Genomic DNA, 72,089 nt, shown 5'->3' with positions numbered 1-72,089 from the left:
ATGCAATCGCTATGTCCGATTTTAAAATAGCTTTTCGGCGAAAGCACATTTTGCAATATTCTGAGTACGTTCAGATCACTATCCGAAGGGTAACGCGCGAGCACATTTCGTGACAAAAAATTTCAAAATATTCCATTACCGTACTTAGAAGCATGTCAAACACTGTTTAAAATCTATTTTTATGCTACTTTTCTCGTGAAATAGCGATAATATTCCAACCGGGCAACGTTGTATTCATTCAAAGACTGAAATAATTTTTTTTAGAAGTCTCGTGAACGCGCATCTCCAGTCTCACTGTCCCCAGGCTGACCACTTACAAACTCTGCTGCTGTACTTTGCCCAGAGACAGCAGACACCCCATTCCACTTTCTGGCGGCTTTAGAGAGCCAATGGAAGCCTTAGAAAGTGTCACGTTACAGCACAGATGCTGTAATGTCGATAGAGATGCAACAGAAGGACAACAAATTGTCAGACAGGGCACTTCCTGCATGGAATCTTCTCAGGGTTTTGGCCTGCCATATGAGTTCTGTTATACTCACAGACACCATTCAAACAGTTTTAGAAACGTTAGAGTGTTTTCTATGCGAATCTACTAATTATATGCATATTCTAGTTTCTGGGCAGGAGTAGTAACCAGATTAAATCTGGTACGTTTTTTATCCGGCCGTGAAAATACTGCCCCCTATCCCAAAGAAGTTAAACAGTTGCTTCTCACTTTGTAATACTTTTCATTGTCGTCAACATTTTCTACATTTTCATAGTCAAACCAGAGATGACCAATTGATGTAAATCACCATCATCATCATCATCATCACCATCACTACCTTCTTCATGTTTAAAGGTCAATGCTGAAAAAATATTGAATTCATGATGTTTTCAAATTGCTTACACACATTTCTTACACCTGTCAAATCGTCTCCGATATCCTCAAGGGCATAGGATGTAAGGTCTACTAGGGCTGGGGTCAGGGTCAGGGTTTATGGTTACTGTACTGTAGTCCACTCCAGCCAAACTAGAACATAGTGGTTCACAATTGCTGATCAAATACTGCCACCTTGTGGTCATTCATCAGTCCTAAAAACACACACACACACACACACACACACACACACACACACACCCCCACCCCACCACACACACAACACACACACCGGCATTACTGTTGCTTCAACTTGTATTCAATGACAGAATAGTTGAATGGTATAGCTGACAGAACGGAGGAGAGGAGAGGAGTATTAGTAAAATAGTATGTATTACAATGAATGAAGAGAACTTGATATTTCAGTGGTAGCCTAGTCTATTGCTATTATTATACTGCAGCCAACTCAGAGAGTCTGTAGTAGATTAGCCTATTGGTTTTCCTTTCTCCTCCTGGAAATTCATTGTAGAAATACTGTTGATAGAACCGCACAGCTAAACTGTTAATTACCTGATAAAACTGCATAAAAAAACCATCAAATTGATCAGAAATACAGTGTAGACATTGTTAATGTTGTAAATGACGGCCAGCATCTCGGAGTCGCCTCTTCACTGCTGACGTTGAGACTGGTGTTTTGCGGGTACTATTTAATGAAGATGCCAGTTGAGGACTTGTGAAGAGTCAGTTTTTCAAACTAGACACTCTAATGTACTTGTCCTCTTGCTCAGTTGTGCACCGGGGCCTCCCACTCCTCTTTCTATTCTGGTTAGAGCCAGTTTGCTCTGTTCTGTGAAGGAATTAGTACACAGCGATGTACGAGATCTTACGTTTCTTGTCAATTTCTCACATGGAATAGCCTTCATTTCTCAGAACAAGAATAGACAGACGAGTTTCAGAAGAAAGGTCTTTGTTTCTGTCCATTTTGAGCCTATAATCAAACCCACAAATGCTGATGATCCAGATACTCAACTAGTCTAACGAAGGCCAGTTCTATTGCTTCTTTAATCAGAACAACAGTTTTCAGCTGTGCTAACATAATTACAAAAGGGCTTTCTAATGATAAATTAGCCTTTTAAAATGATAAACTTGGATTAGCTAACACAACGTGCCATTGGAACACAGGAGTGATTGTTGCTGATAATGGGCCTCTGTACGCCTATGTAGATATTCCATTAAAAATCTGCCATTTCCAGCTACAATATTAATTTACAACATTAACAATGTCTACACAGTATTTCTGATCAATTTTATTTTATTTTAGCCACACACAAATAGTTGTATTAGTAGCAGGGCTGTATGTGTAGTTGTATTAGTATTATTGGGCTGTGTGTGTAGTTGTGTTATTAAAATAGGGCAGTAAGTGTAGTTGTATTAGTATTATAGGGCTGTGTGTGTAGTTATGCTATTAAAATAGGGCAGTAAGTGTAGTTGTATCAGTAGTATAGGGCTGTATGTGTAGTTGTGTTATTAGTACGGGCCTGTGTGCAGTTGTATTACTAGTAGGGCTGTGTGTGTAGTTGATCAGTATTATAGGGCTGTGTGTGTAGTTGTATTGGTAGTATAGGGCTGTATGTGTAGATGCATTATTTGTTGAGGACTGTGTGTGTAGTTGTATTAGTAGTTTAAGTCTGTAACTGTTGTTGTATTAGAAGTGTGGAGATGTGTGTTCAGTTGTATTAGTAGTACAGGACAGTATGTGTAGTTGTAGTAGTAGTTTGGGGCTGTGTGAGTAGTTGTATCAGTAGTATAGGGCTGTGTGTCTTGTTGTGTTAGTAGTATAGGGCTGTGTGTGTAGTGGTATTAGTACTATAGGGCTGCATGTGAAGTTTTATTAGTAGATTAGGCCTGTGTGTGTAGTTGTATTATTAGTATAGGGCTATGTGTGTAGTTGTATTAGTATTATAGGGCTGTGTGTGTAGTTGTATTAGTATTATAGGGCTGTGTGTGTAGTTGTATTAGTAGTATGGGGATGTGTGTACTTGAATTAGTAGTATAGGGATGTGTGTAGTTGTATTAGCAGTATAGGGCTGTATGTGTAGTTGTATTAGTAGTATAGGGCTGTGTGTGTAGTTGTATTAGTTGTATAGGGCTTTCTGTGTAGTTGTATTAGTAGTAGGCTGTATGTGTAGTTGTGTTATTAGTATGGGACGTTTAGTGTAGTTGTATTAGTAGTAGGGCTGTGTGTGTAGTTGTATTTGTATTATAGGGCTGTGTGTGTAGTTGTGTTATTAGTATAGGGCAGTAGGTGCAGTTGTATTAGTGTTTTAGGACTGTATTGTAGTTGTGTTATAAGTATACGGCTGTAAATGTAGTTGATTTAGTAGTGTGGGGCAGTGTGTGCAGTTGTATTGGTAGTATAGGACTGTATGTGTAGTTGTATTAGTTGTTTGGGGCTGTGTGTGTAGTTGTATCAGTAGTAGAGGACTGTGTGTAGTTATATTCGCAGTAGGGCTGAATGTGTAGATGTATTATCAGTATGGGGCTGTGTGTGTAGTTGTATTAGTAGTAGGGCTGTATGTGTAGTTGTGTTATTAGTTTTGGGCTGTGTGTGTAGTTGTATTAGTAGTAGGGCTGTGTGTGTAGTTGATCAGTATTATAGGCCTGTGTGTGTAGTCGTATTAGTTGTATAGGGCTGTATGTGTAGATGTATTATTAGTTTAGGACTGTATGAGTAGTTGTATTAGTAGTTTAGGGCTGTAAGTGTTGTTGTATTAGAAGTGTGGAGATGTGTGTTCAGTTGAATTACTTGTACAGGACAATATGTTTAGTTGTAGTAGTAGTTTGGGGCTGTGTGAGTAGTTGTATTAGTAGTAGGGCTGTATGTGTAGTTGGATAAGTAGTATAGGGCTTTCTGTGTAGTTATGTTAGTAGTATAGGGCTTTATGTGTAGTTGTATTAGTAGTAGAGGACTGTGTGTGTAGTTGTATTAGTAGTATAGGGCTGTGTGTAGTTATATTCGAGGTAGGCCTGAATGTGTTGTTGTATTATTAGTTTGGGGCTGTGTGTGTAGTTTCATTAGTAGTATAGGGCTGTGTGTGTAGTTGTGATAGTAGTATAGGGCTGCGTGTTTAGTTTTATTAGTGGTATAGTGCTGCGTGTGTAGTTGTGATAGTAGTATGGAGATGTAGGTCTCGTTGTATTAGTAGTATAGGGCTGTGTGTGTAGTTTTATTAGTTGAATAGGGCTGTATGTGTAGATGTATTATTAGTATAGGACTGTATGTGTAGTGGTATTAGGAGTTTGGGGCTGTGTATGTAGTTGTATCAGTAGTATATGGCTGTATGTGTAGTTGTGTTATTAGTACGGGCCTCTGTGCAGTTGTATTACTAGTAGGGCTGTGTGTGTAGTTGATCAGTATTATAGGGCTGTGTGTGTAGTTGTATAGGCTGTATGTGTAGATGCATTATTTGTTGAGGACTGTATGTGTAGTTGTATTAGTAGTTTAAGTCTGTAACTGTTGTTGTATTAGAAGTGTGGAGATGTGTGTTCAGTTGTATTAGTAGTACAGGACAGTATGTGTAATTGTACGAATAGTTTGGGGCTGTTTGAGTAGTTGTATCAGTAGTATAGGGCTGTGTGTCTAGTTGTGTTAGTAGTATAGGGCTGTATGTGTAGTGGTATTAGTAGTATAGGGCTGTGTGCAGTTGTATTAGTAGTTTAGGACAGTAGGTGTAGTTGTATTAGTAGTAGGGCTGCATGTGTAGTTTTCAATGTAGTATGTGGCTGTGTTTGTAGTTGTATCAGTGGTATTTGGCTGTGTATGTAGTTGTATTAGTAGTACAGGGCTGTGTGTGTAGTGGTATTAGTAGTATAGGGCTTTCTGTGTAGTTATGTTAGTAGTATAGGGCTTTATGTGTCGTTGTATTAGTAGTAGAGGACTGTGTGTGTAGTGGTATTAGTAGTATGGGGCTGTGTGTGTAGTTATATTCGCAGTAGGGCTGAATGTGTTGTTGTATTAGTAGTAGGGCTGTATGTGTAGTTGTATTAGTAGTAGGGCTGTATGTGTAGTTGTGTTATTAGTTTTTGCTGTGTGTGTAGTTGTATTAGTAGTAGGGCTGTATGTGTAGTTGTGTTATTAGTTTTTGCTGTGGGTGTAGTTGTATTAGTAGTAGGGCTGTGTGTGTTGTTGTATTAGTATTATAGTGATGTGTGTGTAGATGTATCAGTAGTGTATGGCTGTGTGTGTAGTTTTATTAGTGGTATAGTGCTGCGTGTGTAGTTGTGATAGTAGTATAGGGCTGCGTGTTTAGTTTTATTAGTGGTATAGTGCTGCGTGTGTAGTTGTGATAGTAGTATGGAGATGTAGGTCTCGTTGTATTAGTAGTATAGGGCTGTGTGTGTAGTTTTATTAGTTGAATAGGGCTGTATGTGTAGATGTATTATTAGTATAGGACTGTATGTGTAGTGGTATTAGCAGTATAAGGCTGTATGTGTAGTTGTGTTAGTAGTATAGGGATGTGTTTGTTGTGGTATTAGTAGTATAGGGCTGTATGTGTAGTGGTATTAGTAGTATAGGGCTTTCTGTGTAGTTATGTTAGTAGTATAGGGCTTTATGTGTAGTTGTATTAGTAGTAGAGGACTGTGTGTGTAGTTGAATTAGTAGTATAGGGCTGTGTGTGTAGTGGTATTAGTAGTATAGGGATGTGTTTGTTGTGGTATTAGTAGTATAGGGCTGTATGTGTAGTGGTATTAGTAGTATAGGGCTTTCTGTGTAGTTATGTTAGTAGTATAGGGCTTTATGTGTAGTTGTATTAGTAGTAGAGGACTGTGTGTGTAGTTGAATTAGTAGTATAGGGCTGTGTGTGTAGTTTTATTAGTGGTATAGTGCTGCGTGTGTAGTTGTGATAGTAGTATGGAGATGTAGGTCTCGTTGTATTAGTAGTATAGGGCTGTGTGTGTAGTTTTATTAGTGGTATAGTGCTGCGTGTGTAGTTGTGATAGTAGTATAGGGCTGCGTGTTTAGTTTTATTAGTGGTATAGTGCTGCGTGTGTAGTTGTGATAGTAGTATGGAGATGTAGGTCTCGTTGTATTAGTAGTATAGGGCTGTGTGTGTAGTTTTATTAGTTGAATAGGGCTGTATGTGTAGATGTATTATTAGTATAGGACTGTATGTGTAGTGGTATTAGGAGTTTGGGGCTGTGTGTGTAGTTGTATCAGTAGTATATGGCAGTATGTGTAGTTGTGTTATTAGTACGGGCCTCTGTGCAGTTGTATTACTAGTAGGGCTGTGTGTGTAGTTGATCAGTATTATAGGGCTGTGTGTGTAGTTGTATAGGCTGTATGTGTAGATGCATTATTTGTTGAGGACTGTATGTGTAGTTGTATTAGTAGTTTAAGTCTGTAACTGTTGTTGTATTAGAAGTGTGGAGATGTGTGTTCAGTTGTATTAGTAGTACAGGACAGTATGTGTAATTGTACGAGTAGTTTGGGGCTGTTTGAGTAGTTGTATCAGTCGTATAGGGCTGTATGTCTAGTTGTGTTAGTAGTATAGGGCTGTGTGTCTAGTTGTATTAGTAGTATAGGGCTGTGTGTCTAGTTGTGTTAGTAGTATAGGGCTGTATGTGTAGTGGTATTAGTAGTATAGGGCTGTGTGCAGTTGTATTAGTAGTTTAGGACAGTAGGTGTAGTTGTATTAGTAGTAGGGCTGCATGTGTAGTTTTCAATGTAGTATGTGGCTGTGTTTGTAGTTGTATCAGTGGTATTTGGCTGTGTATGTAGTTGTATTAGTAGTATAGGGCTGTGTGTGTAGTGGTATTAGCAGTATAGGGCTGTGTGTGTAGTGGTATTAGTAGTATAGGGCTTTCTGTGTAGTTATGTTAGTAGTATAGGGCTTTATGTGTAGTTGTATTAGTAGTAGAGGACTGTGTGTGTAGTTGAATTAGTAGTATAGGGCTGTGTGTGTAGTTATATTTGCAGTAGGGCTGAATGTGTTGTTGTATTATTAGTTTTTGCTCTGGGTGTAGTTGTATTAGTAGTAGGGCTGTGTGTGTTGTTGTATTAGTAGTAGGGCTGTATGTGTTGTTGTATTAGTAGTAGGGCTGTATGTGTAGTTGTATTAGTAGTAGGGCTGTATGTGTAGTTGTGTTATTAGTTTTTGCTGTGGGTGTAGTTGTATTAGTAGTAGGGCTGTGTGTGTAGTTGTGTTATTAGTTTTTGCTGTGGGTGTAGTTGTATTAGTAGTAGGGCTGTATGTGTAGTTGTATTAGTAGTAGGGCTGTATGTGTAGTTGTGTTATTAGTTTTTGCTGTGTGTGTAGTTGTATTAGTAGTAGGGCTGTGTGTGTTGTTGTATTAGTATTATAGTGATGTGTGTGTAGATGTATCAGTAGTGTATGGCTGTGTGTGTAGTTGTATTAGTAGTGTAGTGATGTACGTGTAGTTCTGTTATTAGTATGGGGCTGTGTGTGTAGTTCTGTTATTAGTAGGGCTGTGTGTGTAGTTGTATCAGTAGAAGGGCTGTGTGTGTAGTTGTATTAGATGTTTGGGGATGTGTGTACAGTTGTATTAGTAGTACAGGACTGTATGTGTAGTTGTACTAGTTGTTTTGGGCTGTATGTGTAGTTGTATTAGTAGTATAAGGCTGTATGTGTAGTTGTGTTAGTAGTATAGGGATGTGTTTGTTGTGGTATTAGTAGTATAGGGCTGTATGTGTAGTGGTATTAGTAGTATAGGGCTTTCTGTGTAGTTATGTTAGTAGTATAGGGCTTTATGTGTAGTTGTATTAGTAGTAGAGGACTGTGTGTGTAGTTGAATTAGTAGTATAGTGCTGTGTGTGTAGTGGTATTAGTAGTATAGGGCTGTGTGTGTAGTTGTGATAGTAGTATAGGGCTGCGTGTTTAGTTTTATTAGTGGTATAGTGCTGCGTGTGTAGTTGTGATAGTAGTATGGAGATGTAGGTCTCGTTGTATTAGTAGTATAGGGCTGTGTGTGTAGTTTTATTAGTTGAATAGGGCTGTATGTGTAGATGTATTATTAGTATAGGACTGTATGTGTAGTGGTATTAGGAGTTTGGGGCTGTGTGTGTAGTTGTATCAGTAGTATATGGCAGTATGTGTAGTTGTGTTATTAGTACGGGCCTCTGTGCAGTTGTATTACTAGTAGGGCTGTGTGTGTAGTTGATCAGTATTATAGGGCTGTGTGTGTAGTTGTATAGGCTGTATGTGTAGATGCATTATTTGTTGAGGACTGTATGTGTAGTTGTATTAGTAGTTTAAGTCTGTAACTGTTGTTGTATTAGAAGTGTGGAGATGTGTGTTCAGTTGTATTAGTAGTACAGGACAGTATGTGTAATTGTACGAGTAGTTTGGGGCTGTTTGAGTAGTTGTATCAGTAGTATAGGGCTGTATGTCTAGTTGTGTTAGTAGTATAGGGCTGTGTGTCTAGTTGTATTAGTAGTATAGGGCTGTATGTGTAGTGGTATTAGTAGTATAGGGCTGTGTGCAGTTGTATTAGTAGTTTAGGACAGTAGGTGTAGTTGTATTAGTAGTAGGGCTGCATGTGTAGTTTTCAATGTAGTATGTGGCTGTGTTTGTAGTTGTATCAGTGGTATTTGGCTGTGTATGTAGTTGTATTAGTAGTATAGGGCTGTGTGTGTAGTGGTATTAGTAGTATAGGGCTTTCTGTGTAGTTATGTTAGTAGTATAGGGCTTTATGTGTAGTTGTATTAGTAGTAGAGGACTGTGTGTGTAGTTGAATTAGTAGTATAGGGCTGTGTGTGTAGTTATATTCGCAGTAGGGCTGAATGTGTTGTTGTATTATTAGTTTTTGCTCTGGGTGTAGTTGTATTAGTAGTAGGGCTGTGTGTGTTGTTGTATTAGTAGTAGGGCTGTATGTGTAGTTGTATTAGTAGTAGGGCTGTATGTGTAGTTGTGTTATTAGTTTTTGCTGTGGGTGTAGTTGTATTAGTAGTAGGGCTGTATGTGTAGTTGTGTTATTAGTTTTTGCTGTGGGTTTAGTTGTATTAGTAGTAGGGCTGTGTGTGTTGTTGTATTAGTATTATAGTGATGTGTGTGTAGATGTATCAGTAGTGTATGGCTGTGTGTGTAGATGTATCAGTAGTATAGGGCTGTATGTGTAGTTGTATTAGTAGTAGGGCTGTATGTGTAGTTGTGTTATTAGTTTTTGCTGTGGGTGTAGTTGTATTAGTAGTAGGGCTGTATGTGTTGTTGTATTAGTATTATAGTGATGTGTGTGTAGATGTATCAGTAGTGTATGGCTGTGTGTGTAGTTGTATTAGTAGTAGGGCTGTGTGTGTTGTTGTGTTATTAGTTTTTGCTGTGGGTGTAGTTGTATTAGTAGTAGGGCTGTGTGTGTTGTTGTATTAGTATTATAGTGATGTGTGTGTAGATGTATCAGTAGTGTATGGCTGTGTGTGTAGTTGTATTAGTAGTGTAGTGATGTACGTGTAGTTCTGTTATTAGTACAGGACTGTATGTGTAGTTGTGTTAGTAGTATAGGGATGTGTTTGTTGTGGTATTAGTAGTATAGGGCTGTATGTGTAGTGGTATTAGTAGTATGGGGCTTTGTATGTAGTTGTATCAGTAGAAGGGCTGTGTGTGTAGTTGTATTAGATGTTTGGGGATGTGTGTACAGTTGTATTATTAGTATAGGACTTTATGTGTAGTTGTACTAGTTGTTTTGGGCTGTGTATGTAGTTGTATTAGTAGTATGGGGATGTGTTTTCAGTTGTATTAGTTGTGTGGGGCTGTGTGTGTAGTGGTGTTAGTATTGTATAGGTGTGTGTGTAGTGGTGTTAGTAGTATAAGGCTGTATGTGTAGTTGTACTAGTTGTTTTGTGCTGTATGTGTAGTTGTATTAGTAGTATGGGGATATGTGTTCAGTTGTATTAGTTGTATAGGTGTGTGTGTGTAGTGGTGTTAGTAGTATAGGGCTCTTGTCACGTCCTGACCAGTATAAGGGAAAATTGGTTATTGTAGTTTGGTCAGGACGTGGCAGGGGGTATTTGTTTTATGTGGTTCGGGGTTTAATGGGATATGTATTTATGTAAGAGGGGTGTTTGATTTATGTGTTCCGGGGTTTTTTGGTAATGTTCTTGTTGTGTATTTCTATGGTTTTCTATGTTGTGTATTTCTTTGTGTTGGCCTGGTATGACTCTCAATCAGAAACAGCTGTACATCGTTGTTGCTGATTGAGAGTCATACTTAGGTAGCCCTGTTTCACCTGTCCCTTTGTGAGAAGTTGTTGTTGTATTACTGTTCGTTCGATCGTTTTCTTGTCTTGTGTTTTCAGTGTTCTAAATGAAAAGTTAAAATGAGCACTCAACCCGCTGCGCCTTGGTCCCTTTCATACGACGACCGTTACAGCTGTGTAGTTGAGTTAGTACTATACTGCTGTATGTGTAGTTGTGTTGGTAGTACGGGGCTGTATGTGTGGTTGTGTTATTAGTAAGGGGCTGTATGTGTAGTTGTGTTGGTAGTACGGGGCTGTATGTGTGGTTGTGTTATTAGTAAGTGGCTGTATGTGTAGTTGAATTGGTAGCATAGGGCTGTGTGTTGTTGTATAGGGATGTGTGTGTAGTTGTATTAGTAGTATAGGGCGTTCTGTGTAGTTGTATTAGTAGATTAGGCCTGTGTGTAGTTGTATTAGTAGTGTGGGGCTGTGTGTGCAGTTGTATCAGTATTATGGGGCTGTAAGTGTAGTTGTATTAGTAGTGTGGGGTTGTGTGAGTAGTTGTATCAGTAGTGTATGGCTGTGTGTCTAGTTGTATTAGTAGTACAGGACTGTATGTGTAGTTGTACTAGTAGTTTTGGGCTGTGTGTGTAGTTGTATTAGTAATATAGGGCTGTATGTGGTGTTGTGTTAGTAGTATATGTCACGTCCTGACCATAGAAGCTTTTATTTTCTTTGGTAGAGTAGGTCAGGGCGTGACTGGGTTGTGTTTAGTTTAGATTTTCTATGTTGTCATGTTCTTGTTTCTGTATTTCTATGTTGTTGTTTTTTTGGGATGATCTCCAATTAGAGGCAGCTGGCTATCATTGTCTCTAATTGGAGATCATACTTGAGTTCTTGTTTTTCCCAACTGGGTTTGTGGGAGATTGTATTTTGAGTGAGTGTATGTTGCACCGCTTCGACATGGTTTGTTGTTTTGTTTATGAGTTTATTTGTATGTCTTGCATAGTTTCACAGTTATAATAAAATGTGTAACCGAACGCACGCTGCGCTTTGGTCCTATTCTTCAGACAGCCGTGACAGAATAGAGCTGTGTGTTGTTGAGTTAGTAGTATACTGCTGTATGTGTAGTTGTGTTGGTAGTAAGGGGCTGTATGTGTAGTTGAATTGGTAGCATAGGGCTGTGTGTAGTTGTATTAGTAGTATAGGGCTTTCTGTGTAGTTGTAATAGTAGTATAGGCCTGTGTGTGTAGTTGTACTAGTAGTATAGGGCTGTTTGTGTAGTTATATTAGTAGTAGGGCTGTATGTGTAGTTGTGTAATTAGTATGGGGCTTCTTGTGTAGTTGTATTCATAGTAGGGCTGTGTGTGTAGTTGTATTGGAGGTTTGCTGCTTTGTTTGTAGTTGTATTGGTAGTACAGTGCTGTTTGTAGTTGTATTAGTATTATGGTGCTGTGTGTAGTTGTAATAGTGGTGCTTTGTTTGTAGTTGTGTTATAAGTATATGGCTGTGTGTGTAGTTGTATTAGTAGTGTGGGGCTGTGTGTGTAGTTGTATTAGTAGTACAGTGCTGTGTGTAGTTGTACTGGTAGTACAGTGCTGTGTGTAGTTGTATTAGTAGTGTAGTTCTGTCACCTTAATAAAGATGTTATGGTTGTCAAATTGTCTCAGAGTAGAAGATCTGGGCCCTTTTTACAAATTGTCTCAGAGTAGAACAACTGGGCCCTTATTCATTATCCAGTGGCCTTGAACAGAAGAACTTGGATTTGGATATATTGTACAAATGATCTTACAGAATGACAGATGGTTTACAGGTGATCATGCTAAATAACAGATGGGTTACAGGTGATGATGCTGAATAACAAATGGGTTACTGGTTATAATGCTGAACAACAGATGGGTAACAGGTGATCATGCTGAATAACAGATGGGTTACAGGGGATCATGCTGAATAACAGATGGGTTACAGGCGATCATGCTGAAGAACAGATGGGTTACAGGTGATATGCTGATTAACAGATGGGTTACAGGTGATCTTGCTGAATAACAGATGGGTTACATGTGATCATGCTGAGTAACAGATGGGTTACAGGTGATAATGCTGATTAACAGATGGGTTACAGGTGATCATGCTGAGTAACAGATGGGTTACAGGTGATAATGCTGATTAACAGATGGGTTACAGGTGATCATGCTGAATAACAGATGGGGTACAGGTGATAATGCTGAATAACAGATGGGTTACAGGTGATCATGCTGATTAACAGATGGGTTACAGGTGATCATGCTGAATAACAGATGGGTTACAGGTGATCATGCTGAATAACAGATGGGTTACAGGGGATCATGCTGAATAACAGATGGGTTACAGGTGATCATGCTGAAGAACAGATGGGTTACAGGTGATATGCTGATTAACAGATGGGTTACAGGTGATCATGCTGAATAACAGATGGGTTACATGTGATCATGCTCAATAACAGATGGGTTACAGGTGATCATGCTGAATGACATCTGGGTTACAGGTGATAATGCTGAATAACAGATGGGTTACAGGTGATCATGCTGATTAACAGATTGGTTACAGGTGATAATGCTGAATAACAGATGGGTTACAGGTGATCATGCTGAATTACAGATGGGTTAATGGTGATCATGCTGATTAACGGATGGGTTACAGGTGATAATGCTGATTAACAGATGGGTTACAGGTGATCATGCTGAATAACAGATGGGTTACAGGTTATAATGCTGAATAACAGATGGGTTACAGTTGATCATGCTGATTAACAGATGGGTTACAATTGATCATGCTGAATAACAGATGGGTTACAGGTGATCATTTTGAATAACAGATGGGGTACAGGTGATAATGCTGAATAACAGATGGGTTACAGGTGATCATGCTGAATAACAGATGGGTTACTGGTTATAATGCTGATTAACAGATGGGTTACAGGTGATCATGCTGAATAACACATGGGTTACAGGTGATAATGGTGAATAACAGATGGGTTACAGGTGATCATGCTGATTAACAGACGGGTTACAGGTGATCATGCTGAATAACAGATGGGTTACAGGGGATCATGCTGAATAACAGATGGGTTACAGGTGATCATGCTGAATAACAGATGGGTTACAGGTGATCATGCTGAATAACAGATGGGTTACAGGTGATCATGCTGAATAACAGATGGTTACAGGTGATCAACCTGAATGACAGATGGGTTACAGGTGATAATGCTGAATAACAGATGGGTTACAGGTGATCATGCTGATTAACAGATGGGTTACAGGTGATAATGCTGAATAACAGATGGGTTACAGGTGATCATGCTGAATAACAGATGGGTTACAGGTGATCATGCTGAGTAACAGATGGGTTACAGGTGATAATGCTGATTAACAGATGGGTTACAGGTGATCATGCTGAATAACAGATGGGGTACAGGTGATAATGCTGAATAACAGATGGGTTACAGGTGATCATGCTGATTAACAGATGGGTTACAGGTGATCATGCTGAATAACAGATGGGTTACAGGTGATCATACTGAATAACAGATGGGTTACAGGGGATCATGCTGAATAACAGATGGGTTACAGGTGATCATGCTGAAGAACAGATGGGTTACAGGTGATATGCTGATTAACAGATGGGTTACAGGTGATCATGCTGAATAACAGATGGGTTACATGTGATCATGCTCAATAACAGATGGGTTACAGGTGATCATGCTGAATGACATCTGGGTTACAGGTGATAATGCTGAATAACAGATGGGTTACAGGTGATCATGCTGATTAACAGATGGGTTACAGGTGATAATGCTGATTAACAGATGGGTTACAGGTGATCATGCTGAATAACAGATGGGTTACAGGTTATAATGCTGAATAACAGATGGGTTACAGTTGATCATGCTGATTAACAGATGGGTTACAATTGATCATGCTGAATAACAGATGGGTTACAGGTGATCATTTTAAATAACAGATGGGGTACAGGTGATAATGCTGAATAACAGATGGGTTACAGGTGATCATGCTGAATAACAGATGGGTTACTGGTTATAATGCTGATTAACAGATGGGTTACAGGTGATCATGCTGAATAACACATGGGTTACAGGTGATAATGGTGAATAACAGATGGGTTACAGGTGATCATGCTGATTAACAGATGGGTTACAGGTGATCATGCTGAATAACAGATGGGTTACAGGGGATCATGCTGAATAACAGATGGGTTACAGGTGATCATGCTGAATAACAGATGGGTTACAGGGGATCATGCTGAATAACAGATGGGTTACAGGTGATCATGCTGAAGAACAGATGTGTTACAGGTGATATACTGATTAACAGATGGGTTACAGGTGATCATGCTGAATAACAGATGGGTTTCAGGTGATCATGCTGAATGACAGATGGGTTACAGGTGACCATGCTGAAGAACAGATGTGTTACAGGTGATATACTGATTAACAGATGGGTTACAGGTGATCATGCTGAATAACAGATGGGTTACAGGTGATCATGCTGAATGACAGATGGGTTACAGGTGATACTGCTGATTAACAGATGGGTTACAGGTGATAATGCTGATTAACAGATGGGTTACAGGTGATCATGCTGAATAACAGATGGGTTACAGGTTATAATGCTGAATAACAGATGGGTTACAGTTGATCATGCTGATTAACAGATGGGTTACAATTGATCATGCTGAATAACAGATGGGTTACAGGTGATCATTTTGAATAACAGATGGGGTACAGGTGATAATGCTGAATAACAGATGGGTTACTGGTTATAATGCTGATTAACAGATGGGTTACAGGTGATCATGCTGAATAACACATGGGTTACAGGTGATAATGGTGAATAACAGATGGGTTACAGGTGATCATGCTGAATAACAGATGGGTTACTGGTTATAATGCTGATTAACAGATGGGTTACAGGTGATCATGCTGAATAACACATGGGTTACAGGTGATAATGCTGAATAACAGATGGGTTACAGGTGATCATGCTGATTAACAGAGGGGTTACAGGTGATCATGCTGAAGAACAGATGTGTTACAGGGGATATACTGATTAACAGATGGGTTACAGGTGATCATGCTGAATAACAGATGGGTTACAGGTGATCATGCTGAATGACAGATGGGTTACAGGTGATCATGCTGAAGAACAGATGTGTTACAGGTGATATACTGATTAACAGATGGGTTACAGGTGATCATGCTGAATAACAGATGGGTTACAGGTGATCATGCTGAATGACAGATGGGTTACAGGTGATACTGCTGATTAACAGATGGGTTACAGGTGATAATGCTGATTAACAGATGGGTTACAGGTGATCATGCTGAATAACAGATGGGTTACAGGTTATAATGCTGAATAACAGATAGGTTACAGTTGATCATGCTGATTAACAGATGGGTTACAATTGATCATGCTGAATAACAGATGGGTTACAGGTGATCATTTTGAATAACAGATGGGGTACAGGTGATAATGCTGAATAACAGATGGGTTACAGGTGATCATGCTGATTAACAGAGGGGTTACTGTTATTGCTGATTAACAGATGGGTTACAGGTGATCATGCTGAATAACACATGGGTTACAGGTGATCATCCTGAATAACAGATGGGTTACAGGTGATCATGCTGATTAACAGAGGGGTTACAGGTGATCATGCTGAATAACAGATGGGTTACAGGGGATCATCCAGAATAACAGATGGGTTACAGGTGATCATGCTGAATAACAGATGGGTTACAGGGGATCATGTTGAATAACAGATGGGTTACAGGTGATCATGCTGAAGAATAAATGTGTTACAGGTGATATACTGATTAACAGATGGGTTACAGGTGATCATGCTGAATAACAGATGGGTTACAGAAGGCCAAGAAATGGTCAGAGAGGGCGTTTCCTGTTTGGAATCTTCTCAGGTTTAGAAGTCTCGTGAACGCGCATCTCCAGTCTCACTGTCCCCAGGCTGACCACTTACAAACTCTGCTGCTGTACTTTGCCCAGAGACAGCAGACACCCCATTCCACTTTCTGGCGGCTTTAGAGAGCCAATGGAAGCCTTAGAAAGTGTCACATTACAGCACAGAGGCTGTAATGTCGATAGAGATGCAACAGAAGGACAACAAATTGTCAGACAGGGCACTTCCTGCATGGAATCTTCTCAGGTTTTGGCCTGCCATATGAGTTCTGTTATACTCACAGACACCATTCAAACAGTTTTAGAAACATCCGGGTGTTTTCTATCCAAATCAAACAATTATATGCATATTCTAGTTTCTGGGCAGGAGTAATAACCAGATTAAATCGGGTATGTTTTTAATCCGGCCGTGAAAATACTGCCCCCTATCCTAAACAGGTTAATGAAGATGCCAGTTGAGGACTTGTGAGTCGTCTGTTTTTCAAACTAGACACTCTAATGTACTTGTCCTCTTGCTCAGTTGTGCACTGGGGCCTCCCACTCTTCTTTCTATTCTGGTTAGAGCCAGTTTGCTCTGTTCTGTGAAGGAATTAGTACACAGCGATGTACGAGATCTTAAGTTTCTTGTCAATTTCTCACATGGAATAGCCTTCATTTCTCAGAACAAGAATAGACAGACGAGTTTCAGAAGAAAGGTCTTTGTTCCTGGCCATTTTGAGCCTATAATCAAACCCACAAATGCTGATGCTCAAGATACTCAACTAGTCTAAAGAAGGCCAGTTTTATTGCTTCTTTAATCAGAACACAGTTTTCAGCTGTGCTAACATGATTGCAAAAGGGTTTTCTAATGATCAATTAGCCTTTTAAAATGATAAACTTGGATTAGCTAACACAACGTGCCATTGGAACACAGGAGTGATGCTGTGTTCCAATTGCTGATAATGGGCATCTGTACGCCTATGTAGATATTCCATCAAAAATCTGCCATTTCCAGCTACAATATTCATTTACAACATTAACAATGTCTACACAGTATTTCTGATCTATTTTATTTTATTTTAGCCACACACAAATAGTTGTATTAGTAGCAGGGCTGTATGTGTAGTTGTATTAGTATTATTGGGCTGTGTGTGTAGTTGTGTTATTAAAATAGGGCAGTAAGTGTAGTTGTATTAGTATTATAGTGCTGTGTGTGTAGTTATGCTATTAAAATAGGGCAGTAAGTGTAGTTGTATCAGTAGTATAGGGCTGTATGTGTAGTTGTGTTATTAGTACGGGCCTGTGTGCAGTTGTATTACTAGTAGGGCTGTGTGTGTAGTTGATCAGTATTATAAGGATGTGTGTGTAGTTGTATTAGTTGTATAGGGCTGTATGTGTAGATGTATTATTAGTTTAGGACTGTATGTGTAGTTGTATTAGTAGTTTAGGGCTGTAAGTGTTGTTGTAATAGAAGTGTGGAGATGTGTGTTCAGTTGAATTACTAGTACAGGACAATATGTTTAGTTGTAGTAGTAGTTTGGGGCTGTGTGAGTAGTTGTATCAGTAGTATATGGCTGTGTGTCTTGTTGTGTTAGTAGTATAGGGCTGTGTGTGTAGTGGTATTAGTAGTATGGGGATGTATGTGTAGTTGAATTAGTAGATTAGGGCTGTGTGTGTGGTGGTATTAGTAGTATGGGGATGTATGTGTAGTTCAATTAGTAGATTACGTCTGTGTGTGTAGTTGTATACGGCTTTCTGTGTTGTTATGTTAATAGTATAGGGCTGTGTGTGTAGTTGTATTAGTAGTAGAGGACTGTGTGTGTAGTTGTATTAGTAGTATAGGTCTGTGTGTAGTTATATTCGCAGTGGGGCTGTATGTGTTGTTGTATTATTAGTATGGGGCTGTGTGTGTAGTTTTGTTATTAGTAGGGCTGTGTGTGTAGTTGTATCTGTATTATTGCTGTGTGTGTAGTTGTATTAGAAGTTTGGGTATATGTGTTCAGTTGTATTAGTAGTACAGGACTGTATGTGTAGTTGTACTAGTAGTTTTGGGTTGTGTGTGTAGTTGTATTAGTAGTATAGAGCTGTATGTGTAGTTTTATTTTTAGATTAGGCCTGTGTGTGTAGTTGTATTAGTAGTATAGGGCTGTGTGTGTAGTTGTATTAGTAGTATATGGCTGTGTGTCTGGTTGAATTAGTAGTATGCTGCTGTATGTGTGGATATATTAGTTTAGGACTGTGTGTGTAGTTGTATTAGTATTATAGGGCTTTAAGTGTAGTTGTATTAGTAGTGTGGGGCTGTGTGTACAGTTGTGTTAGTTGTATAGGGCTGTATGTGTAGTTGTGTTACTAGTACGGGGCTGTGTGCAGTTGTATTAGTAGTAGGGCTGTGTGTGTAGTTGATCAGTATTATAGGGCTGTGTGTGTAGTTGTATTGGTAGTATAGGGCTGTATGTGTAGATGCATTATTTGTTGAGGACTGTATGTGTAGTTGTATTAGTAGTTTAAGTCTGTAACTGTTGTTGTATTAGAGGTGTGGAGATGTGTGTTCAGTTGTATTAGTAGTACAGGACAGTATGTGTAGTTGTAGTAGTAGTTTGGGGCTGTGTGAGTAGTTGTATCAGTCGTATAGGGCTGTGTGTCTTGTTGTGTTAGTAGTATAGGGCTGTGTGTGTAGTTGTATTACTAGTAGGGCTGTGTGTGTAGTTGATCAGTATTATAGGGCTGTGTGTGTAGTCGTATTAGTTGTATAGGGCTGTATGTGTAGATGTATTATTAGTTTAGGACTGTATGTGTAGTTGTATTAGTAGTTTAAGTCTGTAACTGTTGTTGTATTAGAAGTGTGGAGATGTGTGTTCAGTTGTATTAGTAGTACAGGACAGTATGTGTAGTTGTAGTAGTAGTTTGGGGCTGTGTGAGTAGTTGTATTAGTAGTATGGCTGTATGTGTAGTTGGATAAGTAGTATAGGGCTGTGTGTGTAGTTGTATTAGATCTATAGGGCTGCATGTGAAGTTTTATTAGTAGATTAGACCTGTGTGTGTTGTTGTATTAGTAGTATAGGGATGTGTGTAGTTGTATTAGTAGTATAGGGCTGTATGTGTAGTTGTATTAGTAGTATAGGGCTGTGTGTAGTTGTATTAGTTGTATGGGGCTTTCTGTGTAGTTGTATTAGTAGTAGGCTGTATGTGTAGTTGTGTTATTAGTATGGGACTTTGAGTGTAGTTGTATTAGTAGTAGGGCTGCGTGTGTAGTTGTGTTATTATTTTAGGGCAGTAGGTGCAGTTGTATTAGTGTTATAGGACTGTATTGTAGTTGTGTTATAAGTATATGGCTGTAAGTGCAGTTGATTTAGCAGTGTGGGGCAGTGTGTGCAGTTGAATTGGTAGTGTAGGACTGTATGTGTAGTTGTATTAGTTGTTTGAGGCTGTGTGTGTAGTTGTATTAGTTGTTTGAGGCTGTGTGTGTAGTTGTATTAGCAGTAGAGGACTGTGTGTAGTTATATTCGAGGTAGGCCTGAATGTGTTGTTGTATTATTAGTTTGGGGCTGTGTGTGTAGTTTTATTAGTAGTATAGGGCTGTGTGTGTAGTTGTGATAGTAGTATAGGGCTGCGTGTTTAGTTTTATTAGTAGTATAGTGCTGCGTGTGTAGTTGTGATAGTAGTATGGAGATGTAGGTCTCGTTGTATTAGTAGTATAGGGCTGTGTGTGTAGTTTTATTAGTTGTATTGGGCTGTATGTGTAGATGTATTATTAGTATAGGACTGTATGTGTAGTGGTATTAGGAGTTTTGGCTGTGTGTGTAGTTGTATCAGTAGTATATGGCTGTGTGTCTAGTTGTGTTAGTTGTATAGGGCTGTATGTGTAGTGGTATTAGGAGTTTGGTGCTGTGTGTGTAGTTGTATTAGTTGTGTGGGGCTGTGTGTGTAGTTGTGTTAGTAGTATAGGGCTGTGTGTGTAGTTGTGTTAGTAGTATAGGGCTGTGTGTGTAGTGGTATTAGTAGTATAGGGATGTGTGTGTAGTGGTATTAGTAGTATAGGGCTGTGTGTGTAGTTTTATTAGTTGTGTGGGGCTGTGTGTGTAGTTGTATCAGTACTATATGGCTGTGTGTGTCGTTTTATTAGTTGTATAGGGCTGTATGTGTAGATGTATTATTAGTATAGGACTGTATGTGTAGTGGTATTAGTAGTATAGGGCTGTGTGTGTAGTTGTATCAGTAGTATATGGCTGTGTGTCTAGTTGTGTTAGTAGTATAGGGCTGTATGTGTAGAGGTATTAGTAGTATAGGGCTGTGTGCAGTTGTATTAGTAGTTTAGGACAGTAGGTGTAGTTGTATTAGTAGTAGGGCTGCATGTGTAGTTGTCGATGTAGTATGTGGCTATGTTTGTAGTTGTATCAGTAGTATTTGGCTGTGAATGTTGTTTGATTAGTAGTATAGGGCTGTGTGTGTAGTGGTATTAGTAGTATGGGGATGTATGTGTAGTTCAGTTAGTAGATTAGGGCTGTGTGTGTAGTTGTATAAGTAGTATAGGGCTTTCTGTGTAGTTATGTTAGTAGTATAGGGCTTTATGTGTAGTTGTATTAGTAGTAGAGGACTGTGTGTGTAGTTGAATTAGTAGTATAGGGCTGTGTGTGTAGTTATATTCACAGTATTGTGTTGTTGTATTATTCGTTTTTGGCTGTGTGTGTAGTTGTATTAGTAGTAGGGCTGTATGTGTAGTTGTGTTATTAGTTTTGGGCTGTGTGTGTAGTTGTATTAGTTGTAGGGCTGTATGTGTAGTTGTATTATTAGTTTTGGGCTGTGTGTGTAGTTGTATTAGTAGTAGGGCTGTGTGTGTAGTTGATCAGTATTATAGGGCTGTGTGTGTAGTCGTATTAGTTGTATAGGGCTGTAGGTGTAGATGTATTATTAGTTTAGGACTGTATGAGTAGTTGTATTAGTAGTTTAGGGCTGTAAGTGTTGTTGTATTAGAAGTGTGGAGATGTGTGTTCAGTTGAATTACTTGTACAGGACAATATGTTTAGTTGTAGTAGTAGTTTGGGGCTGTGTGAGTAGTTGTATTAGTAGTAGGGCTGTATGTGTAGTTGGATAAGTAGGCCCCATAATAATAACACAACTACACATACAGCCCTATACTACTAATACAACTAGACACACAGCAATACACTACTGATACAACCACACAAACAGCCCTATACTACTAGTACAACTACACACAGGCCTATACTAATAATACAACAACACATACAGCCCTACTGCGAATATAACCACACACACAGTCCTATACTACTAATATAACTACACAGAAAGCCCTAATCTACTAATTGAACTACACATACATCCCCATACTACTAATATCACTACCAACACAGCCCTAAACTACAAACACAACAAGACACACAGCCATATACTACTGATACAACTACTCATACAGCCCCAAACTACTACTACAACTAAACATATTGTCCTGTACTAGTAATTCAACTGAACAAGCTTCTCCACACTTCTAATACAACAACACCTACAGCCCTAAACTACTAATACAACTACACATACAGTCCTAAACTAATAATACATCTACACATACAGTCCTATACAACTAATACAACTATACACACAGCCCCATACTACGAATACAACTACACATACAGCCCTATACTACTAATACCTCTACACATACAGCCCTATACTACTAACAAAACTAGACACACAGCCATATACTACTGATAAAACTACACACACAGCCACAAACTCTTAATACAACTACACATACAGTCCTGTACTACTAATAAAACTGAACAGAAAGCCCTAATCTACTAATTGAACTACACATACATCCCCATACTACTAATATCACTACCAACACAGCCCTAAACTACAAACACAACAAGACACACAGCCATATACTACTGATACAACTACCCATACAGCCCCAAACTACTACTACAACTAAACATATTGTCCTGTACTAGTAATTCAACTGAACAAGCTTCTCCACACTTCTAATACAACAACACCTACAGCCCTAAACTACTAATACAACTACACATACAGTCCTAAACTAATAATACATCTACACATACAGTCCTATACAACTAATACAACCTATATCTCTACACACAGCCCCCAACTACACACACAGCCCCATACTACGAATACAACTACACATACAGCCCTATACTACTAATACCTCTACACATACAGCCCTATACTACTAACAAAACTAGACACACAGCCATATACTACTGATAAAACTACACACACAGCCACAAACTCCTAATACAACTACACATACAGTCCTGTACTACTAATAAAACTGAACACACATCCCCAATCGTCTAATACAACTACACACACAGCCTTACTACTAATACAACTACACACACAGCCCCATACTAATAACACAACTACACACACAGACCTACTACTAATACAACTACACACACAGCCCAAAACGAATAACACAACTACACATACAGTCCTATACTACTAATAAAACTACACATACAGCTCTACTACTAATACAACTACACACACAGCCCCATAATAAATTTACAACAACACATTCAGCCCTACTGCGAATAAAACTACACACACAGCCCTATACTACTAATACCACTACACATACAGCCCTATACTACTAACACAACTAGACACACAGCCATATACTACTGATAAAACTGCACACACTGCCCCACACTACTAAATCAACTACACATACGGCCGTATACTTATAAGACAACTACAATACAGTCCTATAACACTAATACAACTACACCTACTGCCCTATACTAATATCACAACTACACACAGCCCTATAATACAAATACACACACAGCCCCATACAAATAACACAACTACACATACAGCCCTACTACTAATACAATTACACAAACAGCCCTATACTACTAATACAACTACTCACACATCCCTATACAACTAATACAACTACACACAAAGCCTTATACTAATAACACAACTACACATACTACTGCTGGTACTATTTGTACATTGTTATCAGCTCATTAACAATGTAGTTATACAGTTTTATCAGCTAATCAACAACGTACACTTCCGTTAAAAAGTTTGGTATCACCAAGAAGTGTCCTTGTTTTGAAAGAAAAGCAAAAAAAATGTGTCCATTAAAATAAAATAAAATTGATCAGAAGTACAGTGTAGACATTGTTAATGTTGTAAATGAATATTGTAGCAGGAAATGGCAGATTTTTTATGGAATATCTACATAGGCGTACAGAGGCCCATTATCAGCAACCATCACTCCTGTGTTCCAACGGCATGTTGTGTTAGCTAATCCAAGTTTATCATTTTAAAAGGCTAATTGATCATTAGAAAACCCTTTTTCAATTATGTTAGCACAGCTGAAAACTGTTGTTCTGATTAAAGAAGCAATAGAACTGGCCTTCTTTAGACTAATTGAGTATCTCTAGCATCAGCATTTGTGGGTTTGATTATAGGCTCAAAATGGACAGAAACAAAGACCTTTCTTCTGAAACTCGTCTGTCTATTCTTGTTCTGAGAAATGAAGGCTATTCCATGTGAGAAATTGACAAGAAACGTAAGATCTCGTACATCGCTGTGTACTAATTCCTTCACAGAACAGAGCAAACTGGCTCTAACCAGAATAGAAAGAGGAGTGGGAGGCCCCAGTGCACAACTGAGCAAGAGGACAAGTACATTAGAGTGTCTAGTTTGAAAAACTGACTCTTCACAAGTCCTCAACTGGCATCTTCATTAAATAGTACCCGCAAAACACCAGTCTCAACGTCAGCAGTGAAGAGGCGACTCCGAGATGCTGGCCGTCACTTACAACATTAACAATGTCTACACTGTATTTCTGATCAATTTGATGGTTTTTTTATGCAGTTTTATCAGGTAATTAACAGTTTAGCTGTGCGGTTCTATCAACAGTATTTCTACAATTAATTTCCAGGAGGAGAAAGGAAAACCAATAGGCTAATCTACTACAGACTCTCTGAGTTGGCTGCAGTATAATAATAGCAATAGACTAGGCTACCACTGAAATATCAAGTTCTCTTCATTCATTGTAATACATACTATTTTACTAATACTCCTCTCCTCTCCTCCTTTCTGTCAGCTATACCATTCAACTATTCTGTCATTGAATACAAGTTGAAGCAACAGTAATGCCGGTGTGTGTGTGTGTGTGTGTGTGTGTGTGTGTGTGTGTTTTTAGGACTGATGAATGACCACAAGGTGGCAGTATTTGATCAGCAATTGTGAACCACTATGTTCTAGTTTGGCTGGAGTGGACTACAGTATTTGCACCTAATGTTCAGTACATTAAACCATTAACCCTCACCTCATTCTAAATCTAACCTCTAGTTTGGCTGGAGTGGACTACAGTACAGTAACCATAAACCCTGACCCTGACCCCAGCCCTAGTAGACCTTACATCCTATGCCCTTGAGGATATCGGAGACGATTTGACAGGTGTAAGAAATGTGTGTAAGCAATTTGAAAACATCATGAATTCAATGTTTTTTCAGCATTGACCTTTAAACATGAAGAAGGTAGTGATGGTGATGATGATGATGATGATGGTGATTTACATCAATTGGTCATCTCTGGTTTGACTATGAAAATGTAGAAAATGTTGACGACAATGAAAAGTATTACAAAGTGAGAAGCAACTGTTTAACTTCTTTGGGATAGGGGGCAGTATTTTCACGGCCGGATAAAAAACGTACCAGATTTAATCTGGTTACTACTCCTGCCCAGAAACTAGAATATGCATATAATTAGTAGATTCACATAGAAAACACTCTAACGTTTCTAAAACTGTTTGAATGGTGTCTGTGAGTATAACAGAACTCATATGGCAGGCCAAAACCTGAGAAGATTCCATGCAGGAAGTGCCCTGTCTGACAATTTGTTGTCCTTCTGTTGCATCTCTATCGACATTACAGCCTCTGTGCTGTAATGTGACACTTTCTAAGGCTTCCATTGGCTCTCTAAAGCCGCCAGAAAGTGGAATGGGGTGTCTGCTGTCTCTGGGCAAAGTACAGCAGCAGAGTTTGTAAGTGGTCAGCCTGGGGACAGTGAGACTGGAGATGCGCGTTCACGAGACTTCTAAAAAAAATTATTTCAGTCTTTGAATGAATACAACGTTGCCCGGTTGGAATATTATCGCTATTTCACGAGAAAAGTAGCATAAAAATAGATTTTAAACAGTGTTTGACATGCTTCTAAGTACGGTAATGGAATATTTTGAATTTTTTTGTCACGAAATGCGCTCGCGCGTTACCCTTCGGATAGTGATCTGAACGTACTCAGAATATTGCAAAATGTGCTTTCGCCGAAAAGCTATTTTAAAATCGGACATAGCGATTGCATAAAGGAGTTCTGTATCTATAATTCTGAAAATAATTGTTATGTATTTTGTCAACGTTTATCATGAGTAATTTAGTAAATTCACAGGAAGTTTTCGGTGGGTATGCTAGTTCTGAACATCACATGCTAATGTGAAAAGCTGTTTTTTGATATAAATATGAACTTGATTGAACAAAACATGCATGTATTGTATAACATAATGTCCTAGGAGTGTCATCTGATGAAGATCGTCAAAGGTTAGTGCTGCATTTAGCTGTGGTTTGGGTTTATGTGACATATATGCTTGCTTGGAATTTCTCTCCTAAAATATTTTTTTTCTTTCGTAAACCTTTTGTCGGACAACGGGGTTCGATTCAGGAGAAGTGTATCTATAAAATGGTGTAAAATAGTCCTATGTTTGAGAACGTTGAATTATGACATTTTGTGGTTTTAAATTTGGTGCTCTGATTTTTCACTGGCTGTTGAAAAGTGTGGGACGATTTCGTCCCACCTCCCCTAGAGAGGTTATTAACATTTCATTTACCAAAGATGTTATGTGGTACTTCACACTACAGAGTTTCATAGTTGGCTCCAGCTGGTGTTTTGTATAAATGACCACTGAACAAAAGGTAACATTGCAGACGGTGCCTTTATTTAAAACAATCTGAGAGCTTCTCCAATGAAGCCTCTCCCAAAATGTGGACATCAGCGCTTACTGGAACACAGGAATGGACGTTTGTACCAGCAAGGGGCATCATTCTGACCGCGGGAAGCTGGGAAAGAGAAACAGAAAGGTAGGTATTATTTTTGTTTTATAAATATGTAGCTATAAAAGGAATAAATTCCCTTTAAGGTGTATTTTACTACTATCCAAATGATTGATGTATAATGAGCGGGAGACTAGTCTGGGGACAGCAATGTACCTCCATAATTCATCTCCATGCAATGCTCCCGGCCGTTCGTGTTGTCTTTCACAACAAAAGGGTCGGAGTTAGAGGGTTGACCCGGGGCCCAGTTCTGGTAGTTAAACCTGGACCCGTCACTCCACAGCCAAAGACCCTCCTACAGAGCACACAGGACGATGCATCACCAGCAGACAGTAAACACTATATATACACACTCTAGTTACCTGGAGAAATGTAACCACTCTCAGATTCCTAGACAGAGCTATGGATACCAGGACTGACCATCTATGAGATAAGCATGATTTAACCATGGCTTGAAGCTAGACAGTGTTTGTAATATTACATAACAAGCTTAGAAAACAAACTGATATGTGGGTTAAGGCACCACCAGGCCTTTATAGGTTCTATTCATCAAGAATCAATGCATCCTATATGTTTCAGGAGTGTTGAACAAACGGTGCATCTGACCTCGATGGCATCGTTGGCTCCAATCCAGGTGCGCTGGACTTTACCGGTACTATTACTGATGACAGACTGAAGGAAACGATACTGGGAAAGGCTGTGCACTGACGCCAGGTTACCTCCCAGGAGCAAACATTTCCTCTGGAGAGAGAGAGAGAGACAGACAGACAGACAGAGAGGGAGAGAGGGGAGAGAGAGAGAGAGCCAGAGAGAGAGAGGGGAGAGAGAGAGAACAGAGAGATAGAGGGTAGAGAGAGAGAGGAGAGAGAGAGACACACAGAGACAGAAAGAGAGAGAGAGAGACAGAGAGAGAGAGAGACAGAGACACAGAGAAAGAAAGAGAGAGAGACACAGAGAGAGAGAGAGAGAGAGAGAGAGAGAGAGAGAGAGAGAGAGAGAGAGAGACAGAGAGAGAGAGAGAGAGAGAGAGAGAGAGAGAGAGAGAGAGAGAGAGAGAGAGAGAGAGAGAGAGAGAGACAGAGACAGAGAGAGAGAGAGAGAGAGAGAGAGAGAGAGAGACAGAGGAGAGAGAGAGGACAGAGAGAGAGGAGAGAGAGAGACAGAAGACAGAGAGAGACAGAGAGAGAGACAGAGAGAGGGGAGAGACAAGGAGACAGAGGTACAATATAAAGATAAATAGAAGGAATGGCACATCATGATATAGTTTCTCAACCCTTTTGAACACAGATTAAACCTACAGAGTCAACTACAACCCTGTATGGCCACCAGACAGGGATGGAAATAGCCTCCTCACTAGTCCAACTATAGTGCTTTTCAGACCAGGCTTCTAGATTATGTACAGCAGACATCCAGGTACCTCTGCCTCTGGCCATGTGGTCTGGACGGGGACGTAGTGATAGCAGTGTGTCGCATATCTGGGCCAGCCAGGTGGGCAGACTCTGTGATGCCTCTCTGTAGGGGGGAAGAGATCATCATTTAGAAAGATTAAAGATAACGATTAATAATATAATCACATCATTTCAGATTGCTTTTTAAAAGACTTGGAGGATCTATTCAATCAGCGTTACAGATTCCATGCTAGAAATTTTAAGGTAATTTCAGATTGAGCAGTTTGCATGCAGCGTTTACCGTGAATGCTGTCTCTGCTGAAGACGGAACATTGCCTTTAAATTTCAAACTGAACGAACCTAGATCAGTTTCAGAACTATGAAACCACAACAGACCCATAAAATAATTATATTTTAGCGAATACGACGGGGGCCCCAACCAGGAGCTCGGGGTCCAGTGACTGTTAAACCAAAACCTAGGTCACTAGGTGTTAAGGTTGCAACAATAACATCAAATAAAATCTGATGAGTGTGAACAGGTCACCAAAACCTTTGGTCAGAATACCTCTGCTACCCCTTGCATCTCCCAGAGCAAAGACAGCGCTGAGAAGCAGAAGAGTGGTCAACATCGCCATGGTGATAGTCTCCTGAGAGAGAGAGAGAGAGAGAGAGAGAGAGACAGACAGGAGAGAGAGAGAGAGAGAGAGAGAGAGAGAGCAGAGAGACACAGAGAGAGAGAGACAGAGAGAGAGAGAGAGAGAGAGAGAGAGAGAGAGACAGAGAGAGAGACAGAGAGAGAGACAGAGAGAGAGAGAGAGAGAGAGAGAGACACAGAGAGAAAAAAGAGACACAGAGAGACAGGAGAGACAGGAGAGACAGGGAGAGACAGGGAGAGACAGGGAGAGAGAGACACAGAGACAGAGAGAGAGAGAGAGAGACAGAGAGACAGAGAGAGAGAGAGAGAGAGAGAGACAGAGAGAGAGAGAGAGAGAGACAGAGAGAGACAGAGAGAGACACAGAGAGAAAAAGAGAGACACAGAGAGACAGGGAGAGAGAGACAGAGAGAAAGCCGTCAAGACAAATTCATGGAATATATCAAATCAGTGGAACGGCAGGGGGTACTTGGGAGGTCAGGGAAACCCTGTTTGTTACTTAACTTACGTAACTGCTGAGGCAGCGTTTTCCAAACTCGGTCCTGGGGAACCCCAAGCTGTGAATACATATTCATGTGTACTAGGCTAATCTACTGTAATTGGTAGAGAACATGATACCTGAGTTTTGGCAGCAGACTTGAATTCCTTAGCACAGTAGTTCTTAAACTCGGTCCAAAACGTTCACCCATTTGTGTCCCTAGTAACGAGTTTCCAAATGGGACCCTTTTCCCTATGTAGTGCACTACTTTTGACCAGAGCTACATATAACCAGGGCTACATATGCCCTATGGGCCCTTGTCTAATGTAGCTAACTTCAAAGGGAATAGGAGATCAGTTGGGATGAAGACAGGTACAGTATTAGATGAACAGATGTTGAAATCTCACCTTCTGAAGTCTTCAGTTGTAGCTTCACTTCTTCAGAGATCTTCAAAGGTCTTCACTGGGTCTCTCTCTCGCTCTCTCTCTCTCTCTCTCTCTGTCCTGCCTGTGAGTTGAGTTCTAGTCTCTCTCTCTCTGTCCTGCCTGTGAGTTGAGTTCTACATCTTCCTCCTCTCCTTTTTAAGGACCCATCCAGCCAGACCCCTCCCTCCATTTTTCTCTATCTCTCTCTCTCATCCTTTACATTGAAATGGAATTTAAATTCACTTCCTGAATTGACTGTGTAATGGGAATATTTAAGATTAATAAAATTCATTATCAGTTTAGAGATTAAACATAATTTATCATATTTAAATATGTTCCCTTTCTGTAATACACACGATGTCCACTGTTCTGTTTGTGACATTTGGGTTGATGTCCACTGTTCTGTTTGTGACATTTGGGTTGATGTCCACTGTTCTGTTTGTGACATTTGGGTTGATGTCCACTGTTCTGTTTGTGACACTCGGGTTGATGGTCACTAGACTTGAATCAGAATGTTATGGGTTAAACTCCTATCCGTTGATAGTGATTGACGCCAGACTGGAGGTACAAGGACAGAGGACCCTGATTATTATTGTAGTCTCTGAACACTGTGTGATTCTGCAGCAGGCAGCAAATGAAGTCACTGCTTTCTGTTTTGACTTTTTACATGCAACTTTGTGAAGAAATGGCTGTTTCTGGTGAATTTTGAATGGTAAATATGCCCACAACTTTCCTGATAATTTGGTCAATATATCCGAAACTCAACTGAAGTACCAACACTTTCTGTATTACTTTAAACCTTTGGTCTAACGAGTTCAGAAAGTCAACACCAAACCCCATGCTTTACCTCAATTTAAATGTCATAACCCATTAATCTATTTGTGTACCCTTCACTACATTTGAAATGCTCCCCTCAAAATGAATTGTAACAAAATGATCCTAACATATAATATAATTATATAACATATAATATAATCCCCTTTAGAAATGGGTCTAACAACATATTGGTCCATATGAACAGGCTGGTGTTTTTCAGCACCTGTAACCCATCTGTTATTCAACATGATCACCTGTAACCCATCTGTTATTCAGCATGATCACCTGTAACCCATCTGTTAATCAGCATTATCACCTGTAACCCATCTGTCAATCAGCATTATCACCTGTAAACCATCTGTCATTCAGCATTATCACCTGTAACCCATCTGTTATTCAACATTATCACCTGTAACCCATCTGTTATTTAGCATGATCACCTGTAACCCATCTGTTATTCAACATTATCACCTGTAACCCATCTTTTAATCAGCATGATCACCTGTAACCCATCTGTTATTCAGCATTATCACATGTAACCCATCTGTTATTCAGCATAATCACCTGTAACTCATCTGTTATTCAGCATAATCACCTGTAACCCATCTGTTATTCAGCATGATCACCTGTAACCCATCTGTTCTTCAGCATGATCCCCTGTAACCCATCTGTTATTCAGCATGATCCCCTGTAACCCATCTGTTATTCAGCATTATCACCTGTAACCCATCTGTTATTCAGCATGATCACCTGTAACCCATCTGTTAATCAGCATGATCACCTGTAACCCATCTGTAAATCAGCATTATCACCTGTTACCCATCTGTTATTCAGCATTATCACCTGTAACCCATCTGTTATTCAGCATTATCACCTGTAACCCATCTGTTAATCAGCATGATCACCTGTAACCCATCTGTTATTCACCATTATCACCTGTAACCCATCTGTTATTCAGCATGATCACCTGTAACCCATCTGTTAATCAGCATTATAACCAGTAACCCATCTGTTATTCAGCATGATCACCTGTAACCCATCTGTTATTCAGCATTATCACCTGTACCCCATCTGTTATTCAAAATGATCACCTGTAACCCATCTGTTATTCAGCATGATCAATTGTAACCCACCTGTTAATCAGCATGATCAACTGTAACCCATCTGTTATTCAGCATTATAACCTGTAACCCATCTGTTTTTCAGCATGTTCACCTGTAACCCATCTGTTAATCAGCATTATCACCTGTAACCCATCTGTTAATCAGCAGTATTACCTGTAACCCATCTGTCATTCAGCATGATCACCTGTAACCCATCTGTTATTCATCATGATCACCTGTAACCCATCTGTTAATCAGTATATCACCTGTAACACATCTGTTCTTCAGCATGATCACCTGTAACCCATCTGTTATTCAGCATGATCACCTGTAACCCATCTGTTATTCAGCATGATCACCTGTAACCCATCTGTTAATCAGTATATCACCTGTAACACATCTGTTCTTCAGCATGATCACCTGTAACCCATCTGTTATTCAGCATGATCCCCTGTAACCCATCTGTTATTCAGCATGATCACCTGTAACCCATCTGTTATTCAGCATGATCCCCTGTAACCCATCTGTTATTCAGCATGATCACCTGTAACCCATCTGTTAATCAGCATGATCACCTGTAACCCATCTGTTATTCACCATTATCACCTGTAACCCATCTGTTATTAAGCATGATCACCTGTAACCCATCTGTTAATCAGCATTATAACCAGTAACCCATCTGTTATTCAGCATGATCACCTGTAACCCATCTGTTATTCAGCATTATCACCTGTAACCCAGATGTCATTCAGCATGATCCCCTGTAACCCATCTGTTATTCAGCATGATCACCTGTAACCCATCTGTTAATCAGCATGATCACCTGTAACCCATCTGTTATTCACCATTATCACCTGTAACCCATCTGTTATTCAGCATTATCACCTGTAACCCATCTGTTATTCAGCATTACCACCTGTAACCCAGATGTCATTCAGCATGATCCCCTGTAACCCATCTGTTATTCAGCATGATCACCTGTAACCCATCTGTTAATCAGCATTATAACCAGTAACCCATCTGTTATTCAGCATGATCACCTGTAACCCATCTGTTATTCAGCATTATCACCTGTAACCCATCTGTTATTCAGCATTATCACCTGTAACCCAGATGTCATTCAGCATGATCCCCTGTAACCCATCTGTTATTCAGCATGATCACCTGTAACCCATCTGTTAATCAGCATGATCACCTGTAACCCATCTGTTATTCACCATTATCACCTGTAACCCATCTGTTATTCAGCATGATCACCTGTAACCCATCTGTTAATCAGCATTATAACCAGTAACCCATCTGTTATTCAGCATGATCCCCTGTAACCCATCTGTTATTCAGCATTATAACCTGTAACCCATCTGTTATTCAGCATGATCACCTGTAACCCATCTGTTAATCAGCATTATCACCTGTAACCCATCCGTTAATCAGCATGATCACCATTAACCCATCTGTAATTCAGCATGATCACCTGTAACCCATCTGTTATTCAGCATTATCACCTGTAACCAATCTGTTAATCAGCATGATCACCTGTAACCCATCTGTTATTCAGCATTATCACCTGTAACCCAGATGTCATTCAGCATGATCACCTGTAACCCATCTGTTATTGAGCATGATCACATGTAACCCATCTGTTATTCAGCATGATCACCTGTAACCCATCTGTTAATCAGCATATCACCTGTAACCCATCTGTTCTTCAGCATGATCACCTGTAACCCATCTGTTATTCAGCATGATCCCCTGTAACCCATCTGTTATTCAGCATGATCCCCTGTAACCCATCTGTTATTCAGCATGATCACCTGTAACCCATCTGTTATTCAGCATGAACACCTGTAACCCATCTGTTATTCAGCATGATCACCTGTAACCCATCTGTTATTCAGCATTATCACCTGTACCCCATCTGTTATTCAGCATGATCACCTGTAACCCATCTGTTATTCAGCATGATCACCTGTAACCCATCTGTTATTCAGCATGATCACCTGTAACCCATCTGTTATTCAGCATGATCACCTGTAACCCATCTGTTATTCAGCATTATCACCTGTAACCCATCTGTTAATCAGCATGATCACCTGTAACCCATCTGTTATTCAGCATTATCACCTGTAACCCATCTGTCATTCAGGTTGATCACCTGTAACCATCTGTTATTCAGCATGATCACCTGTAACCCATCTGTTATTCAGCATGATCACCTGTAACCCATCTGTTATTCATCATGATCACCTGTAACCCATCTGTTATTCAGCATTATCACCTGTAACCCATTTGTTATTCAGCATCATCACCTGTAACCCATCTGTTATTTAGCATTATCACCTGTAACCCATCTGTTAAGCAGCATGATCACCTGTAACCCATCTGTTATTTAGCATGATCACCTGTAAACCATCTGTCATTCTGTAAGATCATTTGTACAATATATCCAAATCCAAGTTCTTCTGTTCAAGGCCACTGGATAATGAATAAGGGCCCAGTTGTTCTACTCTGAGACAATTTGTAAAAAGGGCCCAGATCTTCTACTCTGAGACAATTTGACAACCATAACATCTTTATTAAGGTGACAGAACTACACTACTAATACAACTACACACAGCACTGTACTACCAGTACAACTACACACAGCACTGTACTACTAATACAACTACACACACAGCCCCACACTACTAATACAACTACACACACAGCCATATACTTATAACACAACTACAAACAAAGCACCACTATTACAACTACACACAGCACCATAATACTAATACAACTACAAACAGCACTGTACTACCAATACAACTACAAACAAAGCAGCAAACCTCCAATACAACTACACACACAGCCCTACTATGAATACAACTACACAAGAAGCCCCATACTAATTACACAACTACACATACAGCCCTACTACTAATATAACTACACAAACAGCCCTATACTACTAGTACAACTACACACACAGGCCTATACTACTATTACAACTACACAGAAAGCCCTATACTACTAATACAACTACACACAGCCCTATGCTACCAATTCAACTACACATACAGCCCCTTACTACCAACACAACTACCCATACAGCAGTATACTACTAACTCAACAACACACAGCTCTATTCTGTCACGGCTGTCTGAAGAATAGGACCAAAGCGCAGCGTGCGTTCGGTTACACATTTTATTATAACTGTGAAACTATGCAAGACATACAAATAAACTCATAAACAAAACAAACCATGTCGAAGCGGTGCAACATACACTCACTCAAAATACAATCTCCCACAAACCCAGTTGGGAAAAACAACAACTCAAGTATGATCTCCAATTAGAGACAATGATAACCAGCTGCCTCTAATTGGAGATCATCCCAAAAAAACAACAACATAGAAATACAGAAACAAGAACATGACAACATAGAAAATCTAAACTAAACACAACCCAGTCATGCCCTGACCTACTCTACCAAAGAAAATAAAAGCTTCTATGGTCAGGACGTGACATATACTACTAACACAACACCACATACAGCCCTATATTACTAATACAACTACACACACAGCCCAAAACTACTAGTACAACTACACATACAGTCCTGTACTACTAATACAACTAGACACACAGCCATACACTACTGATACAACTACTCACACAACCCCACACTACTAATACAACTACACTTACAGCCCCATAATACTGATACAACTGCACACACAGCCCCACACTACTAATACAACTACACACAGGCCTAATCTACTAATACAACTACACAGAACGCCCTATACTACTAATACAACTACACACACATCCCTATACAACAACACACAGCCCTATGCTACCAAATCAACTACACATACAGCCCCTTACTAATAACACAACCACACATACAGCCCCGTACTACCAACACAACTACACATACAGCCCCTTACTAATAACACAACCACACATACAGCCCCGTACTACCAACACAATTACACATACAGCAGTATAGTACTAACTCAACTACACAGCTGTAACGGTCGTCGTATGAAAGGGACCAAGGCGCAGCGGGTTGAGTGCTCATTTTAACTTTTCATTTAGAACACTGAAAACACAAGACAAGAAAACGATCGAACGAACAGTAATACAACAACAACTTCTCACAAAGGGACAGGTGAAACAGGGCTACCTAAGTATGACTCTCAATCAGCAACAACGATGTACAGCTGTTTCTGATTGAGAGCCATACCAGGCCAACACAAAGAAACACACAACATAGAAAACCATAGAAATACAAAACAAGAACATTACCAAAAAACACCGGAACACATAAATCAAACACCCCTCTTACATAAATACATATCCCATTAAACCCCGAACCACATAAAACAAATACCCCCTGCCAAGAGCCCTATACTACTAACACCACTACACACACACACCTATACAACTAATACAACTGAACACACATCCCCATACTACTAATACAACTACATACACAGCACAAAACAACTAGTACAACTACACATACAGCCTTATACTACTAACACCACTACACACACACCTATACAATACTAACACCACTACACACACAGCCCCACACAACTAATACAACTGAAAACACATCCCCATACTACTAATACAACTACATACACAGCCCAAAACAACTAGTACAACTACACATAAAGTCCTATACGACTAATACAACTGTACACACATCCCCAAACACCTAATACAACTACACACACAGCCCTTCTACTGATACAACTACACACAAAGCCCCATACTAATAACACAACTACACACACAGCCCCATACTAATAACAGAACTACACGTACATCACTACACTACTAATACAACTACACACACAGCCATACACTACTGATACATCTACACACACATCACTATAATACTAATACAACAACACACACAGCCCTACTACTAATACAACTACACCCACAGCAAAAACTAATAACACAACTACACATACAGCCCTACTACTAATACATCTACACACACATCACTATAATACTAATACAACAACACACACAGCCCTACTACTAATACAACTACACCCACAGCAAAAACTAATAACACAACAACACACACAGCCCTACTACTAATACAACTACACACACAGCCAAAAACGAATAATACAACAACACATTCAGCCCTACTGCGAATATAACTACACACAGCCCCATACTACTAATACCACTACACACACAGTCCTCTACTACTAATACAACTACACATAAAGCCCTATACTACTAACATAACTACACAGAAAGCCCTATACTACTAATACCACTACACACACAGCCCTATACTACTAATACAACTACATACACAGCCAAATACCACTGATACAACTACAAACACAGCCACATACTACATTGAAAACTACACATGCAGCCCTACTACTAATACAACTACACCTACTGTCCTAAACTACTAATACAACTGCACACAGCCCTATACTACTAATACCACTACACATACAGCCCTATACTACTAACACAACTAGACACACAGCCCTATACTACTGATACAACTACTCAAACAGCCCCAAACTATTCGTACAATTACACATACTGTCCTGTACTACTAATACACCTGAACACACATCTCCACACTTCTAATACAACAACAGTTACAGACTTAAACTACTAATACAACTACACAGACAGTCCTCAACAAATAATGCATCTACACATACAGCCTATACAACTACACACACAGCCCTATAATACTGATCAACTACACACACAGCCCTACTAGTAATACAACTGCACAGAGGCCCGTACTAATAACACAACTACACATACAGCCATATACTACTGATACAACTACACACACAGCCCCAAACTCCTAATACCACTACACATACAGTCCTATACTAATAATACATCTAGACATACAGCCCTATTCAACTAATAAAACTACACACACAGCCCTATACTACTAATACAACGAGACCTACATCTCCATACTACTATCACAACTACACACGCAGCACTATACCACTAATAAAACTAAACACGCAGCCCTATACTACTATCACAACTACACACACAGCCCTATACTACTAATAAAACTACACACACAGACCCAAACTAATAATACAACAACACATTCAGGCCTACCTCGAATATAACTACACACAGCCCTATACTACTAATACAACTACACACACAGTCCTCTACTACTAATACAACTACACATAAAGCCCTATACTACTAACATAACTACACAGAAAGCACTATACTACTTATCCAACTACACATACAGCCCTACTACTAATACAACTACTCACACAGCCCCAAACTACTACTACAACTAAACATATTGTCCTGTACAAGTAATTCAACTGAACACACATCTCCACACTTCTAATACAACAACACTTACAGCCCTAAACTACTAATACAACTACCCATACAGTCCTAAACTAATAATACATCTACACATACAGCCCTATACAACTAATACGACTACACACACAGCCCTATAATACTGATCAACTACACACACAGCCCTACTACTAATACAACTACACACACAGCCCAAAACTAATAACACAACTACACATACAGCCCTACTACTAATACAACTACACACACAGCCCCATACTAATAATACATCTACACATTCAGCCCTACTGCGAATATAACTACACACAGTCCTCTACTACTAATACAACTACACACACAGCCCCAAACAACTAATACAACTACACATACAGTCCTATACTACCAATACAACTGCCCACACTGCCCCACACTACTAAATAAACTACATTTACAGCCGTATACTTATAACACAACTACAATACAGTCCTATAACACTAATACAACTGCACCTACTGCCCTATACTAATAACACAACTACACACACAGCCCTATAATACAAATACAACTACACACACAGCCCTACTACTAATACAACTACACTAAACGTCCCATACTAATAACACAACTACACATACAGCCTACTACTAATACAACTACACACACAGCCCTATACTAATAATACAACTACACACACAGGCCTAATCTACTAATAAAACTTCACATGCAGCCCTATAGTACTAATACCACTACACACACAGCCCTATACTACTAACACAACAAGACACACAGCCCTATACTACTGATACAACTACTCAAACAGCCCCAAACTATTCATACAATTACACATACAACAGTTACAGACTTAAACTACTAATACAACTACACACACAGTCCTCAACAAATAATGCATCTACACATACAGCCCTATACTACCAATACAACTACACACACAGCCCTATTTTAATAGCATAACTACACACACAGCCCTATAATACTGATACAACTACACTTACTGCCCTATTTTAATAACACAACTACACACACAGCCCTATAATACTAATACAACTACACATACAGCCCTGCTACTAATACAACTATTTGTGTGTGGCTAAAATAAAATAAAATTGATCAGAAATACTGTGTAGACATTGTTAATGTTGTAAATGAATATTGTAGCTGGAAATGGCAGATTTTTTATGGAATATCTACATAGGCGTACAGAGGCCCATTATCAGCAACCATCACTCCTGTGTTCCAACGGCATGTTGTGTTAGCTAATCCAAGTTTATCATTTTAAAAGGCTAATTGATCATTAGAAAACCCTTTTGCAATTATGTTAGCACAGCTGAAAACTGTTGTTCTGATTAAAGAAGCAATAAAACTGCCCTTCTTTAGACTAGTTGAGTATCTGGATCATCAGCATTTGTGGGTTTGATTATAGGCTCAAAATGGCCAGGAACAAAGACCTTTCTTCTGAAACTCGTCTGTCTATTCTTGTTCTGAGAAATGAAGGCTATTCCATGTGAGAAATTGACAAGAAACGTAAGATCTCGTACATCGCTGTGTACTAATTCCTTCACAGAACAGAGCAAACTGTCTCTAACCAGAATAGAAAGAGGAGTGGGAGGCCCCAGTGCACAACTGAGCAAGAGGACAAGTACATTAGAGAGTCTAGTTTGAAAAACAGACGACTCACAAGTCCTCAACTGGCAGCTTCATTAAATAGTACCCGCAAAACACCAGTCTCAACGTCAGCAGTGAAGAGGCGACTCCGAGATGCTGGCCGTCATTTACAACATTAACAATGTCTACACTGTATTTCTGATCAATTTGATGGTTTTTTAATGCAGTTTTATCAGGTAATCAACAGTTTAGCTGTGCAGTTCTATCAACTGTATTTCTACAATGAATTTCCAGGAGGAGAAAGGAAAACCAGTAGGCTAATCTTCAACAGACTCAATACAAGTTGAAGCAACAGTAATGCCGGTGTGTGTGTGTGTGTGTGTGTGTGTGTGTGTGTTTAAGACTGATGAATGAACACAAGGTGGCAGTATTTGATCAGCAATTGTGAACCACTATGTTCGAGTTTGGCTGGAGTGGACTACAGTATTTGCACCTAATGTTCAGTACATTAAACCATTAACCCTCACCTCATTCTAAATCTAACCTCTAGTTTGGCTGGAGTGGACTACAGTACTACAGTAACCATAAACCCTGACCCTGACCCCAGCCCTAGTAGACCTTACATCCTATGCCCTTGAGGATATCGGAGACGATTTGACAGGTGTAAGAAATGTGTGTAAGCAATTTGAAACATAATTAATCAATATGACGATGGTTATGATGATGATGGTGATTTACATCTCTGGATTGACTATGAAAATGTAGACGACAATGAAAAGTATTACAAAGTGAGAAGCAACTGTTTAACATTTCATTTACCAAAGATGTTATGTGGTACTTCACACTACAGAGTTTCATAGTTGGCTCCAGCTGGTGTTTTGTAGAAATGACCACTGAACAAAAGGTAATATTGCAGACGGTGCCTTTATTTAAAACAATCTGAGAGCTTCTCCAATGTTGTCGCTCCCAAAATGTGGACATCAGCGCTTTCTGGAACACAGGAATGGACGTTTGTACCAGCAAGGGGCATCATTCTGACCGCGGGAAGCTGGGAAAGAGAAACAGAAAGGTAGGTATTATTTTTGTTTTATAAATATGTAGCTATAAAAGGAATAAATTCCCTTAAGGTGTATTTTACTACTATCCAAATGATTGATGTATAATGAGCGGGAGACTAGTCTGGCGACAGCATTGTACCTCCATAATTCATCTCCATGCAATGCTCCCGACCGTTCGTGTTGTCCTTAATAACACCATGGTTATAGTTGGAGGGTTGACCTGGGGCCCAGTTCTGGTAGTTAAACCTGGACCCGTCGCTCCACAGCCAAAGACCCTCCTACAGAGCACACAGGACGATGCATCACCAGCAGACAGTAAACACTATATATACACACTGTAGTTACCTGGAGAAATGTAACCACTCTCAGACTCCTAGACAGAGCTATGGATACCAGGACTGACCATCTATGAGATAAGCATGATTTAACCATGGCTTGAAGCTAGACAGTGTTTGTAATATTACATAACAAGCTTAGAAAACAAACTGATATGTGGGTTAAGGCACCACCAGGCCTTTATAGGTTCTATTCATCAAGAATCAATGCATCCTATATGTTTCAGGAGTGTTGAACAAACGGTGCTTCTGACCTTGATGGCGTCGTTGGCTCCAATCCAGGTGCGCTGGACTTTCCTGGTACTCTTCCTGATGACAGACTGAAGGAAACGATACTGGGAAAGGCTGTGCACTGACGCCAGGTTACCTCCCAAGCGCAAACATCTCCTCTGGAGAGAGAGAGAGAGGGGAGAGAGAGAGAGAGACAGAGAGAGAGAGGGGAGAAAGAGTGGTGAGAGACACACACACAGAGAGAGATGGGAGAGAGAGAGACACAGAGACACACAGAGAGGAGGGAGAGAGCAAGTACCTCTGCCTCTGGCCATGTGGTCATGATGGGGACATAGTGATAGCAGTGTGTCTTATGTCTGTGCCAGCCGTTTGGGCAGGCTCTGTGATGCCACTCTGTAGGGGGGAGAGAGATCCCATGAAATAACATTATTTTACATTTTAGTCAGTTAGCAGACGCTCTTATCCAGAGCGACTTCCAGTAGTGAATGCATACATTTCATACATTTTGTGTATTTATTTATTTTTCCTCCGTACTGGTCCCCCGTGGGAATCGAACCCACAACCCTGGCGTTGGAAACAACTGAGCCACACGGGACCGTTACAGAACAGTACGGTCTGTTCCCACCAGACAATCTGATTCATCAAAAGTGCGTTTCAGCTGTTACTGAGCAACACATCACGGCCAACCGCGTGTTGTTGAAAAAATGACCGATTCACTTTGAAAAGTAACTTTTCGGGCAACATGACCAAATTTGCATAGAAATGTGTGTTATAGATCTGTAATTCTCATTGAAAGCAAGTCTAAGAAGCGGTAGATCTATGTGCACTATGTCCACGCTTCCCATTATAACATTTTGTTTTTGCGTCTTCTTCTTACGGTTTTGTGCAAACAGCTGAACATATTATATTTGTGGTTATTGAAAATATATTTCACAGCAGTTTAGATTGTACAATGATTCTCTATATTTAGATCTCTATACTTGCTTGTTTTGTAACATAAACTGTCATTTTTACCGGTTATCAGGTTCTCCATAATATGTTTCTCACCTTTCCGTGGACGAATGTGTTCCTCTGAGTCAGATCGATCTTTCGGAGGAGGAATGTGTTCCTCCGAGTCAGAATAATCTGTCGGAGGAATAATTTGTTCCTCCGAGGGAGAACTGTTTTCCTCTGAGTCATACGGATCTTTCGGAGGAGGAACGATTTCCTCCGAGTCACAGCGATTACGCCGATCCCCTACAACAAAAGAGAGACAAAGAGAGGGAATATTGAGACAGGTGCTTTTTAAAAGACTTGGGAATCAATTCTATCAGCGTTACAGATTCCATGCTAGAAATTTAAAGGTAATTTCAGATTGAGCAGTTTGCATGCAGCGTTTACCGTGAATGCTGTCTCTGCTGAAGACGGAACATTGCCTTTAAATTTCAAACTGAACGAACCTAGATCAGTTTCAGAACTATGAAACCACAACAGACCTATAAAATAATTCTATTTTAGCGAATACGACGGGGGCCCCAACCAGGAGCTCGGGGTCCAGTGACTGTTAAACCAAAACCTAGGTCACTAGGTGTTAAGGTTGCAACAATAACATCAAATAAAATCTGATGAGTGTGAACAGGTCACCAAAACCTTTGGTCAGAATACCTCTGCTACCCCTTGCATCTCCCAGAGCAAAGACAGCGCTGAGAAGCAGAAGAGTGGTCAACATCGCCATGGTGATAGTCTCCTGAGAGAGAGAGAGAGAGAGAGAGAGAGACACAGAGAGAGACACAGAGAGAGAGAGAGAGAGAGAGAGAGAGAGAGAGAGAGAGAGAGAGAGAGAGAGAGAGAGAGAGAGAGAGAGAGAGAGAGACAGAGAGAGAGAGAGAGAGAGAGAGAGAGAGAGACACAGAGAGAGAGAGAGAGAGAGAGAGAGACACACAGAGAGAGAGAGAGAGAGAGAGACACAGAGAGAGAGACACAGAGAGAGCGAGAGAGAGAGAGAGAGAGAGAGAGAGAGAGAGAGAGAGAGAGAGAGAGAGAGAGAGAGAGAGAGAGAGAGAGAGAGAGAGAGAGAGAGAGAGAGAGAGACAGGAGAGAGAGAGAGAGAGAGAGAGAGAGAGACACACAGAGAGAGAGAGAGAGAGACAGAGAGAAGCCGTCAAGACAAATTCATGGAACAAGATATCAAATCAGTGGAACGGCAGGGGGTACTTGGGAGGTCAGGGAAACCCTGTTTGTTACTTAACTTACGTAACTGCTGAGGCAGCGTTTTCCAAACTCGGTCCTGGGGCACCCCAAGCTGTGAATACATATTCATGTGTACTAGGCTAATCTACTGTAATTGGTAGAAAACATGATACCTGAGTTTTGGCAGCTGACTTGAATTCCTTAGCACAGTAGTTCTTAAACTCGGTCCAAAGCGTTCACCCATTTGTGTCCCTAGTAACGAGTTTCCAAATAGGACCCTTTTCCCTATGTAGTGCACTACTTTTGACCAGAGCTACATATAACCAGGGCTACATATGCCCTATGGGCCCTTGTCTAATGTAGCTAACTACAAAGGGAATAGGAGGTCAGTTGGGATGAAGACAGGTACAGTATTAGATGAACAGATGTTGAAATCTCACCTTCTGAAGTCTTCAGTTGTAGCTTCACTTCTTCAGAGATCTTCAAAGGTCTTCACTGGGTCTCTCTCTCGCTCTCTCTCTCTCTCTCTCTCTGTCCTGCCTGTGAGTTGAGTTCTACATCTTCCTCCTCTCCTTTTTAAGGACCCATCCAGCCAGACCCCTCCCTCCATTTTTCTCTATCTCTCTCTCTCATCCTTTACATTGAAATGGAATTTAAATTCACTTCCTGAATTGACTGTGTAATGGGAATATTTAAAATGAATAAAGTTCATAATCATTTTAGAGATTAAAACAATGTTTATCATATTTAAATATGTTCCCTTTCTGTAATACACACGATGTCCACTGTTCTGTTTGTGACACTCGGGTTGATGTCCACTGTTCTGTTTGTGACATTTGGGTTGATGTCCACTGTTCTGTTTGTGACATTTGGGTTGATGTCCACTGTTCTGTTTGTGACATTTGGGTTGATGTCCACTGTTCTGTTTGTGACATTTGGGTTGATGTCCACTGTTCTGTTTGTGACATTTGGGTTGATGTCCACTGTTCTGTTTGTGACATTTGGGTTGATTTCCACTGTTCTGTTTGTGACACTCGGGTTGATGGTCACTAGACTTGAATCAGAATGTTATGGGTTAAACTCCTATCCGTTGATAGTGATTGACGCCAGACTGGAGGTACAAGGACAGAGGACCCTGATTATTATTGTAGTCTCTGAACACTGTGTGATTCTGCAGCAGGCAGCAAAAACCTTTTTCTATTGAACAACAACATTATCTATATAATTCTTACTCGTGCTAATGAATTAACCATGGTGTAGTATTTCATTTGTCCCAAGTTAGCTCACAGATTTGACAGTTTGTTAAAGGAAAGATTCACCCATTTTGAATGTTATCGGGGTTTTTTTCGTGCATCTCTGAGCTATGTTCTATCGTTCCCTGGGTCATTTCATGTTTTCCCTTTTGTAGTTGCAGCCTGGTCTCAGTGACTACACGTAACATACAGTAAGTAGTACACTAGGCCTAAAACTAAAAGAGAGTGGTAAGTCATAGTGGATGGTTGGGGAGCGTCTAACGCGAATGTCTAACAACCCAACTGTTGCCTGTTCAAATCTCATCATGGACAATTTTAGCTAATTACTATAAATAATATCATAATATATTATATAAATATATATAATTATATATAATTACTATAATTACTAATTACTTTTAAGCTCCTTACTACTTTTGTTGCTACTTTACAACTACTTAGCATGTTAGCTAACCCTTCCCCTAACCCTAACCTTAATGTTAGCTAACCCTTCCCCCACCCCTAACCTTAATGTTAGCTAACCCTTCCCCCAACCCTAACCTTAATGTTAGCTAACCCTTCCCCCAACCCTAACCTTAATGTTAGCTAACCCTTCCCCCAACCCTAACCTTAATGTTAGCTAACCCTTCCCCCAACCCTAACCTTAACGTTAGCTAACCCTTCCCCAAACCCTAACCTTAATGTTAGCTAACCCTTCCCCCAACCCTAACCTTAATGTTAGCTAACCCTTCCCCCAACCCTAACCTTAATGTTAGCTAACCCTTCCCCCAACCTTAACCTTAATGTTAGCTAACCCTTCCCCCAACCCTAACCTTAATGTTAGCTAACCCTTCCCCAACACTAACCTTAATGTTAGCTAACCCTTCCCCAACACTAACCTTAATGTTAGCTAACCCTTCCCCCAACCCTAACCTTAATGTTAGCTAACCCTTCCCCCAACGCTAACCTTAATGATTGCTAACCCTTCCCCAACACTAACCTTAATGTTAGCTAACCCTTCCCCCAACCCTAACCTTAATGTTAGCTAACCCTTCCCCCAACCCTAACCTTAATGTTAGCTAACCCTTCCCCCAACATTAATAACCCAGTGTTTCCCAAACTCGGTCAAATCAAATTTATTTGTCACATACACATGGTTAGCAGATGTTAATGCGAGTGTAGCGAAATGCTTGTGCTTCTAGTTCCGACCATGCAGTAATATCTAACAAGTAATCTAACCTAACAATTTCACAACAACTACCTTATACACACAAGTGTAAAGGAATGAATATGAATATGTAATAAAAATATATAAATGAGTGATGGCCGAACGGCATAGGCAGGATGCAGTAGATGGTATAGAGTACAGTATGTACATATGAGATGAGTATTGTAGGGTATGAAAACATATAAAGAGGCATTGTTTAAAGTGGCTAGTGATACATTACATCAAGATGGCAAGATGCAGTAGATGGTATAACGTACAATATATACATATGAGATGAGTAATGTAGGGTAAGTAAACATATAATATAAAGTGGCTAGTGATAAATTGATTACATTGATTACATTCCATTTTTCCATTATTAAAGTGGCTAGAGATTTGAGTCAGTATGTTGGCAGCAGCCACTCAATGTTAGTGATGGCTGTTTAACAGTCCAATGGCCTTGAGATAGAAGCTGTTTATCAGTCTCTCGGTCCCAGCTTTGATGCACCTGTACTGACCTCGCCTTCTGGATGATAGCGGGGTAAACAGGCAGTGGCTCGGGTGGTTGATGTCCTTGATGATCTTTTTGGCCTTCCTGTGACATCGGGTGGTGTAGGTGTCCTAGAGGGCAGGTAGTTTGCCCCCGGTGATGCGTTGTGCAGATCTCACTACCCTCTGGAGAGCCTTACGGTTATGGGCGGAGCAGCTGCCGTACCAGGCGGTGATACAGCCCGACAGGATGCTCTTGATTGTGCTTCTGTAAAAATGTGTGAGTGTTTTTGGTGACAAGCCAAATTTCTTCAGCCTCCTGAGGTTGAAGAGGTGCTGCTGTGCCTTCTTCACCACACTGTCTGTGTGGGTGGACCATTTCAGTTTGTCCGTGATGTGTACGCCGAGGAACTTAAAACTCTCCACCGTCTCCACTACTGTCCCGTCAATGTATATGGGGGGCTGCTCCCTCTGCTGTTTCCTGAAGTCCACGATCATCTCCTTAGTTTTGTTGACATTGAGTGTGAGGTTATTTTCCTGACACTACACTCCGAGGGCCCTCACCTCCTCCCTGTAGGCCGTCTCGTCGTTGTTGGTAATCAAGCCTACCACTGTAGTGTCGTCTGCAAACTTGATGATTGAGTTGGAGGCGTGCATGGCCACGCGGTCGTGGGTGAACAGGGAGTACAGGAGAGGTCTGAGAACACACCCTTGTGGGGCCCCAGTGTTGAGGATCAGCGTGGTGGAGATGTTGTTACCTACCCTCACCACCTGGGGGCGGCCCGTCAGGAAGTCCAGGACCCAGTTGCACAGGGCGGGGTCGAGACCCAGAGTCTCGAGCTTAATGACGAGTTTGGAGTGTACTATGGTGTTAAATGCTGAGCTGTAATCGATGAACAGCATTCTAACATAGGTATTCCTCTTGCCCAGATGGGGATAGGGCAGTGTGCAGTGTGATGGCGATTGCGTCGTCTGTGGACCTATTGGGTCGGTAAGCAAATTGAAGTGGGTCTAGGGTATCAGGTAGGGTGGAGGTGATATGATCCTTAACTAGTCTCTCAAAGCATTTCATGATGATGGAAGTGAGTGCTACGGGGCGGTAGTCATTTAGCTCAGTTACCTTAGCTTTCTTGGGAACAGGAACAATGGTGGCCTTCTTAAAGCATGTGGGGACAACCACCTTAATTCTACAGACACAAGAGTTTTCACCCACACTCTGCACACAGTAGTTTTTCTAATGTAGCTGATGCTCACACACACCCCTCTCCCTTCACATTTAACTGTTTACTCAGCCTCTGCTGAACCATGGTGATGTAGCGTATGGCCATGTCCCAGAGCATCAAAACGACTACATTCCACTGCCGACTGACTGATCTACAAAATGCATCACAAGTTACGACTCATTATCATTCATAGATCAGTCAGTCAGTCACAATTACCCATGATACATTGCGGTTTTGATCCTCCATTCCTCGATTTTAACAAACGTTCTAAAACATATATATATATATATATATATATATATATATATATATGTATGTATGTATGTATGTATGTATGTATGTATGTATGTATGTATGTATGTATATATATATATATATATATATATATATATATATATATATTCTGGAGGCTACAATCTATCTGTCTGTCGTAACAGATACTGCAGTTGAACAAGCATGACGCAGTCCCTACACTTTGGACACATTTTTTGTGATGATGTAGGGTAATCTTTATAGTTTGCTGTCACGTCTTCAGTTGCTGAAAAAGATACCACTACTTGACTGACTCCTGCACAGCTTAGCCAATGTTTGTAGTGATGATGAATAAAAGGACATAACATCGCTAATTAGACTGCATGTTTGTGTTCCACCTCTGGGCAACCTAAAGTTTTATATCAAGACCGGTAAAAAAAAAAGTCTTGACAATCGAGCTTGTTCGTTTTGCATCGCCCGGCGCCATAGTTTTGCCATATATACAAATATCTTGGCGAGAGTAAATAGTTGCATGTAACTCAGCAGCTAAGTAGAACATTAAATCGTTATTACGTTTGCAATACTGACAACAAAGTTTTGTACGAACATGTCGACAAAAGTATTTTGTGTAAAAACATGTAAATAGCTGCATGTAGCCGATAACCCCACCTGAAAAAAAACTACAGGAAGTCAGATCATTGCGTTTCGGTACACCACAAATACATTCATTTCCAATGGATGCTGCGTTGCTTAAATGGGATTTATCGGTTTGACAGAAATGGTAGCAGACAGGTGAATGTTGAACTTTTGTTGCAGACATACACAGATGATGCTGCGTAGCATTTTGTGCGATAATGCTGTAGTTTTATTTTTTATTTTTGCGACGTGTAAATTTGATAAAGCCAACCTACACACCACACAGAACACACTGCAACTGCCTCTGCGAGACAAACGGCAGCGTTCCCTAGACTACCACAGTATGAGTCATAATACCCATAAGACCTAGCGGTCGAACAGGGAAATGGTTCCCAATCGTTCCCTAGACTACCACAGTATGAGTCATAATACCCATAAGACCTAGCGGTCGAACAGGGAAATGGTTCCCAATCGTTCCCTAGACTACCACAGTATGAGTCATAATACCCATAAGACCTAGCGGTCGAACAGGGAAATGGTTCCCAATCATTTTTCCACCATACATTTTTTCCCATAGGGGATTTTTAGAAACACTTAAAAATAAGGTCTGTTTCATTTTTTTATAAAACGTTTTTTTTTTCACCTTTATTTATTAATGTAGGTTTACCGTGACGTGACGTTTTGATAACCATGTAAATCCCTCTTTGACAAGGTGACTTTTATCAATATATTCGCCTGTATTTACCCCCCCCAAAAAAATACTATAATATGCAAATTAGTTGCTAATGTGGCTTTCATAAAGAACTACAAATGATGATACTGCTGAATCGAGGCAAAGGTAAGAATCTCTGGATTCACTATCTAATGTTTGTTAAATGTAGTCATTAATAAATTGGCAAGTATTCTTTTTTTTAAAATGGTATCTGGTATTTCCAAGCGGTCTCCCGTCCCAGGACTAACCAGGCCTGACTATGACCAGGTGTATACAGGTTTGTATGACCATAAGCTTATTTTCTTTACCCCGTTTTGACCCTTGGCTTATATTTGCAACTCCTCAATGGGCTCGGAAAGAGGCGAAGGTCAAGTCATAAGTCCTATCTTAAATACATACACCGCCTGGCCACCTAATTCTCATCACACTGCTCTCTTAACCCGGATGTCAGCCGCACCAATGTGTCGGAGGAAATACCTCCACTGTGGTGAGATATATACGAAATGAAGGTACTTCTCGTGTATCAAAAGGCAATGACGATTTTGGTGTGATCGAGGCGTGAGATAAGAAATGCAACAGTTTAGTGTACAACATAAAGTTTGTAGGAAATCCCCCTTATGCTTCATAGACTACTGAGGGAACGTAACAGACCAGTTTAGTGTACAACATGAAGTTTGTAGGAAATCCCCCTTATGCTTCATAGACTACTGAGGGAACGTAACAGACCCGTTTAGTGTACAACATGAAGTTTGTAGGAAATCCCCCTTATGCTTCATAGACTACTGAGGGAACGTAACAGACCAGTTTAGTGTACAACATGAAGTTTGTAGGCTACACAACCAGATAAAGCCGATCAAGGAGGGGGAGCGGCAGAGGAGTACTCAGCTACACACAATATATCCAAATCCACAGCCACTGGGTTGTGAATAAGGGCCCAGATTTCTACTCTGAGACGCTGTGTGAATAAGGGCCCAGATTTTCAGTGACTGTATTGCAGTTTTTTATACATAAGTACTGAATCAAGCACATCAAAACGTCATATTACACCAGACATGTTCAATAATTTTGATGCCAAGCCTGAACAGAGGAATCTAACTGCAATGGGATCAAGGACCTCATTGTTTTGGTTCTGAGGTCTCCATTCCCTTGGAGCACAGGACCCGATGTTCTAGCCTTGACGACGACCTGACGACAACAAAACTAACACATCAAACATTCTGAAACAATTGGGATTGTTTACTCATCGTAACCTAGATAGAGTTACAGAGGACAAGCATAACATCTTTATTAAGGTGACAGAACTACACTACTAACACAACTACACACAGCACTGTACTACCAATACAACTACACACAGCACTGTACTACCAATACAACTACACACAGCACTGTACTACCAATACAACTACACACAGCCCCATAATACCAATACAACTACACACAGCCCCATAATACCAATACAACTACACACAGCACTGTACTACCAATACAACTACACACAGCAATGTACTACCAATACAACTACACACAGCAATGTACTACCAATACAACTACACACAGCCCCATAATACCAATACAACTACACACAGCACTGTACTACCAATACAACTACACACAGCACTGTACTACCAATACAAATACACACAGCACTGTACTACCAATACAACTACACACAGCCCTATACTACTCATACAACTACACATACAGCCCTATACTACTCATACAACTACACATACAGCCCTGTACTACTAATACAACTACACATACAGCCCTATACTACTAATACAACTACACATTCAGCCCTGTACTACTAATACAACTACACATACAGCCCTATACTACTAATACAACTACACACACAGCCCTATACTACTAATACAACTACACATTCAGCCCTGTACTACTAATACAACTACACATACAGCCCTATACTACTAATACAACTACACACACAGCCCTATGCTACTAATTCAACTACACATACAGCCATTTACTACTAACACAACTTCACATACTACTATTACTACTATTTGTTCATTTTTATCAGCTAATTAACAACGTAGTTTTACAGTTTTATCAACTAATCAACAGCGTACACTACCGTTCAAAGGTTTGGTGTCACTTAGAAATGTCTTTGTTTTTGAAAGAAAAGCTATTTTTTGTCCTTTAAAATAACATCAAATTGATCAAAAATACAGTATAGACATTGTTAATGTTGTAAATGACTATTGTAACTGGAAACGGCAGGTTTTTAATGGAATATCTACATAGGCGTACAGAGGCCCATTATCAGCAACCATCACTCCTCTGTTCCAACGGCACGTTGTGTTAGCTAATCCAAGTTTATCATTTTAAAAGGCTAATTGATCATTAGAAAACCCTTTTGCAATTATGTTAGCACAGCTGAAAACTGTTGTTCTGATTAAAGAAGCAATAAAACTGCCCTTCTTTAGACTAGTTGAGTATCTGGATCATCAGCATTTGTGGGTTTGATTATAGGCTCAAAATGGCCAGGAACAAAGACCTTTCTTCTGAAACTCGTCAGTCTATTCTTGTTCTGAGAAATGAAGGTTATTCCATGCGAGAAATTGCCAAGAAACTGAAGATCTCGTACAACACTGTGTACTACTCCCTTCACAGAACAGCACAAACTGGCTCTAACCAGAATAGAAAGAGGAGTGGGAGGCCCCGGTGCACAACTGAGCAAGAGGACAAGTACATTAGAGAGTCTAGTTTGAAAAACTGACTATTCACAAGTCCTCAACTGGCAGCTTCAATAAATAGTACCCGCAAAACACCAGTCTCAACGTCAACAGTGAAGAGGCAACCCCGAGATGCTGGCCGTCATTTACAACATTAACAATGTCTACACTGTATTTCTGATGAATTTTATGTTTTTTTAATGGACAAAAAATGTGCTTTTCTTTCAAAAAACAAGGACATTTCAAAGGGACCCCAAACTTTTGAACGGTCGTGTACATTGTGTAGTTTTATCATTTAATCAACGTAGCTGTTGTCACGACTTCCACCGAAGTCGGTTCCTCTCCTTGTTCGGGCAGCGTTTGGCGATTGACGTCACCGGCTTTCTAGCCATTGCCACTCCATTTCTCATATTCCATTGGTTTTGTCTTGTTCCATTACACACCTGGTTTTCATTCCATAATTACTGCATGTATTTAGTCCTCTGTTCCCCTCCATGTCTTTGTGTGTAATTGTTTGTTTGTTATGTGGATATTGACAGGCGCTTTACTTTTGCTATGTTCTGTGTTTTTGGCACGTTATTGTTTTTATGTGCTGTCATTTTTGTAACGGAATTAAAGTGCGCCTGTTCACTACACTCTGCTCTCCTGCACCTGACTTCGCCTCCCGTACACACCCCTAACAGCTGTGCAGTTTTATCAGTTTTATCATTTAATCAACGTAGCTGTGCAGTTTTATCATTTAATCAACATAGCTGTGCAGCTTTCTAATTTAACTTTTTAAGGTATAGGGGGCAGTTTTTTCATTTTCGGATGAAAAGCGTGCCCAGAGTAAACTGCCTAATACTCAGGCCCAGAGTCAAATATTTTCATATTATTAGTAGATTTGGATAGAAACCACTCTGAAGTTTCTAAAACTGTTTGAATGATATCTGTGAGTATAAGAGAACTCATATGGCAGGCAAAAACCTGAGAAAAATCCAACCAGGAAGTGGGAAATCTGAGAATTGTAGTTCTTCTTTTGAATCCCTATCGAAACTACAGTATCTGTGGGGTCACGTTGCACTTCCTAAGGCTTCCATTGGCTGTCAACAGCCTTTAGAAACGTGTTTCATCCTTCTCCTGTTACTGGTAAAATGGTTTTTTTGGATATAAATATGAACTTTATCGAGCAAAACATACATGTATTGTGTAACATGAAGTCCTATGAGTGCCATCTGATGAAGATCATCAAAAGGTTAGTGAATATTTTAGCTGTATTTTTGGTTTTTGTGATGCATGTCCTAGCTTGGAAAATGGCTGTGTGGTTTTTCTTGTGAAGTTTATGTCCTAACATAATCTAATTTTATGCTTTCGCAGTAAATCCTTTTTGAAATCGGACAATGTGGTTAGATTAACGAGAGGTTTATCTTTAAAATGATGTAAAATAGTTGATTGTTTGAGAAAATGAAATTATGAGATTTTTGCTGTTTTGTATTTCGTGCCATGGTATTTCACTGGCTGTTGAATAGTGTGTCCCGCAGGTGGGACGGTTACGTCCCACCTAGCCCGTAGAAGTTAATCAACGTAGCTGTGCAGTTTCATCAGTTAATCAACAGCGTAGTTGTGTAGTTTTGTCCACTAATCAACAGCGTAGCTGTGCAGTTTTATAATTTAATCAACAACGTAGCTGTGCAAATTTATCAACTAATGAACAACGTAGCTGAGCAGTTTTATCATTTAATCATCGTAGCTGTGCAGTTTTACCATTTAATCAATGTAGCTGTGAATATTTATCATTTAATCAACGTAGCTGTGCAGTTTTATAATTTGATCAACTAAGCTGTGCAGTTTTATCAGTTAATCAACAGAGTAGCTGTGCAGTTTTATAATTTAATCAACAATGTAGCTGTGCAGTTTTATGAACTAATCAACAGCGTAGTTTTGTAGTTTTGTCAACTAATCAACAGAGTAGCTGTGCAGTTTCATCAGCTAATCAAAAGCGTAGCTGTGCAGTTTTATCAAGGTAATCAACATCGTAGCTGTGCAGTTTTATCAGTTAATCAACACCATAGCTGTGCAGTTTTATCAGTTAATCAAAAGAGTAGCTGTGCAGTTTTATCAACTAATCAACAACGTAGCTGTGCAGTTTTATAATTTAAACAACGTAGCTGTGTATTGTTATCAACTATTCATCAGAGTAGCTGTGCAGTTTCATCAGTTAATCAACAGAGTGGCTGTGCAGTTTTATCAGTTAATCAAAAAGAGTAGCTGTGCGGTTTCATCAGTTAATCAATGTAGCTGTGCAGTTTTATCATTTAATCAACGTAGCTGTGCAGTTTTATCATTTAATCAATGTAGCTGTGCAGTTTTATCATTTAATCAACAGCGTAGCTGTGCAGTTTCATCAGTTAATCAACAGAGTAGCTGTGCAGTTTTATCAACTAATCAACAGCGTAGTTGTGTAGTTCTGTCTACTAATCAACAGCGTAGCTGTGCAGTTTTATAATTTAATCAACGTAGCTGTGCAGTTTCATCAGTTAATCAAAAGAGTAGCTGTGTAGTTTCATCAGTTAATCAACAGCGTAGCTGTGCAGTTCTATCAACAGTATTTCTACAATGAATTTCCAGGAGGAGAAAGGAAAACCAATAGGCTAATCTACTACAGACTCTCTGAGTTGGCTGCAGTATAATAATAGCAATAGACTAGGCTACCACTGAAATATCAAGTTCTCTTCATTCATTGTAATACATACTATTTTACTAATACTCCTCTCCTCTCCTCCTTTCTGTCAGCTATACCATTCAACTATTCTGTCATTGAATACAAGTTGAAGCAACAGTAATGCCGGTGTGTGTGTGTGTGTGTGTGTGTGTGTGTGTGTGTGTGTGTGTGTGTGTGTGTGTGTGTGTGTGTGTGTGTGTGTGTGTGTGTGTGTGTGTGTGTGTGTGTGTGTGTGTGTGTGTGTGTGTTTTTAGGACTGATGAATGACCACAAGGTGGAAGTATTTGATCAGCAATTGTGAACCACTATGTTCTAGTTTGGCTGGAGTGGACTACAGTACAGTAACCATAAACCCTGACCCTGACCCCAGCCCTAGTAGACCTTACATCCTATGCCCTTGAGGATATCGGAGACGATTTGACAGGTGTAAGAAATGTGTGTAAGCAATTTGAAAACATCATGAATTCAATATTTTTTCAGCATTGACCTTTAAACATGAAGAAGGTAGTGATGGTGATGATGATGATGATGATGGTGATTTACATCAATTGGTCATCTCTGGTTTGACTATGAAAATGTAGAAAATGTTGACGACAATGAAAAGTATTACAAAGTGAGAAGCAACTGTTTAACTTCTTTGGGATAGGGGGCAGTATTTTCACGGCCGGATAAAAAACGTACCAGATTTAATCTGGTTACTACTCCTGCCCATAAACTAGAATATGCATATAATTAGTAGATTCACATAGAAAACACTCTAACGTTTCTAAAACTGTTTGAATGGTGTCTGTGAGTATAACAGAACTCATATGGCAGGCCAAAACCTGAGAAGATTCCATGCAGGAAGTGCCCTGTCTGACTAGTTGTTGTCCTTCTGTTGCATCTCTATCGACATTATAGCATCTGTGCTCTAACGTGACACTTTCTAAGGCTTCCATTGGCTCTCTAAAGCCGCCAGAAAGTGGAATGGGGTGTCTGCTGTCTCTGGGCAAAGTACAGCAGCAGAGTTTGTAAGTGGTCAGCCTGGGGACAGTGAGACTGGAGATGCGCGTTCACGAGACTTCTAAAAAAAATTATTTCAGTCTTTGAATGAATACAACGTTGCCCGGTTGGAATATTATCGCTATTTTACGAGAAAAGTAGCATAAAAATAGATTTTAAACAGCGTTTGACATGCTTCTAAGTACGGTAATGGAATATTTTGAAATTTTTTGTCACGAAATGCGCTCGCGCGTTACCCTTCGGATAGTGATCTGAACGTACTCAGAATATTGCAAAATGTGCTTTCGCCGAAAAGCTATTTTAAAATCGGACATAGCGATTGCATAAATTTGGTGCTCTGATTTTTCACTGGCTGTTGAAAAGTGTGGGACGATTTTGTCCCAACTCCCCTAGAAAGGTTATTAACATTTCATTTACCAAAGATGTTATGTGGTACTTCACACTACAGAGTTTCATAGTTGGCTCCAGCTGGTGTTTTGTATAAATGACCACTGAACAAAAGGTAACATTGCAGACGGTGCCTTTATTTAAAACAATCTGAGAGCTTCTCCAATGTTGTCGCTCCCAAAATGTGGACATCAGCGCTTTCTGGAACACAGGAATGGACGTTTGTACCAGCAAGGGGCATCATTCTGACCGCGGGAAGCTGGGAAAGAGAAACAGAAAGGTAGGTATTATTTTTGTTTTATAAATATGTAGCTATAAAAGGAATAAATTCCCTTTAAGGTGTATTTTACTACTATCCAAATGATTGATGTATAATGAGCGGGAGACGAGTCTGGCGACAGCATTGTACCTCCATAATTCATCTCCATGCAATGCTCCCGACAGTTCGTGTTGTCCTTAATAACACCATGGTTATAGTTGGAGGGTTGACCCGGGGCCCAGTTCTGGTAGTTAAACCTGGACCCGTCGCTCCACAGCCAAAGACCCTCCTACAGAGCACACAGGACGATGCATCACCAACAGACAGTAAACACTATATATACACACTGTAGTTACCTGGAGAAATGTAACCACTCTCAGACTCCTAGACAGAGCTATGGATACCAGGACTGACCATCTATGAGATAAGCATGATTTAACCATGGCTTGAAGCTAGACAGTGTTTGTAATATTAGATAACAAGCGTAGAAAACAAACTGATATGTGGGTTAAGGCACCACCAGGCCTTTATAGGTTCTATTCATCAAGAATCAATGCATCCTATATGTTTCAGGAGTGTTGAACAAACGGTGCTTCTGACCTCGATGGCATCGTTGGCTCCAATCCAGGTGCGCTGGACTTTCCCGGTACTATTACTGATGACAGACTGAAGGAAACGATACTGGGGAAGGCTGTGCACTGACGCCAGGTTACCTCCCAGGAGCAAACATTTCCTCTGGAGAGAGAGAGAGAGACAGACAGACAGAGAGGGAGAGAGGGGGAGAGAGAGAGAGAGCCAGAGAGAGAGAGGGGAGAGAGAGACAGAGAGATAGAGAGAGAGAGACGAGGAGAGAGAGAGAAACAGAGAGTGAGTGAGGGGTGGGGAGAGAGAGAGAGAGGGAGAGAGAGAGAGAGACACAGAGAAAGAAAGAGAGAGAGAGACAGAGAGAGAGAGAGAGACACAGAGAGAGAGAGAGAGAGAGAGACAGAGAGAGACAGAGACACAGAGAGAGAGAGAGAGAGAGAGAGAGAGAGAGAGAGAGAGAGAGAGAGAGAGAGAGAGAGAGAGAGGTGGAGAGAGAGAGACAAAAAGAGAGAGAGAGAGAGACGAGGAGAGAAGGACGAGGAGATAGAGAGAGAGAGAGAGAGGGGAGAGAGAGAGACAGAAAGAGAGAGAGAGAGAGAGAGAGAGAGAGAGACGAGGAGAGAAGGACGAGGAGATAGAGAGAGAGAAAGAGACAGAGACAGAAAGAGAGAGAGAGAGAGGGGAGAGAGAGAGACAGAAAGAGAGAGAGAGACAGAGAGAGAGACAGAGAGAGGGGAGAGACAAGGAGACAGAGGTACAATATAAAGATAAATAGAAGGACTGGCACATCATGATATAGTTTCTCAACCCTGTTGAACACAGATTAAACCTACAGAGTCAACTACAACCCTGTATGGCCACCAGACAGGGATGGAAATAGCCTCCTCACTAGTCCAACTATAGTGCTTTTCAGACCAGGCTTCTAGATTATGTACAGCAGACATCCAGGTACCTCTGCCTCTGGCCATGTGGTCTGGACGGGGACGTAGTGATAGCAGTGTGTCGCATATCTGGGCCAGCCAGGTGGGCAGACTCTGCGATCACACTCTGTAGGGGGGAAGAGATCATAATTTAGAAAGATTAAAGATTAATAATAAAATAACATTATTTCAGAATGCTTTTTAAAAGACTTGGGGATCTATTCAATCAGCGTTACAGATTCCATGCTAGAAATTTTAAGGTAATTTCAGATTGAGCAGTTTGCATGCAGCGTTTACCGTGAATGCTGTCTCTGCTGAAGACGGAACATTGCCTTTAAATTTCAAACTGAACGAACCTAGATCAGTTTCAGAACTATGAAACCACAACAGACCTATAAAATAATTATATTTTAGCGAATACGACGGGGGCCCCAACCAGGAGCTCGGGGTCCAGTGACTGTTAAACCAAAACCTAGGTCACTAGGTGTTAAGGTTGCAACAATAACATCAAATAAAATCTGATGAGTGTGAACAGGTCACCAAAACCTTTGGTCAGAATACCTCTGCTACCCCTTGCATCTCCCAGAGCAAAGACAGCGCTGAGAAGCAGAAGAGTGGTCAACATCGCCATGGTGATAGTCTCCTGAGAGAGAGAGACAGAGAGAGAGAGAGACAGAGAGAGACAGACAGAGAGACAGAGAGAGAGAGAGAGAGAGAGAGAGAGAGAGCGAGAGAGAGACAGAGAGAAAGAGAGAGACACAGAGAGAGAGAGAGAGAGAGAGAGAGAGAGAGACAGAGAGAGAGAGAGAGAGAGAGAGAGAGACACAGAGAGAGAGAGAGAGAGAGAGAGAAAGCCGTCAAGACAAATTCATGGAACCAGATATCAAATCAGTGGAACGGCAGGGGGTACTTGGGAGGTCAGGGAAACCCTGTTTGTTACTTAACTTATGTAACTGCTGAGGCAGCGTTTTCCAAACTCGGTCCTGGGGAACCCCAAGCTGTGAATACATATTCATGTGTACTAGGCTAATCTACTGTAATTGGTAGAAAACATGATACCTGAGTTTTGGCAGCAGACTTGAATTCCTTAGCACAGTAGTTCTTAAACTCGGTCCAAAACGTTCACCCATTTGTGTCCCTAGTAACGAGTTCCCAAATAGGACCCTTTTCCCTATGTAGTGCACTACTTTTGACCAGAGCTACATATGACCAGGGCTACATATGCCCTATGGGCCCTTGTCTAATGTAGCTAACTACAAAGGGAATAGGAGGTCAGTTGGGATGAAGACAGGTACAGTATTAGATGAACAGATGTTGAAATCTCACCTTCTGAAGTCTTCAGTTGTAGCTTCACTTCTTCAGAGATCTTCAAAGGTCTTCACTGGGTCTCTCTCTCTCTGTCCTGCCTGTGAGTTGAGTTCCAGTCTCTCTCTCTCTGTCCTGCCTGTGAGTTGAGTTCTAGTCTCTCTCTCTCTCTGTCCTGCCTGTGAGTTGAGTTCTAGTCTCTCTCTCTCTGTCACACCCTGGGGTCAGGGTCAGGGTTTATGGTTACTGTAGTACTGTAGTCCACTCCAGCCAAACTAGAGGTTAGATTTAGAATGAGGTCAGGGTTAATGGTTTAATGTACTGAACATTAGGTGCAAATACTGCCACCTTGTGTTCATTCATCAGTCCTAAAACACACACACACACACACACACACACACACACACACACACACACACACACACACACACACACACACACACCGGCATTACTGTTGCTTCAAGCCTAGTCTATTGCTATTATTATACTGCAGCCAACTCAGAGAGTCTGTAGTAGATTAGCCTACTGGTTTTCCTTTCTCCTCCTGGAAATTCATTGTAGAAATACAGTTGATAGAACTGCACAGCTAAACTTTTGATTTGCTGATAAAACTGCATAAAAAAACCCATCAAATTGATCAGAAATACAGTGTAAACATTGTTAATGTTGTAAATGACGGCCAGCATCTCAGAGTCGCCTCTTCACTGCTGACGTTGAGACTGGTGTTTTGCGGGTACTATTTAATGAAGCTGCCAGTTGAGGACTTGTGAGTCGTCTGTTTTTCAAACTAGACTCTCTAATGTACTTGTCCTCTTGCTCAGTTGTGCACTGGGGCCTCCCACTCCTCTTTCTATTCTGGTTAGAGCCAGTTTGCGCTGTTCTGTGAAGGAATTAGTACACAGTGTTGTATGAGATCTTCAGTTTCTTGTCAATTTCTCACATGGAATAATCTTCATTTCTCAGAACAAGAATAGACTGATGAGTTTCAGAAGAAAGTTCTTTGTTTCTGTCCATTTTGAGCCTGTAATTGAATCCACAAATGCTGATGATCCAGATACTCAACTAGTCTAAAGACGGCCAGTTTTATTGCTTCTTTAATCAGAACAACAGTTTTCAGCTGTGCTAACATGATTGCAAAAGGGTTTTCTAATGATCAATTAGCCTTTTAAAATGATAAACTTGGATTAGCTAACACAACATGCCATTGGAACACAGGAGTGATTGTTGCTGATAATGGGCCTCTGTACGCCTATGTAGATATTCCATAAAAAATCTGCCATTTCCTGCTACAATATTCATTTAAAACATTAACAATGTCTACGCTGTACTTCTGATCAATTTAATTTATGGACACTTTTTTTTTGCTTTTCTTTCAAAACAAGGACACTACTTGGTGACACCAAACTTTTGAACGGAAGTGTACGTTGTTGATTAGCTGATAAAACTGTATAACTACATTGTTAATGAGCTGATAACAATGTACAAATAGTAGCAACAGTAGTATGTGTAGTTGTGTTATTAGTATAAGGCTTTGTGTGTAGTTGTATTAGTAGTATAGGGCTGTGTGTGTAGTTGTATTAGTAGTATAGGGCTGTGTGTGTAGTTGTATTAGTAGTATAGGGCTGTGTAGTTGTATTAGTAGTATAGGGCTGTGTGTGTAGTTGAATTAGTTGTATGGGGCTTTCTGTGTAGTTGTATTAGTTGTAGGCTGTATGTGTAGTTGTGTAATTAGTATGGGGCTTTGAGTGTAGTTGTATTAGTAGTAGGGCTGTGTGTAGTTGTGATATTAGTATAGGGCAGTAGGTGTAGTTGTATTAGTGTTATAGGACTGTATTGTAGTTGTCTTATAAGTATACAGCCGTATGTGTAGTTGATTTAGTAGTGTGGGGCTGTGTGTGCAGTTGTATTAGTATTATGGGGCTGTAAGTGTAGTTGTATTAGTAGTGTGGGGCTGTGTGTGTAGTTTTATCAGTAGTATATGGCTGTGTGTCTAGTTGTGTTAGTAGTATAGGGCTGTGTGTGTAGTTATATTCGCAGTAGGGCTGAATGTGTTGTTGTAAATTTAGTATGGGGCTGTGTGTGTAGTTCTATTCGTAGTAGAGCTGTATGTGTAGTTTTATTAGTAGTATAGGGCTCTATGTGTAGTTGTGTTAGACGATTGGGGATGTGTGTTCAGTTTTATTAGTAGTACATGACTGTATGTGTAGATGTATTATTAGTTTAGGACTGTATGTGTAGTTGTATTAGTAGTTTAGGGCTGTAAGTGTTGTTGTATTAGAAGTGTGGAGATGTGTGTTCAGTTGAATTACTAGTACAGGACAATATGTTTAGTTGTAGTAGTAGTTTGGGGCTGTGTGAGTAGTTGCATCAGTAGTATATGGCTGTGTCTTTTTGTGTTAATAGTATAGGGCTGTGTGTGTAGTGGTATTAATAGCATGGAGATGTATGTGTAGTTGAATTAGCAGATTAGGGCTGTGTGTAGTTGTATTAGTATAGGGCTGTAGATGTAGTTGTATTAGTATTATAGAGATGTATGTGTAGTTGTGTTATTAGTATGGGGCTGTGTGTGTAGTTGTATCAGTAGTAGGGCTCTGTGTGTAGTTTTATTAGAAGCTTGGGGATGTGTGTTCAGTTGTATTAGTAGTACAGGACTAAATGTGTAGTTGTACTAGTTGTTTTGTGCTGTATGTGTAGTTGTATTAGTAGTATAAGGCTGTATGTGTAGTTGTGTTACATTTACATTTTAGTCATTTAGCAGACGCTCTTATCCAGAGCGACTTACAAATTGGTGCATTCACCTATAATATCCAGTGGAACAACCACTTTACAATAGTGCATCTAAATCTTTTAAGGGGGGGGTTAGAAGGATTACTTTATCCTATCCCAGGTATTCCTTGAAGCGGTGGGGTTTCAGGTGTCTCCGGAAGGTGGTGATTGACTCCGCTGTCCTGGCGTCGTGAGGGAGCTTGTTCCACCATTGGGGTGCCAGAGCAGCGAACAGTTTTGACTGGGCTGAGCGGGAACTGTGCTTCCTCAGAGGTAGGGAGGCGAGCAGGCCAGAGGTGGATGAACGGAGTGCCCTTGTTTGGGTGTAGGGCCTTGTATCAGTCGTATAGGGCTGTGTGTCTTGTTGTGTTAGTAGTATAGGGTTGTGTGTGTAGTTGTGTTAGTAGTATAGGGATGTGTTTGTTGTGGTATTAGTAGTAGGGCTGGATGTGTAGTTGAATTAGTAGATTAGGCCTGTGTGTGTAGTTGTATTAGTAGTATAGGGTTGTGTGTGTAGTTGCATTAGTAGTAGGGCTGGATGTGTAGTTGTATTAGTGTTATAGGGCTGTGTGTGTAGTTGTGTTATTAAAATAGGGCAGTAAGTGTAGTTGTATTAGTATTATAGGGCTGTGTGTGTAGTTGTCCTATAAAAATTTGGCAGTAAGTGTAGTTGTATTAGTAGTATAGGGTTGTATGTGTAGTTGTGTTATTAGTATGTGGTTGTGTGTAGTTGCATTAGTAGTAGGGCTTGATGTGTAGTTGTATTAGTGTTATAGGGCTGTGTGTGTAGTTGTGTTATTAAAATAGGGCAGTACGTGTAGTTGCATTAGTATTATAGGGCTGTGTGTGTAGTTGTCCTATTAAAATAGGGCAGTAAGTGTAGTTGTATTAGTAGTATAGGGCTGTATGTGTAGTTGTGTTATTAGTACGGGGCTGTGTGTAGTTGTATTAGTAGTAGGGCTGTGTGTGTAGTTGATCAGTATTATAGGGCTGTGTGTGTTGTTGTATTAGTTGTGTAGGGCTGTATGTGTAGTTGTATTAGTAGTTTAGGGCTGTAAGTGTTCTTCTATTAGAAGTGTGGAGATGTGTGTTCAGTTGAATTACTAGTACAGGACAATATGTTTAGTTGTAGTAGTAGTTTGGGGCTGTGTGTGTAGTTGTATCAGTCGTATAGGGCTGTGTGTCTTGTTGTGATAGTAGTATAGGGCTGTGTGTGTAGTGGTATTAGTTGTATGGGGATGTATGTGTAGTTGAATTAGTAGATTAGGGGGGTGTGTGTTGTTGTATAAGTAGTATAGGGCTTTCTGTGTAGTTATGTTAGTAGTATAGGGCTGTATGTGGTGTTGTGTTAGTAGTATAGGGCTGTGTGTAGTTGAGTTAGTAGTATACTGCTGTATGTGTAGTTGTGTTGGTAGTACGGGGCTGTATGTGTAGTTGTATTAGGGTTGTTTGTGTAGTTGTGTAATTAGTATGGGGCTTTTTGTGTAGTTGTATTAGTAGTATGGCTGTGTGTGTATTTGTAGTATAGGTCTGTGTTAGTAGTTGTGTTATTAGTATAGGGCAGTAGGTGTAGTTGTATTAGTGTTGTAGGACTGTATGTGTAGTGTTATACGTTTGGGGCTGTGTGTATAGTGGTGTTAGTAGTATGGGGCTTTATGTGTAGTTGTTTTAGTTGTAGAGCTGTTTTTGTAGTTGTATCAGTAGTATATGGCTGTATGTGTAGTTTTATTAGTAATATAGGGCTTTCTGTGTAGTTGTATTAGTAGTATAGGCCTGTGTGAAGTTGTACTAGTAGTATAGGGCTTTCTGTGTAGTTGTATTAGTAGTAGGGCAGTAGGTTTAGTTGTATTAGTAGTAGGGCAGTAGGTTTAGTTGTATTAGTAGTACAGGGCTGTGTGTGTAGTTGTATTAGTAGTAGGGCTGTGTGTGTAGTTGTATTGGAGGTTTGCTGCTTTGTTTGTAGTTGTATTAGTAGTACAGTGCTGTGTGTAGTTGTATTGGTAGTACAGTGCTGTGTGTAGTTGTATTGGTAGTACAGTGCTGTGTGTAGTTGTATTGGTAGTACAGTGCTGTGTGTAGTTGTATTGGTATTATGGTGCTGTGTGTGTAGTTGTATTAGTAGTACAGTGCTGTGTGTAGTTGTATGAGTAGTATAGTGCTGTGTGTAGTTGTATTGGTAGTACATTGCTGTGTGTAGTTGTATTAGTAGTACAGTGCTGTGTGTAGTTGTATTGGTAGTACAGTGCTGTGTGTAGTTGTATTGGTAGTGTGGGGCTGTGTGTAGTTGTATTAGTAGTATAGGGCTGAATGTGTAGTTGTATTAGTAGTACAGGGCTGTATGTGTAGTTGTATTAGTAGTACAGGGCTGTATGTGTAGTTGTATGAGTAGTATAGGGCTGTGTGTAGTTGTATTGGTAGTACAGTGCTGTGTGTAGTTGTATTGGTAGTACGGTGCTGTGTGTAGTTGTATTGGTAGTACAGTGCTGTGTGTAGTTGTATTGGTATTATGGGGCTGTGTGTAGTTGTATTGGTAGTACAGTGCTGTGTGTAGTTGTATTAGTAGTGTAGTTCTGTCACCTTAATAAAGATGCTGTGCTTGTCCTCTGTAACTCTATCTAGGTTACGATGAGTAAACAATCCCAATTGTTTCAGAATGTTTGATGTGTTAGTTTTGTTGTCGTCAGGTCGTCGTCAAGGCTAGAACATCGGGTCCTGTGCTCCAAGGGAATGGAGACCTCAGAACCAAAACAATGAGGTCCTTGATCCCATTGCAGTTAGATTCCTCTGTTCAGGCTTGGCATCAAAATTATTGAACATGTCTGTTGTTGTCACATTCTGACCTGTAAAGGTGTTATTTGTTAGTGTTTAGTTTGGTCAGGACGTGGCAGGGGGTATTTGTTTTATGTAGTTGTGTGTATGTGTCCATGGAGAGAGGGGTATTTGATTTATTAGTCCAGGGTTTTGGTTATTGTTCTATGTTAGTTTATTTCTATGTTCTGTCTAGTCGTTTGTATTTCTATGTTTAGTTAATTGGTGTTGGGGCCTTCAGTTGGAGGCAGCTGTCTATCGTTGCCTCTGATTGAAGGTCCTATAATTAGGGCTGTGTTTGTATTGTGGATTGTGCTTGTCACCTGACAGAACTGTTAGTGTCGTTTCTGTTAATTGTTTATTTACGTGTTTATTTTGTTTCTTATTAAAAAGAGAAGATGAGTATTGGTCCTCCACACACGACACGAGTTACAGGTGAAATATGACTGTATTTTATTTGCTTGTATTCAGTACTTATTAACTGTAATACACTCACAGAAGATCTGGGCCCTTATTCACAAACTGTCTCAGAATAGAATATCTGGGCCCTTATTCACACAGCATCTCAGAGTAGAAATCTGGGCCCTTATTCATAACCCAGTGTCTGTGGATTTGGATATATTGTGTGTAGCTGAGTACTCCTCTGCCGCTCCCCCTCCTTGATCGGCTTTATCTGGTTGTGTAGCCTACAAACTTCATGTTGTACACTAAACTGGTCTGTTACGTTCCCTCAGTAGTCTATGAAGCATAAGGGGGATTTCCTACAAACTTCATGTTGTACACTAAACTGGTCTGTTACGTTCCCTCAGTAGTCTATGAAGCATAAGGGGGATTTCCTACAAACTTCATGTTGTACACCAAACTGGTCTGTTACGTTCCCTCAGTAGTCTATGAAGCATAAGGGGGATTTCCTACAAACTTCATGTTGTACACCAAACTGGTCTGTTACGTTCCCTCAGTAGTCTATGAAGCATAAGGGGGATTTCCTACAAACTTCATGTTGTACACTAAACTGGTCTGTTACGTTCCCTCAGTAGTCTATGAAGCATAAGGGGGATTTCCTACAAACTTCATGTTGTACAGCAAACTGGTCTGAAAGGGATGTGACATCACAGCAGTAAGTCTTCAGATGGGTTACAGGTGATGATGCTGAATAACAGATGGGTTACAGGTGATCATGCTGCAGAATAGATGGGTTACAGGTGATAATGCTGAATAACAGATGGGTTACAGGTGATCATGCTGAATAACAGATGGGTTACAGGTGATCATGTTGAATAACAGATGGGTTACAGGTGCTGAAAAACACCAGCCTGTTCATATGGACCAATATGTTGTTAGACCCATTTCTAAAGGGGATTATATTATATGTTATATAATTATATTATATGTTAGGATCATTTTGTTACAATTCATTTTGAGGGGAGCATTTCAAATGTAGTGAAGGGTACACAAATAGATTAATGGGTTATGACATTTAAATTGAGGTAAAGCATGGGGTTTGGTGTTGACTTTCTGAACTCGTTAGACCAAAGGTTTAAAGTAATACAGAAAGTGTTGGTACTTCAGTTGAGTTTCGGATATATTGACCAAATTATCAGGAAAGTTGTGGGCATATTTACCATTCAAAATTCACCAGAAACAGCCATTTCTTCACAAAGTTGCTTGTAAAAAGTCAAAACAGAAAGCAGTGACTTCATTTGCTGCCTGCTGCAGAATCACACAGTGTTCAGAGACTACAATAATAATCAGGGTCCTCTGTCCTTGTACCTCCAGTCTGGCGTCAATCACTATCAACGGATAGGAGTTTAACCCATAACATTCTGATTCAAGTCTAGTGACCATCAACCCGAGTGTCACAAACAGAACAGTGGACATCAACCCAAATGTCACAAACAGAACAGTGGACATCAACCCAAATGTCACAAACAGAACAGTGGACATCAACCCAAATGTCACAAACAGAACAGTGGACATCAACCCAAATGTCACAAACAGAACAGTGGACATCAACCCGAGTGTCACAAACAGAACAGTGGACATCAACCCAAATGTCACAAACAGAACAGTGGACATCAACCCAAATGTCACAAACAGAACAGTGGACATCAACCCAAATGTCACAAACAGAACAGTGGAAATCAACCCAAATGTCACAAACAGAACAGTGGACATCGTGTGTATTACAGAAAGGGAACATATTTAACATTTTCCATTTACATTTTTAGTCATTTAGGAGACGCTCTTATCCAGAGCAACTTACAGTAGTCACTACATTTCATACAATTTCATACATTTCATACATTTTTTTTCTGTGCTGGCCCCCCGTGGGAATCGAACCCACAACCCTGGCGTTGCAAACACCATGCTCTACCAACTGAGCTACAAATATGATTAATATTGTTTTAATCTCTAAACTGATTATGAACTTTATTCATCTTAAATATTCCCATTACACAGTCAATTCAGGAAGTGAATTTAAATTCCATTTCAATGTAAAGGATGAGAGAGAGAGATAGAGAAAAATGGAGGGAGGGGTCTGGCTGGATGGGTCCTTAAAAAGGAGAGGAGGAAGATGTAGAACTCAACTCACAGGCAGGACAGAGAGAGAGAGAGACTAGAACTCAACTCACAGGCAGGACAGAGAGAGAGAGAGACCCAGTGAAGACCTTTGAAGATCTCTGAAGAAGTGAAGCTACAACTGAAGACTTCAGAAGGTGAGATTTCAACATCTGTTCATCTAATACTGTACCTGTCTTCATCCCAACTGACCTCCTATTCCCTTTGTAGTTAGCTACATTAGACAAGGGCCCATAGGGCATATGTAGCCCTGGTTATATGTAGCTCTGGTCAAAAGTAGTGCACTACATAGGGAAAAAGGTCCCATTTGGGAACTCGTTACTAGGGACACAAATGGGTGAACGTTTTGGACCGAGTTTAAGAACTACTGTGCTAAGGAATTCAAGTCTGCTGCCAAAACTCAGGTATCATGTTCTCTACCAATTACAGTAGATTAGCCTAGTACACATGAATATGTATTCACAGCTTGGGGTTCCCCAGGACCGAGTTTGGAAAACGCTGCCTCAGCAGTTACGTAAGTTAAGTAACAAACAGGGTTTCCCTGACCTCCCAAGTACCCCCTGCCGTTCCACTGATTTGATATATTCCATGAATTTGTCTTGACGGCTTCTCTCTGTCTCTCTCTCTCTGTCTCTCTCTTCTCTCTCTCTCTCTCTCTCTGTCTCTCTCTCTCTCTCTCTCTGTCTCTCTCTCTGTCTCTGTGTCTCTCTCTGTGTCTCTCTCTCTCTCTCTCTCTCTCTCTCTCTCTCAGGAGACTATCACCATGGCGATGTTGACCACTCTTCTGCTTCTCAGCGCTGTCTTTGCTCTGGGAGATGCAAGGGGTAACAGAGGTATTCTGACCAAAGGTTTTAGTGACCTGTTCACACTCATCAGATTTTATTTTATGTTATTGTTGCCAATATCCAATGATAGAGCGTGGCGCGAATTACAAACACCTCAAAAATTCAAAAATTTCAATTTTTCAAACATATGACTATTTTACACCATTTTAAAGACAAGACTCTCGTCAATCTAACCACACTGTCCGATTTCAAAAAGGCTTTACAACGAAAGCAAAACATTAGATTATGTCAGCAGAGTACCCAGCCAGAAATAATCAGACACCCATTTTTCAAGCTAGCATATAATGTCACATAAACCCAAACCACAGCTAAATGCAGCACTAACCTTTGATGATCTTCATCAGATGACACACATAGGACATTATGTTATACAATACATGCATGTTTTGTTCAATCAAGTTCATATTTATATCAAAAAACTGCTTTTTACATTAGCATGTGACGTTCAGAACTAGCACACCCCCCGCAAACTTCCGGGGAATTTGCTAACAATTTACTAAATTACTCACGATAAACGTTCACAAAAAGCATAACAATTATTTTAAGAATTATAGATACAGAACTCTTCTATGCACTCGCTATGTCTCTTCGGTGAAAGCACATTTTGAAATAATCTAAGTAGATAGCCCGGCATCACAGGGCTAGCTATTTAGACACCCACCAAGTTTAGCCCTGACCAAAGTCAGATTTACTATAAGAAAAATGTTATTACCTTTGCTTTTCTTCGTCAGAATGCACTCCCAGGACTTCTACTTCAATAACAAATGTTGGTTTGGTTCAAAATAATCCATAGTTATGTTCAAATATCCTCTGTTTTGTTCGTGCGTTCAAGACACTATCCGAAGTGTAAAGAAGGGTGACGCGCCCGACGCGTTTCGTGACAAAAAATGTCTAAATATTCCATTACCGTACTTCGAAGCATTTCAACCGCCGTTTAAAATCAATTTTTATGCCATTTTTCTCGTAAAAAAAGCGATAATATTCCGACCGGGAATCTATGTTTTAGTACAAAGAGAGAGAAAATAAAAACATGGTGTCGCCCCGTGAACGGGCCTCAGTCTGATAGTCCGCTGATAGACCACTTACCAAAGGCGATAATGTGTTTCAGCCTGGGGCTGGAATTACATCATTCAGCTTTTTCCCGGGTTCTGAGAGCCTATGGGAGCCGTAGGAAGTGTCACGTTACAGCAAAGATCCTAAATGTTCAATAAACAGAGCCAAGAAGAACAAGGAATGGTCAGAGAGGGTACTTCCTGTTTGGAATCTTCTCAGGTTTTTGCCTGCCATATGAGTTATGTTATACTCACAGACACCATTCAAACAGTTTTAGAAACTTTAGGGTGTTTTCTATCCAAAGCCAATAATTATATGCATATTCTAGTTTCTGGGCAGTAGTAATAACCAGATTAAATCGGGTACGTTTTTTTTATCCGGCCGTGTAAATACTGCCCCCTAGCCGTAACAGGTTAACACCTAGTGACCTAGGTTTTGGTTTAACAGTCACTGGACCCCGAGCTCCTGGTTGGGGCCCCCGTCGTATTCGCTAAAATATAATTATTTTATAGGTCTGTTGTGGTTTCATAGTTCTGAAACTGATCTAGGTTCGTTCAGTTTGAAATTTAAAGGCAATGTTCCGTCTTCATCAGAGACAGCATTCACGGTAAACGCTGCATGCAAACTGCTCAATCTGAAATTACCTTAACATTTCTAGCATGGAATCTGTAACGCTGATAGAATGGATTCCCAAGTCTTTTAAAAAGCACCTGTCTCAATATTCCCTCTCTCTTTGTCTCTCTTTTGTTGTAGAGGATTGGCGTATTCGCTGTGACTCGGAGGAAATCGTTCCTCCTCCGAAAAGTGAAACATTATTGAGAACGTCATATGCAAATTGCCGGTAAAATGTCCGTTAATGTGACAAAACGAGGAAGTATAGTGTATAGAGAATCTGTTTTAAGTTGGCATACAAAACCGAAAGTAAAACAAAAACAAAATTTAGAACAGATCTACTGCTTCTTAGACTAGCTTTAAATGAGAATGACAGATCTATAACTCACATTTCTATGTGAATTTGTTCAGGTCGCCCAAAAAGTTACATATTGCTGATTTAAAGGACTCAAAGTGAATCGGTCCTTTTTCAACAACACACGGTTAGCCGTTGTGTTTTGCTCAGTAACATCACAGCTGGAATGCACTTTTGACAGATCAGATTTTGTGGTGGGAACAAACCATTTCATAATGTTATTTAATGGCATCTCTCCCTCCTACAGAGTGGCATCACAGAGTCTGCCCACCTGGCTGGCCCAGATATGCGACACACTGCTATCACTACGTCCCCGTCAGGTCCACATGGCCAGAGGCAGAGGTACCTGGATGTCTGCTGTACATAATCTAGAAGCCTGGTCTGAAAAGCACTATAGTTGGACTAGTGAGGAGGCTATTTCCATCCCTGTCTGGTGGCCATACAGGGTTGCAGTTGACTCTGTAGGTTTAATCTGTGTTCAACAGGGTTGAGAAACTATATCATGATGTGCCATTCCTTCTATTTATCTTTATATTCTACCTCTGTCTCCTCGTCTCTCCCCTCTCTCTCTGTCTCTCTCCCCTCTCTCTCTCTATCCCCACCCCTCACTCACTCTCTCTTTCTCTCTCTCTCCTCGTCTCTCTCTCTCTATCTCTCTCTCTCTGGCTCTCTCTCTCTCTCCCCCTCTCTCTCTCTGTCTCCTCGTCTCTCCCCTCTCTCTCTGTCTCTCTCTCTCTTTCTTTCTCCCCTCTCTCCCTCTCTGTCTCCCCCTCTCTCCCTCTCTGTCTGTCTGTCTCTCTCTCTCTCTCTCCAGAGGAGATGTTTGCGCTTGGGAGGTAACCTGGCGTCAGTGCACAGCCTTCCCCAGTATCGTTTCCTTCAGTCTGTCATCAGGAAGAGTACCGGGAAAGTTCAGCGCACCTGGATTGGAGCCAACGATGCCATCGAGGTCAGAAGCACCGTTTGTTCAACACTCCTGAAACATATAGGATGCATTGATTCTTGATGAATAGAACCTATAAAGGCCTGGTGGTGCCTTAACCCACATATCAGTTTGTTTTCTAAGCTTGTTATCTAATATTACAAACACTGTCTAGCTTCAAGCCATGGTTAAATCATGCTTATCTCATAGATGGTCAGTCCTGGTATCCATAGCTCTGTCTAGGAGTCTGAGAGTGGTTACATTTCTCCAGGTAACTACAGTGTGTATATATAGTGTTTACTGTCTGCTGGTGATGCATCGTCCTGTGTGCTCTGTAGGAGGGTCTTTGGCTGTGGAGCGACGGGTCCAGGTTTAACTACCAGAATTGGGGCCCGGGTCAACCCTCCAACTATAACCATGGTGTTATTAAGGACAACACGAACGGTCGGAAGCATTGCATGGAGATGAATTATGGAGGTACAATGCTGTCGCCAGACTAGTCTCCCGCTCATTATACATCAATCATTTGGATAGTAGTAAAATACACCTTAAAGGGAATTTATTCCTTTTATAGCTACATATTTATAAAACAAAAATAATACCTACCTTTCTGTTTCTCTTTCCCAGCTTCCCGCTGTCAGAATGATGCCCCTTGCTGGTACAAACGTCCCTTCCTGTGTTCCAGAAAGTGCTGATGTCCACATTTTGGGAGAGACAACATTGGAGAAGCTCTCAGATTGTTTTAAATAAAGGCACCGTCTGCAATATTACCTTTTGTTCAGTGGTCATTTATACAAAACACCAGCTGGAGCCAACTATGAAACTCTGTAGTGTGAAGTACCACATAACATCTTTGGTAAATGAAATGTTAAACAGTTTCTTCTCACTTTGTAATACTTTTCATTGTCGTCAACACTTTCTACATTTTCATAGTCAAACCAGAGATGACCAATTGATGTAAATCACCATCATCATCATCATCACCATCCAACTTCTTCATGTTTAAAGGTCAATGCTGAAAAAATATTTAATTCATGATGTTTTCAAATTGCTTACACACATTTCTTACACCTGTCAAATCGTCTCCGATATCCTCAAGGGCATAGGATGTAAGGTCTACTAGGGCTGGGGTCAGGGTCAGGGTTTATGGTTACTGTACTGTAGTCCACTCCAGCCAAACTAGAGGTTAGATTTAGAATGAGGTGAGGGTTAATGGTTTAATGTACTGAACATTAGGTGCAAATACTGTAGTCCACTCCAGCCAAACTCGAGGTTAGATTTAGAATGAGGTCAGGGTTAATGGTTTAATGTACTGAACATTAGGTGCAAATACTGCCACCTTGTGTTCATTCATCAGTCCTAAAAACACACACACACACACACACACACACACCGGCATTACTGTTGCTTCAACTTGTATTCAATGACAGAATAGTTGAATGGTATAGCTGACAGAAAGGAGGAGAGGAGAGGAGTATTAGTAAAATAGTATGTATTACAATGAATGAAGAGAACTTGATATTTCAGTGGTAGCCTAGTCTATTGCTATTATTATACTGCAGCCAACTCAGAGAGTCTGTAGTAGATTAGCCTATTGGTTTTCCTTTCTCCTCCTGGAAATTCATTGTAGAAATACTGTTGATAGAACTGCACAGCTACGCTGTTGATTAACTGATGAAACTACACAGCTACATTGTTGATTAAATTATAAAACTGCATTCCTACCTTGTTGATTAGAGATCTAATGAGTGTGTCCCTGTTTGACTCCAGTGGTGGAAAAAGTACCTCATTGTCATAGT

At 40.3% G+C, this 72,089-nt stretch overlaps 4 protein-coding genes across 4 annotated transcripts; 1 reads left to right on the top strand and 3 right to left on the bottom strand.

The window, feature by feature from the left end:
- Nucleotides 1-26,055: 26,055 nt before the first annotated feature.
- LOC123739373 (ladderlectin-like) lies at nt 26,056-29,310 on the bottom strand. Its single transcript, XM_045713746.1, has 6 exons — nt 29,044-29,310; nt 28,071-28,152; nt 27,535-27,629; nt 26,724-26,858; nt 26,274-26,412; nt 26,056-26,123 (listed from the first exon to the last, which is right to left on the bottom strand). The coding sequence occupies exons 2-6, from the start codon at nt 28,138-28,140 to the stop codon at nt 26,056-26,058; spliced, it is 507 nt and encodes a 168-aa protein (XP_045569702.1). The 5' UTR covers nt 28,141-28,152; nt 29,044-29,310.
- A 10,540-nt stretch (nt 29,311-39,850) lies between these two features.
- On the bottom strand, nt 39,851-43,407 carry LOC106578217 (galactose-specific lectin nattectin-like). The gene is made up of 7 exons (XM_045713774.1): nt 43,178-43,407; nt 42,213-42,294; nt 41,616-41,804; nt 40,867-40,961; nt 40,592-40,726; nt 40,142-40,280; nt 39,851-39,992 (listed from the first exon to the last, which is right to left on the bottom strand). Exons 2-7 carry the CDS (start codon nt 42,280-42,282, stop codon nt 39,925-39,927), a joined length of 696 nt encoding a protein of 231 aa, XP_045569730.1. The 5' UTR covers nt 42,283-42,294; nt 43,178-43,407; the 3' UTR covers nt 39,851-39,924.
- An 11,993-nt stretch (nt 43,408-55,400) lies between these two features.
- On the bottom strand, nt 55,401-58,498 carry LOC123739382 (ladderlectin-like). Its single transcript, XM_045713776.1, has 6 exons — nt 58,371-58,498; nt 57,606-57,687; nt 57,077-57,171; nt 56,140-56,274; nt 55,690-55,828; nt 55,401-55,539 (listed from the first exon to the last, which is right to left on the bottom strand). The coding sequence occupies exons 2-6, from the start codon at nt 57,673-57,675 to the stop codon at nt 55,472-55,474; spliced, it is 507 nt and encodes a 168-aa protein (XP_045569732.1). The 5' UTR covers nt 57,676-57,687; nt 58,371-58,498; the 3' UTR covers nt 55,401-55,471.
- Nucleotides 58,499-66,357: 7,859 nt separating this feature from the next.
- LOC106578223 (galactose-specific lectin nattectin) lies at nt 66,358-71,033 on the top strand. Its single transcript, XM_045713777.1, has 6 exons — nt 66,358-66,640; nt 67,255-67,336; nt 69,616-69,710; nt 70,183-70,317; nt 70,629-70,767; nt 70,918-71,033. The coding sequence occupies exons 2-6, from the start codon at nt 67,267-67,269 to the stop codon at nt 70,983-70,985; spliced, it is 507 nt and encodes a 168-aa protein (XP_045569733.1). The 5' UTR covers nt 66,358-66,640; nt 67,255-67,266; the 3' UTR covers nt 70,986-71,033.
- Nucleotides 71,034-72,089: the final 1,056 nt, after the last annotated feature.

Source organism: Salmo salar, unplaced genomic scaffold (genome assembly GCF_905237065.1).
Source record: "Salmo salar unplaced genomic scaffold, Ssal_v3.1, whole genome shotgun sequence".
NCBI classification, from domain to species: Eukaryota; Metazoa; Chordata; class Actinopteri; order Salmoniformes; family Salmonidae; genus Salmo; species Salmo salar.
The sequence above is the reverse complement of the archived record's forward strand: the minus strand, read 5'-3'. Positions and strand labels throughout refer to the sequence as shown.

Excerpts from the sequence above, each read along its gene's own strand:
- LOC123739373 (XM_045713746.1), bottom strand. The coding sequence starts at position 28,140 with ATGGCGATGTTGACCACTCTTCTGCTTCTCAGCGCTGTCTTTGCTCTG. Across the intron at positions 26,859-27,534 it reads CCACATGGCCAGAGGCAGAG|AGGAAATGTTTGCTCCTGGG; the intron begins GTACCTGGATGT and ends CTCTCTCTCCAG. Across the intron at positions 26,413-26,723 it reads GAGCCAACGATGCCATCGAG|GAGGGTCTTTGGCTGTGGAG; the intron begins GTCAGATGCACC and ends TGTGCTCTGTAG.
- LOC123739382 (XM_045713776.1), bottom strand. The coding sequence starts at position 57,675 with ATGGCGATGTTGACCACTCTTCTGCTTCTCAGCGCTGTCTTTGCTCTG. Across the intron at positions 57,172-57,605 it reads AGATGCAAGGGGTAGCAGAG|AGTGTGATCGCAGAGTCTGC; the intron begins GTATTCTGACCA and ends TCCCCCCTACAG. Across the intron at positions 55,540-55,689 it reads CATGGAGATGAATTATGGAG|CTTCCCGCGGTCAGAATGAT; the intron begins GTACAATGCTGT and ends TCTCTTTCCCAG.
- LOC106578223 (XM_045713777.1), top strand. The coding sequence starts at position 67,267 with ATGGCGATGTTGACCACTCTTCTGCTTCTCAGCGCTGTCTTTGCTCTG. Across the intron at positions 69,711-70,182 it reads CCACATGGCCAGAGGCAGAG|AGGAGATGTTTGCGCTTGGG; the intron begins GTACCTGGATGT and ends CTCTCTCTCCAG. Across the intron at positions 70,318-70,628 it reads GAGCCAACGATGCCATCGAG|GAGGGTCTTTGGCTGTGGAG; the intron begins GTCAGAAGCACC and ends TGTGCTCTGTAG.
- LOC106578217 (XM_045713774.1), bottom strand. The coding sequence starts at position 42,282 with ATGGCGATGTTGACCACTCTTCTGCTTCTCAGCGCTGTCTTTGCTCTG. Across the intron at positions 41,805-42,212 it reads AGATGCAAGGGGTAGCAGAG|GGGATCGGCGTAATCGCTGT; the intron begins GTATTCTGACCA and ends CTTTTGTTGTAG. Across the intron at positions 39,993-40,141 it reads CATGGAGATGAATTATGGAG|CTTCCCGCGGTCAGAATGAT; the intron begins GTACAATGCTGT and ends TCTCTTTCCCAG.